At 39.5% G+C, this 69,581-nt stretch overlaps 1 protein-coding gene, 1 long non-coding RNA gene and 1 other non-coding gene across 4 annotated transcripts; 1 reads left to right on the top strand and 2 right to left on the bottom strand.

The window, feature by feature from the left end:
* Positions 1 to 20,803: 20,803 nt before the first annotated feature.
* Positions 20,804 to 41,378, bottom strand: ERI1 (exoribonuclease 1). Of its 2 annotated transcripts, XM_017644087.3 has the most exons (7): positions 41,132 to 41,378; positions 37,024 to 37,202; positions 34,123 to 34,333; positions 30,832 to 30,915; positions 29,366 to 29,475; positions 27,272 to 27,386; positions 20,807 to 23,878 (listed from the first exon to the last, which is right to left on the bottom strand). In XM_017644087.3, the coding sequence occupies exons 1-7, from the start codon at positions 41,237 to 41,239 to the stop codon at positions 23,636 to 23,638; spliced, it is 1,050 nt and encodes a 349-aa protein (XP_017499576.2). In that variant the 5' UTR covers positions 41,240 to 41,378; the 3' UTR covers positions 20,807 to 23,635. The 2 variants fall into 2 exon arrangements, with proteins under 2 accessions (XP_073075175.1, XP_017499576.2); XM_073219074.1 differs by lacking the exon at positions 30,832 to 30,915 and having other exon boundaries at positions 20,804 to 23,878.
* A 34-nt stretch (positions 41,379 to 41,412) lies between these two features.
* On the top strand, positions 41,413 to 47,506 carry LOC140845218 (uncharacterized). The gene is made up of 2 exons (XR_012123992.1): positions 41,413 to 43,358; positions 45,872 to 47,506. It is a non-coding gene; the product is annotated as an uncharacterized lncRNA (long non-coding RNA).
* Positions 47,507 to 48,800: 1,294 nt separating this feature from the next.
* Positions 48,801 to 48,907, bottom strand: LOC118968249 (U6 spliceosomal RNA). The gene has a single exon (XR_005055808.2). It is a non-coding gene; the product is annotated as a U6 spliceosomal RNA (small nuclear RNA).
* Between the last annotated feature and the right edge of the window lie 20,674 nt (positions 48,908 to 69,581).

Raw genomic sequence — 69,581 nt, forward strand, 5'->3', positions numbered from 1 at the left:
AGTCATGGGAGAAACCAGGACTAGGATACCATGGAATGCTGCATGAAGAGTGAGTTCGGCCTGGGTACAGCCACTTCTCTGAGGCTACATGCAAAGAATGCAGAAGGCTGCATTCAGGAAACAGCTAGAATCATATAGAGTCCCTATAGCATTGGCAGGTCCTTGCCCTGGAAAGTCACAGGCCTGTGTCCAATTAGATCCCCTCAGAGATGCCCTCGCTGGGCTATGCCCGAATGTCACATTCTCAGTTTTATCAAGAATTCAGAGAAGAAATGGCCATTTTGTGGCCTTCAGAAAATCTGCAACTGCTACATTGTTCTTACCTCTTATATAATGACCATAATAGTCGACCCACAGTTTTGAGCTTGAGAAATATTTGTCTCTCCAGGCAAACTTTACAAGAAAATATGAACTATGGAGCACAAATGTTTCCCTTTTTGCATTGGCCCCTGTGAACTGCAAGTTAAATTTGGCACTGCAATTCACCCTAGGTTCTTGGATGCCTCCTAATGAGTTCTAATTTCCCTTTTGGTATCAAACTGTCTTGTGTGTGCTTTTCTCTTTTCTTTTCTTTTTTAACTTTTTCATTGTGAAGTACAGCATACATACAAAGGAGTGTACAAAACCAAACATACAGTATGATGATTGTCTCAGGTTAAATGCCTATCGTACCACCACCTGGGTGGTGAGCAGGAAGTGCCAGCACCCCCAAATCCCTTTCATCCTCCTCCCAAACCCCATTGCATCCCCTCTCTCCACTACCCCTCATTCTTATTCTTCTTGTTTGCTTCTCCTCATATTATATTCCTACTACCTGAGAACATATCCATCAACACTACGGTTTAGTACTGCCTTTTTCTTTTAACTTTACCTGAATGTAATCAAGCACTACGTAGTGTCTTGTGACTGGCTCATTTCACTCAGTATTACATTTGAGTATATTTACAATCCACGTTATTGTTTGTAAGTGCAGTTCATTCATTTTATATCTGTATAGTACACCATCATATGACTAGATCACAACTGCTTTAGTTTAGTCTTGATAGACATTGTGTTTTTTTATTTCATATTCCTTGAATTCTAATGTGACTGAGCACCTTCTCCTATATTTCTGGGTCACTTGGAAAGCCTTTTTTTTAACCATCTTTTTCAACTCCGCCTTTTGAACTCAGGACACAGGTTCTCCCAGAGCGCTTCCAGAAGGAACGCAGCCCTGCCAACACCTTGAGTTTAGCCCAGTGAGAGCCATTTTTGAACTGGAGAAAATACACTTATGTTGTTTTAAGCCACTAAGTATGTTGTAATTTGTTACAAGAGCAACAGGAAATTAATACACAAAAAAGGGAGGAGGTCTGCTTAGATAACAAAATAGCTTATGTTTTAAAAATCAAATAATGTCACAGTATTTCTTATTAGGACATTACAGCATTGCCCATTTTCTATATCTAAAATCTTATCACTTAAAGTAGAAAAATTATTTTTACAATTGAGGTATAACTTACATGCAGTTATATGTACAGATCTTAAGTGTGTATTTTGATGAGTTTTGACAAATGCCTACAACTGTGTAACCAACACCCAAATCAAGCTACACACTTCTACTACTCCAGAAATTCCTGGTGTCCCTTCCTAGTCATCCCCAATACCTCCCTACCCCACTACCCAGATGACCACTGGTCTGATTTCCATTCTCAAAGATTAGTTTTGTCTCTTCTAGAATTTCAAATAAGAGAAACGTACACCTACTCTACTGTGTCTGTAAGAATCCTGAGTTCAAAGTTAAAGACTCCAGTACAAATCCTTGCTCTTCTACCCACGAATTCCATAAACTTTACCAAGTGTCAGTCTTTCACAGGCTAAGTACACATTTAGAATATAAACTGCACAGCTCAGAGTCATCAAGATAATAGGAGATCACATTATAAAAACATTTTGTCATCTTTAAAATGGTACATATTTGTAAACCCTTCCAACTCAAAACAGAAATTGGATGCTAACAATTTTTGGGTAATGGGAGAATAAGTCTTTTTCATTTCTTAAAATTTTTCTATATTTCTCAAGTAAAAATAGCATTTTAAAATAAATTAGCACAGGAGTGTTTATCAACTCCTATTTTAGATCAAAAGTTCTTTTGCTTTATTAGCTTTTTACTTTAAAATTCAGATTCAGTTAATTAAAATTTAATTACTTGGTTAAAATAATTAAAGATTTATGATCTTTATGTATTTGTGCAAATCATGGATAGACCTTTAGTCATCCATACAAAAGAAAGAGCAGAAAATAAGATAGAAAGTATCCTAGAAGATTATTTCCTAATTTTGTAAATCTAAGGAACAACAGGCACAGCATGAAATACACCGATGTGATGTTGTATGTAAGAATAAACTACATCATTTATTCTGTACTTAAGAATAAATGACAACAGTTGGTATAGCACATCTAACTGTTCAGATGCAAAATCCACGGGCCTTAGGTCCATGGCCTATTGTTTGTTCCCCAAACAAGTTAGCACATAACAGGTGCTCAATAAATACTTCCTGAACAAGTCTTTTTTCTGCATCAATTATGATGTCACATTTCTAACCTGATCATCTTGTCATCAGCTAGCCCAAAAATCCCTGTTCTGATAAACCAGAATATTCTAGCAACCTCTTTAACTTTAAGTTACTTACTTATGAAACCAGAATATTCTAGCAACCTCTTTAACTTTAAGTTACTTCTACTTACTAAGTACCACTTATGACTGTTGTTAGATATGAGTGCTAATTAATTATCTTGTTTTTATAAAAACAATTTAGCTTCAAAAACACAAATAACTGAATGTTAATGATACAAATCAAATATCAACTATTTTTTTAGAATTGTTCTTCGTCATTATCAAGCACTATTGCAGACCATTCATAACGGGCAGAGGACTGTCCAATGATAGACTTGTCAGTGGCTGCAACCGATGGGTGGAAGCGGGGAAATACTATGAACCAAGAGGGAAAAACTTCCTAGAATTAGTAATCCTTTCCATTGCCACTGTGACCCAGAGGAAGAACGCAAAAAAAATAGACAAAAGCATTGCCAGGAAGTGTAACAGGGAGTAGGAGTTGGAATTAACAGATAACACCCCAGAGAACAAGCTTCAAGTTTCAGAATTAACAGATCAATGTAATAGCTAACGCGAACAGGGTTCAGTGCAACAATGGTTAACATTTACTGAGTGATTATTATTTGCTAGACACTATTTTAAGCACTTCATAAACATGAATTCTTGCATCTCTCACGACAACCCTATGAGGTCAGGGCTGTTGTACCCATTGAACAGAGGGAGGCCACTCTTAACGGGCCTAGCACGGCATCCAAGCCCATGCTCTCCATCATTACATGTACACTCACTCTCTAATGATGGCTGGGAAATGATTTTTTGCATAAACAACTACAGTCCACAGGACTGAACATTCTCAGGAATTAGTGCATGAGCTTTGAGAAGATGATGTGATCACTCAAACACATGCTCCTGGAGAACATTAACTTAAGATCAAAATACCAAAATATACAAACTCAGGACAGCAAAGGAAGTAGTTCTAAGCAGGAAAAGGGGGGAGCGATGTCCCCTAGTCTTCTTAAAAGAACCCCCAATTCCCTATGGGAAAGTAATATACTTAACACCAGAATTGGTGACAATTCCCCTCCCTCCACTCAGAAGGATCTGAGCCAAAAAGGAGTTTACTCCAGGAACAGAACAGCAGCAGATGCACAGACTCCAAGAAGGGACTAGCGGCTACCAAAGGGGAGGGGTGGGGGAGGGTGGGTGCAGAGGGAGGGAGAAGGGGACTGAGGGGTGTCATGATTGGTACACATGGTGGGGGGGGGGATCAGGGGGAAGACAATGTAGCACAGAGAAGGCAAATAGTGACTCTGTGGCATCTCACTACACTGATGGACAGAGACTTCAATGGGGCATGGGGGGGACTTGATAATATGGGTGAATGTAGTAACCGTGATGTGTTTCATGTGAAACCTTCCTAAGAGTGTGTATCAGTGATACCTTAATAAAAAATAAAAATAAAAATCATAAAAATAGAAGAAGTTTATACCCCTTGCATGAATGTTTCCTAGGACTCATGGCGGGGCACAAAAATTAAGAAAAATCAAGCTTTAATGTAAAAATTTTAAGTCATAATTAATGCACCCCAAAATCCATTTTAAAGAAAGATGGGAGAGCACCCTTCACCACTCACCCCACGTCTTACCCCATGCAGTCCCAGCCCTGTGGGATCCTGCCTCTATATAAATCCTTGACATTTTGTTCACCACGGATGTTTCAGCACTGATTTTTACTTTTTAAAATACGGCACTAAAACATTCTTTATCCTGATGACACACATTCATCTTCTTTGTTTTGTTTGAATCCCTTTACATTTTGTGCCCAAAGCCTTACCCACCTCACCCACCTCACCCTATCCCTAGTCCTGCACCAAGTATATAAAAGATGGAATCACAGAGGGTGGGTGCTGATGTCCAGTCTCCGGACTTCCCATGTTCTTCCCTTTCTCCTCTACATGAACTGTGTTTTGTGTCAGTCTTACCAAATATGTGAGCACCAGTTGCCCTCAGGTTCATAAAGAGCCGTGGGGCAGCAGGAGGAGAGAGAGTCTGCCCTACACTATGCCAGAGCAGTAGGATGAGTCTGCTGTATTTCTTTTCTTTCTCAGAGGACACTTTTTACCCCACCAGCTGAGTAATTTGCCACAAGGGAAATTCCTATCTTTGAAACCCTCTAATCAGTGCTGACAGGTAACTTTAATTACTGAATTCCTATCACTGTGTCTCTAAAAGCCAAATCCCTATGCCCAGGCTGCTCCCCAGATCCATTACATCAGTATCTCCAGAGGCAAGAGCCAGGGTGTCCGTAATCTTCAAAGCTTCCTCAGTGATTCCAGTGTGCAGACAAGGTTGAGGAAGATTTGCTTTAGTGAAAGCCTCACTTTTTACTTTTCTCCCTGTGGTCTTCCCCAGAGAACAGTACCAGTCATGGCTCCAGGGTCACAGGCAGCTGGACTCACTTCCTGACTTTCTCACACATTAACTTTGTGACCTTGGACAAGACACTTGACTTGTGCTTCCTCCACCATGTAACAAATTCTGCCTCTTGGGCTTGTTTGAAGGCATCAAGCTGAGGCCTCATACACCTACCAAGTGCCTACATGGACTCATGCACCCACACAGTCTCAGGACTGTTAGTATTATTAGTGATGAATCCACTCTGCAAACAATATAACAAGAAGCCCTGTGAATAAATCAGTAGCCCAGTGAATAAAAGTGTAGCTGCTCTGTTGGAGGCCAAGGGTAGGGAGAGACTCAGACCTGTTCTCCTTTTCCAGGGTGCTGTAGGGTTCTGGGAAATAATCTGAAGGCCACCACTAGTATAGGACAAAATGACATCAGGGACCCAATATTACTCTTTTTGGGGTGGCTTTTTCTGCCTTATAATGTGGCCCATTTCCATACTTTCTTCTAGTGGGAGCATCTGGCTGGCGGGGCTCAGGGGCCACTCTGTGGCTACAGGACCCAGCCGAGCAGGGCTGCTTGGCCCAAGTGGCCTCTGTGGCCTCAGGCTTATTAGTGGAGTGAGCAGTCCCTAAGTGAGCTCACAACCCACCGGAAGGACGGTGCTCTAAACTCCCAGGCCCCTGGCTGGATGAATCTTCTGTTTGGTTTTAGGTGTGTGGTGGTGGCTAGGAGGCTTGAACATGTTTCCTGTTCGAGAGTAGAAAGGTATTTAAGTGCCCTGTGGAGGAAGACCCTTGGGGCATCCTAGCCTGGCAAGGATGGCTTCCTGGGGTGGAGGGGAGGGTAGCTTGCCTGTTTTCCCCTCTGAGAACAGCTGTGCTCTGTTTCTTGGGCGGTGTTAATTGTTTCAACCCCACCAGTCAAAAATCCTCGCCCAGTTCAGAGACCTCTGCCAGCCTCAGTCTGATTCAGAGGGTGAGGCAGAAGGTCCAGATTAGGGTCAGGGTAACGGAGGCTGGCTCTGCCTCGGAAATCATCTGTGCCACAAAATTGGCTGCATTTCCTTTTGCCATCTGGGCCACGCTTGTTTGTGTGGCTTCATTTCTTCCAACCCATACAGAATCGTTTTCTTTCTTTTTTCATAAAGGAGTACTCCTTGTACCAAGCTCATAGCTGAATAAACTACTCAGTAGTAAGACTGCTTTCATTTGTCCTCTCCTGAGACCATGTCCAGACTTGGTGGGGAAGAAAGTTGGTGTTTCATACCATAGTGTGTGTAAAGCGTATGCCTTGATTGTTCTTAGAGGAGCTATTTTAGTTAGACTCGGAGTAGCTGTCCTTTAGTTGCAAGCAACGGAAACCAACTTGTGCCAGCTTTAGCCATAGAGGGGAGTTTAGTATAAGGATGAATGAAGACCTCATGGAAGCAAAGACAGGAGTGTGGCTGGCTTCAGGAAGAAAGTGGGAAGTGGCAAGCTGCCAGGATGCCTCTGCTGCATCTCATCTCTGAAGCTTTCTGTGCACACTGCTTTTGCCTTTCTCTGCTAACTGGCTTTTACTGCCTCTGCCTACAGGAGAAATGAGGCTGTCCATCAAAGGAAAGCACTCATCACTTCCACGCCAAGAGATATGCTTCAAATGCCTGGTATCTTTCAGCATTGATTCTCAGGAAAAAGGACATGATTGGTCAGATTCCATCACTGATGATCAATGAACAGAGAGCCCAGTGGCTGTCTTCTCAACCAAGATGCCCAGATCTGGCTGATTAGATTACAGTCATAAGAGACTTTCTTTTTTTCTTTTGTTTTAATACAAATCCAGGCTCACTTTAGCATCCAAGGAGTAGAGCCTGGGACTCTGCATTAAAAATTCCTCAAGCAATTCTGATGATAAATTAGATCAGAGAGCCCCTGAAACACTAGTCTTTGGTATTCATTAATCTTCTCTGAAGGTCTAACGAGACTGCCTTTTAAGCTGTCTACTATTAGCGGAGGCTATTACCATGGGGCTGGAGTGAACAAGCAATTCATTGCAGTGCAAATATACTCGAGCAGGATAGGGAACGCCCTACACATGGCACTTGCTGTAGAACCAGTCCAGTGGAAATCTGAGAAGCCAGCTCAGAGCTGGATCTAATATCACCGTTCTTAGAGGCTTCATGGTCAGGAGTTTAGACAAGATTTCAACAACAGTTCTCACGCAGTGAAATCTGCCTTATGCTAGCCAAATATTGCAGGGACTGTGGGTCAGCATGAGAATCAAAAACAGGTTTAGAATCTAGGTCTTCATACTGAGGACAAAGGGAAGTCCCCCGGGAAAACGCCATCCTAGAAAATCAAGTTGTTTTTTATGTTCCCATGCTCCTGTTTCTTGCTATATGCTTTCTGCTGCTTGGTGAACTATTGCCTCTTCTCTGCTGTCTATTGGTCTATTCTTTCCCAGGACTTGTGTTTCTACTTAGAGGAAGTCTTCTCTGACTCCCTAGTCCATTAATCTTTGCTTCTGCTCCTTTAATATCCTCTGTGTTCCTGGACCACATCATGGATTGTAATCTTTTGACTTCTCCATCTCTATCTCCGCCACCTGATGATGGGTAGTTGGCCCTTTGGTAACTTCAATCTACTTGCACCGAGTTTCTGGGAACTATCCTTCTACTGAACTGATGTAGAGATGTGTTTGCTGATCTGGCCCCTCGCCTCCCCTCTGACCCTCACACCACCCTTATTTCCATACCCACAGCCATTTTGTTTTAGCAACAATCTCAACACCATTCCAGGTTCTGGCATCACTCATTCTTCAATCATGAATAATTTAAGGAGCCCTAGACTTGTAGCCAGTGTGCCAACTAAGTAGGACACCCTTTAACATCATGATGAATTTTGAAGATGGTTTATTTGTGTTTTAGCTAACCCATGGGCATAGTTCAGATATTACCTCATTTAACTCCTACAATAAGCCTGCACAGAAAGCATTACAGGAAAATCTGAGCATCAGAAAGATTAAGTGTTGAAGCACTGTGCTGTATACTTGAAACCAATGTAATATTGTTTATCAACTATACCTCAATAAAATAAAAGACAAAAAAATAAAAATAAAAAAAGTTTAAGGAATCTGCATAGGCCATACCACCAGCAAGTGTCAGAACAAGATGGAAACCCAGATCTGACTCTAGACCCTTATGGCTTGTAAACAACAGACTGTACTTTAGGCCCCTTTTGAAATTTTACAGTTAGCTACTTAGTTAGCTAGTTACTTCACATAGTTAGCTATCTTTCCCTGTGTATGCTTATCTTCTCAATGACAAGGAAATACTCAATAAGCACATGTTGCTGAATATAAACAATGTAATTATGGGTAGTATGTCACTGATCTGGACACCCTCCCCCCACAAAAAAAGTGCCTAACTTTCTCTTATGGCTTACCAGTACAGAATGATTTTCTAGAAGTATCTATTTAAAAGATTCCAACAGAATGCAAGCCAAGGCCTATCTGCATGTCATCTACTTCTCATGGCTGAGAGGAGTTCTCCACTGTTGCCCTCATTTTCCATAAGCATTCCTGAACTCGAAGGAAGCCCAGCTTCCACTGTGCTGTTTGTTTCAGGGGTGGCCCTACATGTCCACATCCAGGCAGGGTGATGGGGACAGCCACAGCTCTGAGTATTCACAACCAAGTCACAAGAGAGTCCCATAAGCTGGCCTGAGATTGGGCAGTCAGGGGCGGGCACTGCATACAGTCTTACCTAATATACCACCTACAGATCTGACAGCCCATACAAGAAAACATCCATCACTTGTCTCAAAGCAGGAACTTTTAAGAAGACTCAAGAGTTCTAGGGGATATTCGCATCAATGGTTTGCATCAATTACAAGTGAAGAAGTAGACAGGAATTTTAAAAATAAATCAGAATTAAGTACCCCATCCACATTGAAGTATGGTTTAAAGAAACCTGAAGAGATGCACTTGGAGATGAAAATAGAGTCCAATGCCACCCGCTTCAACAGAACACCTGAAATGTGGACTTTAAGAGGCAGTAGCCACATAGCCTTTTCTCTCCAGGGCCCAAAGCAGACGAGTCCAGAGCCTTGCAGAGACAGCAGATGCACCATGCAGATGTATGACCCTACATTTGGGAGCAAAGGAGAGGAGGACTGATTCGAGCAGGCTCAGGTATCACTTCCTAAAAACGTAACATTTTCCTCCAGATTCATAGCAAACCTTTTATTCAAGATGCAAGGGACAATCACATCTAGGATTCCTCCAAGGGCAGAAAGTCACAGCACGCCTGCAGTGTGACAGATGACACATCCCCATAAGCATGAGGAGCAGACAACCAGCAGCTTTGCCACAGATTTCGAATGTGACTAATGAGCAGGTGACAGCAGTATAGGCTGGGTGGGGAGGGAGGAAAGGAGCAGGTAATCACGTATGTGTTTCTTAATGTATTAAATTTAAGATGCTGGTGACACTGATGAGATATCCAGTGAGCTGGCAGAGAAGAACTTCTGGAACTCAAAACACAGGTGTGGGCAATAGATTTTGGAGCTTTTTGCAGGGAGGTGATAAAATCTTGTATGTCACAAGAAGAAAATAAAGCAGGGTGAGGACAGAGGACACAAGCTTAGGGAAACATACACGGATAAGGCATTCTGGGTATACAGTTCCCAAATTCTTCCTCTTCTTTGTACAAAGATTCCTCTTAGCCTCGAGAAATTCCTAATGCTTCTCTTATTCTATGTCTTTCTACTTTGAACAGAAGTAGTAAATTTTCTCCCCAAACCTGACAGTCAAATAGAGCCTTGGAATAAATGACTTTACTCAGCAAGGCCATAAAAAATGTATAGTGGAGTGTGGTCTTTCAATGGATTAATAACCTTTTTCAAGAATAAAGAACTACGCTATCTAAAACAGCTTAAGATTTTTATTGTGCACCATTAATCCATATAATCTGGACAAAAAAAAAATCACTTCTAAGAATGTTTTAAACTAAAGTGGAACTTCCCTATCTCTAATTTTTTAAAACTCCTCTTTCCTCTCTCTTCCCCAAACTGGTAGAACAAAGGAAGCTGCCTGTATAAAGAACTACGCTATCTAAAACAGCTTAAGATTTTTATTGTGCACCATTAATCCATATAATCTGGACAAAAAAAAAATCACTTTTTTTTTTTTTAAAACATGTAGGCAAGTTTTATGACTTATGGTCTTTCCTGAATCGCCATTATTATTGTTTGGAGTTTCCACTTTTTTCTCACTATACACACAGAATCAACCAAAGTCATGGTCATTGTTTCCCGAGGTGCTCTTTCTACATTTCGAGCAAGCTAGAGGCGCAGTGTAATCGCTGCAACACTCAGCAGAGCAAGCGATTGGGTTTCAGCTGTCTGCACTGGAAACTGTGTCATAACATTCTCAGCTAGCATGCCCGCGGTTTCACCAGGGCTCGGGACTGAATAAGCACTAGACAGAGGTGAGAAGAACACTAAGCCAGGTGTTCCTGACGTTATCAGATAAAGAGAACTCAAAAGGCTCGATGTTGGCTGGTTGATGGATAAGCTTCATGACATGAATGAGGCAGAGGCACGTTAGTTTGTTTTATACTTCTCTTAAAAAAGATTAACCCCGTTTTCTCAGTACTCACTAAGGAAGTCCTAAAGAACTTTTAACACATGCGAACTCAGAAACTAAGGCACAATATCACTTGATGAAAACGTTTTACCAACACAAACACTCTAGCCTAGAGGCCTTCATATGGGGTATATCTAGCCCTATGAGGTGTAGTTCAAAACCTTTCGAGGGGTCCCTGAGCAAGGGTAATTATAAAGGAATCTTCCTCCACATTCTCACTTTTCATGCTAGGCTGTACTGCCCTGAGGCATTAAGGGTGACAGGGTACCCACATCTTAGTCCTTGGGACTTCCTGTTCTGTATTTCTGTTATGAGAGATCCAGATATGGGGAATTTGGGGAATTGAAAGGGTGTCCAAAATTTGTGTATCTGTTAAAGTGGGATACATGGAAGTGATTATTTTTATTAAACAAACTGTGCACTTCCATCTCCAGATTCCAAGGAAGAAATACATCACTTGATCAAGGAAGTCCCACCCACAAAGCACCTGTAAGAAATATTGAATGCTACAAATAGCTTTCTCATATATAGTTCTTTCCACTACATAACACACTCATCCTTAGAATAACCACTCTCTGAAAAGTACCTTTGAGCAGTCAAAACAAGAATAGTTTAGCAATGCTAATTATTTTAATTGTAACTTGGATATTTCATGACCAGAATTTTCATGTTAGGCTGAATAAATCCTACAGACTAAACTTTTCATTATCATATCATGAAATATTCCAAATCCAGTTTAATCTCATGAAATGATTAATATTTCCTACCATTTCTTAACAGAAAATAGATTCCAGCAGGCACACCATTTTTTCACAACCTATAATATCCTACAGGAAAAGTCTAATCCTATCCACTTAACATTATTTTTTATTTGATTCCTAATTCTTTTAAAAGCCAAACACCCTAGCTCAATATATGTACACATCTTTATTGAAAGAATTATCTTGCCTTACCAATCTACTTACTTCCTAAGTAACTTACAATTTTACCTTACAGATGACTGTGACTTGTGACAAGTTAAATGAGAAATAGTATATTGATGTTTTTTTAAAAACTGTGTTAAATCTATGACTTTAAACCTCGACTGCTTTCAGTAATCTCTTACATGTTCTGTGATGTTCTTAATGAGTTTTATAATGTTCGTCAAAATTCATTAACGCATTTGAATTTTAAAGTCAAGACTTTCTGACAGAAAGTAAGTCTGATTTGGTTATTGGTTTAATGTTAAGATGGTGGACATTATTATTAACTTAAATGATTAAATCTGTAGCTCCAAGGTCTTGATGAATTCTGTGTTTAATAAATACATGATGATGAAAATACATTTAAAGCACTAGCTGTATCGAAAGCATATATCTCAAAGTAACAGATTGAATTTTCCAAATGGATAAAACATACTGGCTTAAATAAAGCTTTTCTAAGTGAAAGACTAGCAGGTACAATTAACAATCAACTGATAGTCTTGGTAAAGCCCTTTGGATTTATGTCCCCAAATTTGAGAATGAATAATTCTGAGTAACAAACTCTTTTAAAAGTTGGCAGCTACCAACTGTTTTCAACAAAAAATGAGCAATAAACTAATCATGTCATTTGAAGGATGATCAAAAACACAAGGTGATTTTTGGCATGCAATTTTAAAAATTGAGTAGAATTGTTTTAATAAAGCTACTTCCATTCCCATCTATTTTCCAGCATTTACATAGAAATGAAAGATAGAAATACAATTGATGCTGAAGTCTCTTTCATTCTAACACTGCCACATTTATCCAGAGGCATAAACTAATAAGGAAAAATTAATCTCAAAGACTCTCAAAACTTTTACATTTAATAATTATAAAATGTTTAAATATATTTGTATTTTGTCCAGTTATGTAAAATAATTTAAACTCAATATAGAATAAATTTAGCATAGCCCTAAGGCCACAAGAAATTTAAAATTTTAAATGTATATACTTAATTTTGTTGCAAAGATATACAATAGCATGATCAATATGACTTTCGGGCATAAAAATATATAGTAAAAACTATGACAACCAACTCCAGGAATATGAAAATCTAATCTAATAAATTTGGCTCCCATCCTCCAACCCAGGCCCTTATTCCCCAAAATTCTTAAAGCTTCTCTGGAGAAGGCATGTGATGGTGGTGGTGGTGATGGTGGTGGAGGTGGTTAGAAAATGATTACCTTCTGATCCAACTTTCTCAGTTTAGCGAACAATTTGAACAGAAAGTTTCACTACCTTTACTTTTGTCCTTTCTATGACAGAGAAAAAAAACTTATTTTTTAGTTTTTGTTGCAATACTATGGCCCTGCATTTTCACAATTCAACTTTTGGGGTCCCATCTAGGCATTATGGTGGGGTTTTTTGCTGTATTACATTAGGATAAAATCTTGTGGGGGAGTTGCTGGGAAAATATAAGTTCAAGGAGAAAAAGGAAAGATGTAAAAATGTAAATATCTTTATGTATTTTCTATAATGGTTGATGGTATTAAATTTTCTAAGATACTTAGACTGCATTTGTTTTAGAATATCAATATTTATACTATGCTGGAAATTATATCCTTTGTCAATATTTAAACTTAGGAACAGCTTGAGATATACAAAGGAACAGTTCCCTTTTAAAACTAGTTCTAAAAAATGATTAGAGAGTACTTGTGCAAAAAATTTTAAAAATCACTGCTCTAGATGGGAAAAGTAAGCAATGACCTTTCAAGGCCAAAGATAAATTGGAGCAGATTTTCTATCAGCAGTGCAAAGGCTGAGCTAGAAGAGCTTAGAATCTGTTTGCTTTTCCTGGCACCTAGAGGGAAAGCCAAGCATAGGCAGGGATTAAGTGTTTCTGCTATTGAGTCAAAGTTTCTAAAAATGTGTCTAGGGTGCATAGTAGCAGGGAGGGAAAGAGCTCATATCTATCCTTCCGGCCAAACAGCAGCTCTTTCTTTACCAGAGGAGTCAGGAGTCAAGACTTTAGCTCTCTACCTTTTGCAATTTCAGAAGGTACTAATCTATGGAATACATTTCACCACCACTAATTATTTTTAACTGAACACCCTTTGTGTGGCAGATTCTAGGGATACAACATGTAAGAACCTGCATGTGAAGATTCACATGAATCTGTGTAGCACAAACTATGGGTCCAATGAGTATGACAAAAGTATCATGAACAAATAAATGGAGTTATTGCCAAAGGTCAGGGTGGTCTGGGAAGGAGAAGGCTGGAACCAAAGGAGGCCTTGCAAAAACCCAGATCAAGAGAACAAGATTTGACAGATTAATTTGCTGGGACAGAAGTGGGACGGTACAGATGTGAAACAGGTATGATGCGGAGGGTGTTGGGGAGGGGGCAACAGCGATCAGCCCAGAGCCAACAGTGGCTACCAAAGTCAGAAGGTAGCTAGAAACTAGACTGTGGAGCACCATAAACGCTAATGGAGATTGAATTTTATCCTGTGAGAAGTGTGAAGGTTTCTGGAATCAACGTGCAACATTCTAGGAAGCTTTTGTAATGACACCAGCATATAGGAAGAGACAGTAAGAGAATAGAGCTGGTTAAATGTTAGCAACAGTCTGGGCAACTAGGAAGGAGGCAGAGATAGGGATAGGGATAGGGTCCCTAAGCCTGGAAAATGATCAAAAGACACATGCTAAAAGTAGAGGGGGAAGCACAGTTCCAGGGCTTCAAGCCTGTGTGACTGTGGTAAGCAGGGTCCCACTGACGACGACAAAAACAAAGGGAAAGCAGGTCTGTGTTGGAGGGAAGAGGGTAAGCAAGAATGGACATGTCAGGGGAAAGTCCAATCTTGGACTCCTCTACCACCAACTACATAGATAATCATGTGGTTTCTCTATTTTGTTTAATTGCTCAAGAGGGAGAGGAAAGGGCTAGTATTCTAAACTTATTGGTCATACTATATGACTCCACAGTGATTTATTGGTATTCACCCTAAAGAAATTTAATGAAATTTTCCTTGAGAACATGCATTCAGAAATACAAAAGCAGATCTAGCTTAAAGCCTCAGAATCATCAGCCTCTTACTTGAGTTTTGATATAGGATCCATAAAAACAATTACCTCCACCCCTCCTCAGCCAAGCTTCTGGCTTTTGACTTCTGACTCTTACAGACTCACTGCAGTCCTTGCCTCGAGAACACTGGGAAAATGTTAAACATAAATCCTTTTCCTTTCCCACTGACCACCATCCCCAGCAAGTCTTACAGGCTTGTTACCTTTGAAGTTAACAGTATTTTATATGCTTGTTTCATTCAAAGAATCATCATCAAATTATTTCACAATATGTAACATTTCACACAGACATTGAAAATGTCTAGTTTAAAAGGCAGCAGGAAAATGTTTGCACTATGTAAGACAACCTGTCTGTTCTTGGAAAAATCAATGAGCTAATAAGTGTATAAGAGGAGGTGGCACAGCAAAGTGATAAAGTGCAAATGCTCAAGCCAGAATGCCTGAGTGTGAAACTCCCACTACTTAATCTTCCCAAGTTAACCTCTCTGTACCTCAAGTTCTCCATCTGTAAAATGGAGATGATAATGTCTACCTTGCAGGATTCTTGTTAAACAATGGATTAAAGTGCTTTCATGGTGTACGTTAGGTGCAATTCATACTGTACCTTAACATTCAGCTCTACGTTATGGTTACCAGAGCTGATTTTTTGTTCATTGATGGAAATGATATATTGCTCTAAATCAAAGAGGTAGGGCCAGCAAGAATGGACAGGTGCAGGGGAAGGTTTTCTACCAAGGGCCAGACAGTGATATTTTGGCCTTGCTAGCCAGATGGTCTCTGTCGCAACTACCCAACTCTGCTGTTGCAGCACAAAAACGGCCAGAGGTAACATGTGAAACAAATGAGCATGATAGCTGTATTCCAACAAAACTTTATAGAAACTGAAATTTAATTTCATATAATTTTCATGTTACAAAATACTTTTTTTTCTCCAACCACTTAAAAATATAAAAACCATACTTAGTTTGTAGGGCATAGAAATAGGCAGCGGGCTAGATCAGGCCCATGGATGGTAGTTCGCTCTGGCCCCTGCCCTACCTAGATTAACAAATGGGTGGGCTTTGGAAGCTTTGTGGAGGCAGGGAGATGTGAAATACAGGTTCATGGCCCAGAGAAAGAGACAACTTCCAAGTGTGATAGAAAAAAGGATGTTTAGTGCTGCTGTCTATTTACTAATGACAGACTCAACTATGTGCAGAACATTTTTGGAATCACATGCTATTGGAATCTAAGATGTAGAAGTCACAGTTCCTGTTCTCAAGTTTATACTGTCCCACAGTAGCTTAGAAATGAGTCTTCCTTCAAAATACAAAATACCCTAACAAGCACTTACAGCGCGTACAGGCATGCTCATGTGGGAGGCAGGCCAGTTCTTTGGTGGCTGCACCTACAGCCGATGCCAATGTGCAGTTCCTCCACCACCCTGCTTCCTCTCCTCGATAATTTTACTACCATCTCTTTCCCACTCCTCCAAATTACTCTGTTTTGCATGATTATTTTATGGGTAATATTCATGATGTTCTATAGAGAGCAAGCTAACTGGTCTTTTTAAAATATGACCATTTACACTGGTCCTCAAAGATACCACCTCCGTTCCAATAGGTAACAATTTAGTGACACCTCTGGTTTTCATTTCAGTCTGGGTAGAAATTTGTCCTAGGAGACAAGTTAAACAGGTCTTTCAACAAAAAAGACACTTCAGAGAAAGACTTTTACAGAGCAAATGTTTTGAACTATTTTACCTAAAAAAACAGAAAACAAATAAAACATGGACAAAATACAGTGCTCTGCCCTGTACCTCAGTTGGTTCTAAAGATCATAGATTTGAAATAATACAGCAGAACCCAATATTCAACATGTCATATTATGAAAGGTAGAAAGCAAAGAAATTAACACAGCTAATGATTAAGGAAAAAACAAAAGCTCGTTTGTAAATAATAAATATTAAAAAGTATTATTGTTAGATTATATAGTATATATAATTAATGAAAAATAAAAACTGACAAAATATTACTAATATTGTTGATTTTCTAGAATACTAAATGGCATTTGTCTCTGAACCATTTTCCTTGCAAGAATTAACAGTTCTGAATACCTTAAAGACAACAGAACACAACAAAATCAGAAAGTAGAAAGCAGCGCTCTACTGTTTATTATCATCTAGAGATGTTTAATACCATCTCCTCAGAATGTCATGATTAGTCCCAGCAAAATCCAAAAAATGTCCATTGATATGAGGAGTATCACACTGGAGGGGAGAGCAGAGACCCAAAGAAGCAACTAACAATGAGTCAGGCGGCGGCACCAGCAAGCTGGAGGCTAGGAAGTCCCAATGCTCATCTCCCCACTACAAACAATAAACAGCTACACACCAACACAAGTAATGAAAGCTCTGTTTCCCTAAAACAGGGAAAGCTCTGACTACAGTGAAACAGCAGTGAAACCCTGCAGAGCTCAAAACCCAAAGATAGTCACACAGAAAAGCACAGGAAACATTTTAGCTGTGTTTCCCTCATCTCCTGGTCGAGAGCAACTCGGTGCCAGGAGGGATCCTCTCAGAGCAATTTTACCCCATGGGGAAGAAGAGCTGGAGAACCCCAATGAGTCTCCTGCTATGGACACTTGCAGCCTTTGCTGCAGTGGACCCCACAGCCTTCACCAATGCTGATCCCAGCTGACGGAACTGCCCGGGGACCCCACTGCTGCAGGGAGACCTACCCCCTGGGGCCCCGGTTGCTGCTGTGCCCCAATCTCTGAGATGATGCCACAGCATCTTGGCACACACAAGACCAGGGCTACCACTGCTCTGAGCCCCGCCCCCAGTCCCAGGTCACAACTCTGTCCCACCACCACTAGACTCTCCAGCTGCCCCAAGCCCTGCCCTACAAGTCCCAGGTTATACTCTGACTGCCATTACCAGGGCTGTGCTGCCACTGCTCTGGGCCCTCCCCAGCCCTGTCCTGGGTCACAGTTCTGACCCCTAATTGTAGGGGCTGAGCTCCTGCTGTTCTGTAACCTTCCCTGTGGGTCCCAATACATGGTTTTAAAAGGCCTCCATCGAGAACATGCTGCTGCTATTCTGAAACTGCTCCCTAGGGAGAGGGTTGGACCTTCAGCCTATGCCTAGGCTGTGCTGCTATTGTTCTTGCAGAGCTACCATGGCATGGTCACCCTGGGCCTGTGCCACTGCTGTCTCGTTACCCATGACACTGCCCAAGTCACTGAGACAAGTCCAGAGACCCAGACCCGAGTTCTACAGGAGACCTGCACACACCCGCACCTCCAACCCTCCATCACTGATGCCACAAGTATACCCATGCCCGAGGACCCAGGCACCACGGTGATTCCATGCGTATCTGGTCCCAGGACCCAGCTCTACTCCGCTGAGTGCCAGCACACCAGACCAAGTGCCAAGAGGGATCCCCATGGGCAAAGAAAAAAAGAGAGAGTTTCAACAGCAGGCTTGATCAAGCAGAATCTGCAAACTTGAAGACAGATCTCTTGCTATTAACCAGTCAGAGGATATAAAAATTAGAATAAAAAAATAGTGAAGACAACTTAAATGAATTATGGGACAATATCTGTGCTAATGGGAGTGAGACAGAAAAAGACAGAAAACTTATTTGAAGAAATAATGGCTAAAAATATCCCAAATCTGGGGAGAGATATGGCCATCCAGGCATGTGAAGCTCAAAGATCCCCAACAGATTAAATCCAAACAGATCTTCACTATGACCCATTATAATGAAGATTTCAAACATGAAAGAAAAAAGAATTTTGAAAGCAGCAAGAGAAAGAAGACTCAGTACATAAAAGGGAACTCTGACAAGACTAGGAGCAGATTTCTCAGCAGAAACCTTGCAGACCAGGAGGGAGCGGGATGATATATTCCAAGTGCTCAAAGGAAAACTGTGAACCGAGAATACTTACTGCAACAGTTTTCTTCAGAAATGAAGAAGAGATACAGACCTCCCCAAACAAAAACTAAGGGAATTTATCACCCCTAGGCCTGCATAAAGAGAAATGTTAGAGTTCTTCAACCTTAAGTGAAAGGATGCTAATTAGCAACATGAAGACATATTAAAAATATAAGATTTACTGGTAAATATATGCTCAAATTCAAAATACTCTGACACTGCAATGGTAGTGTGTAAATCACTATAAACTCTAGTGTGTAGGCTAAAAGACAAAAGTGCTGAAAAAAACTACAGCTACAATACTTTTTTAATGGATGCACAATACTAAAAAATGTAAAATGGAACACCAACAACATAAATGTTGGTGGGGGGCAAGTAAATGTATGGAGCTCTTCTCATGCAAGTGAGGTTATGTTAGATTGCTCAAAGTAGACTGTGGTAACTGTAAGATGTATTATGAAAGTCTCATGGTAATCACAAAGCAAGAACCTCTAATAAATACACAATTGACATAGAGAAAAGAATCAAAACATACCATTACAAAAAATCATCCACTCATAAAGAAAGAGGAATGAAGATACTACAGTCAACCCTTAAACAACATGGGTGTGAATGGCACAGGTCCACTTAGATGCAGATTTTTTTTATAACAAGTATACAGTGTCTGTAATTGGATATAAGGCAGCAGATTGCATGGGTGATGTAGTTGATATAAATGGAAAAGGAAAAATGTACATAGTGGCTCATATGTGGATTGAACCCACAACCCTGGCATTATCTGCACCACACTCTAACCTACTAGCTAACCAGTGGCTCTCTGAAGAAGCCTGTTACTTGCACATCTTAAAGCCATATCCAACTACAGGTATCTGGTATTTTTCTTTACAAAAGGTTAAGAAGTGTTGTCTTTTTCTGTAAAGAAAGAGAGAAGAGAAATCCCAGCTGCACGCATGGATGAACCATTCTCCTCCCTGGGAAAATACAGTCTTGTTTAAATTGACTGAAGAAGACTCAGATAAGTGTCCCCAGCAGGGCTTGTCCCCAGTACTCGGAGAAGACCCCAGGGCAAATGCAAAGCTGCTCCAAGCCTGAGATGGTGGCAGACACCACAGAACTGACCAGAGAACCACACCGGGGACCTGGCTTCCATGCACAGAGTGTGTATTTTCTGCTCCTATAAACCATTCTGGGAGGGTCAGCTCTTCCTAGAGGCTTTGGGACCTGGAAACTTGCACCTTCTCACCAACTGGCCTTAGGGTAGTTTCTGAGTCACTATGACCCTGAATCTGTAGCTGTACCTCCTAAGCCTCTGATTCCACACATGGAAAAGACACAGGGCAAGAGCAACTTATGGAACACTTGGTGTCTGCAGGGTTGAAAGGACTGTTGGGACTGCCCCTCCTGACAGCTCTGATCCCTCACCACTAATTCCGTGACAAGCGAGTCAAGACAAAGGTGAATTTCAAGTCACAGCTGTTAAGACAAGAGAGAAATGCTGGCACAGAGAGGAGCAGAAAAGCCAAGGCCTGGGCCAGGCAACTCAGAGGAAGGAGGCAGGAAACTTGTGCTCATATGAAGTTTGCTCCTTCCAGCCTGCATCTGCAGGCAGGTGTCAACCCTGGCAGAACAAATAAAGCAGCTAAGTCACCCTCTGCTTGCTCTCTTCTCTTTTTTGGACCCTAAGTCCCTCCCATTTCTTTTCTGCTCTTTGTTGCATCTGAAGTAGGTTATTTGTTATCATCTTGGGGGAGTCAAAAGTCATACACAGATTTTCGACTGCATGGGGAATCGACACCTCTAACCCCTGCTTTGTTCAAAGGTCAACTGTATAAAACAATCAAAAAGGAATTAACAAAATGGAGGTAACAATTCTTACCTAGCAATAATTACCCTAAATGTAAATGGTTTAAATTCCCCAATTAAAAGACAGTGAGTGGCTGCATGGATATAAAAACAAGACCTAACTATATGCTGCCGGTAAGAGAATCATTTAAGCTTAAAGTACAAGCATAGGCTGAAAGTGAAAGGATAAAGGTACTCCCTGCAAGTGGAAAACAGAAAAGAGCAGGGGTACCTCTACCTCTTTCAGACAAAATAGACTTTAACTCAAAAGCTGTAGCAAGAGACCAAGATAATGATTATATAATATAATAAAAAGGTCAATTCATCAAGGCGATATAATAAATATAAATACATACATCCCCAATATGGAAGCACTGAAACACATTAAACTCAACAGATCTGAAGGCAAAAATAGGCAGCAATGCAATAAAAAGTGGAGGACTTCAATACCCCACTTTCAACAGTGGATAAGTCATCTAGGCAGAAAATCAATAAGGAAATAATGGACTTGAATGATACTTTACACCAAATGGACCTAATAGACAAAAACGGAATATTCAGTTCAATAGCAGAACACACATTCTTCTCTAGCACACATGGAACATTCTCCAGGAAGGTCATATGTTAGGCCACAAAATAAATCTCAACAGATTTAAGATTGAAATCATATCAAGTATCTTTTCTGACTACAACGGCATGATACTAGAAATCAGTAACAGGAGGAAAGCTATGAAGTTCACAAATATGTAGAAATTAAACAAAACACTTCAGAGAAAACAATGGATCAAAGAAAAAATTAAGAGAACTCAAAAAATATCTTGAAACAAATAAAAATTGTGTACATATATATAATAGAATATTAATCAGCCATAAAAAAGAAGGAAGTCCTACCATTTGCAACAAATGTGAATTAACCTGGAGAGCTAAGTGAAATAAGCCACACGGAGAAAGAGAAATACTGTACGGTTTGACTTAAATGTGGGATCAAAAAAAAAAAAGCCAGTTTTCATAGAAACAGAATAGAAGGGTGGTTGCCAAGGGGTGGGGATGGGGTGGAAAAGAGGGATGTAGGTCAATGGGCACAGATTTTCAGTTATGAGTAAGATCTAATGTACATGGTGACTATGGTTAATCATGACATTATACAGGTGAAAGTTGCTGAGAATAGGCCCTAAGCATTCTCACCAACACCAAAAACGAATCAGCTATATGAGGTGATGTATTTGTTAATTATCTTTATCTTGTTAATCATTCCACAATGTATAAATCATCACACACCTACATATATAGAATTATAGTCATCAATTATTCCTCAATAAAGTTAAAAAACAAAAAAGGGTAAAGCATCACCAGCTATAAAACATTAACAGATAAAGGATTTGGTTGATCTACAGATACTGAGAGCTTATAATGCTGAAAGTCTTAAAAAAGAAACACAAAATGAGTTTGTTGGTACTTGGATACCTGGCAAAAAGAAACATAGGCAAAGAAATTAGCAGCTTAACTTAAAAACAAACCAAACAAGATGGCAATGTAGTAGTTCTTTGGCAACCTCAGATTTCCCAATTGCAACTTTAGCTGTTTATGAGCAATTCTAGAAGCTGGGGAGAAATCACTACTCTTTGGCTAGAGCAGGACTTTGAATTCTACAGTAAGGTGACTCTGTGGGAAATCACCTAAGGAGTGTGCCTAGTGGACCTCCAGGCATCCACACCTCAATAAGTAATGTGCTATTCTCTGTTCCTCTGCCCTGGTATAGTAACTCAATAAGGACTTGAAGGAAATTCTTGAAAACTTTCAGCAATATTTTATGGTATGTTATATGGTACAATTTGGGATTCACAAAAATCTCAGAGATGTCTGCCTCACCCCAAGATTTTACCGTACAAACCTAAAATAGCTCAATTTCCTGCTTCACTATATTCCGTATCAATTTGTCTACCCTTGTGCCTTCTGTTGGCCACTTGTTAAGTCTTTATTATACCAATTCTAAGGCAGAAATTCTTTCAAGTAAGAAACCTACAGCACTGTGTAGAGACTTCTCATACCAAGAAAAATGCCTACTTTTCTCCTATGCCTCAGCATTGGAAAAATCCTATAAAATTCATTAAAGCAGCATCACAGTTATTATTAGAAAGTAAAAGAAAATCAGCAGATTGTTCCATGAAAGCTCTCTGGGAAAATTCAATTGTGAAAATTTGGATTTTCAGCTTCTAGATATGAAGAGTTTTACTTTCTCAACTTTGTAAATATATTTTTTGTTTTTAGAATTAGTTAAGAACAACTTAACATTCAGTGGTCACTCACTACATAAATTCATTTTTAATAATAAAAATGTCAGATATAGTAGAAAGCATTATTTGACTTTATTAACCTCACTTATATTGAATACAAATGCAAAATTAAGTGCTGACCCTTAATTTTACATCTATTTCAAAGCATGGTCTCTAAAATTTAAAAATTAAGGCAGACACACACACACACACACACACAAGGGGGAGGAAGACCAAAAAACCTCACTAGTTTTTCTATGTATTATAAAACTCAAGCTACAGTCCTTATATTCCTTTAAATGATATTTTCTTCTGACTGTCCATTAATCTCACTAGTAACTGAATTTTTAACAAGACCCCATAATCTATCACAAGTCTTCCAATTATGAAAAAAGAAATGTAGGCAGATTATTATACCAAGCAATTGATGAAATTCACTACACACAGCCGAATTTCATACGTAAACTTCAAAAATCAAAATGGTATTCTTAGAACCCAAATGCTAAATAAGGCGCACCTTCCAATCTTTTCTGCATTTCAAGAAATGATTTGATCTAATGATGTTAATGTAGAAATACATTATATATTTTAAAACCAATAAAATATGACATTCAAGGGGAGAGCCAATAAACCTTTGCATTTTAAAATCAAAGGGAACACATTTGGCCACTTAAACTATAAAATGTAGTAATATAGTTCTAAGCAGGGACAGTTACTGTGTAACAAATATTGCTCTTATCAAAAGTGCTGGTGACAAAGAATTCAACAGCCCTCCCCACGGACTCTGTCCATATACATATATGTATATATGCGTAAGTGTAGTAAGATTTTAAGTGTTTAAGGTGCATAAATTTTGCACTGCAGGACTAATTCAGTAAGTATTCATCGGCTACCTCTTTGTAGCAACTCCACTTAGAGTAAATGATCCACCGGCAAAGGGAAAAAAATGTTGCTATTTTTTAGAATGTGGCATTTGTGGAGCTGGAGTGCCCTCTATCGGTAATGACGAGGACACACTCATTAGCTGTCCCGCATGCATTTTCTCATTAATTCGGAGTTCACATCCATCTTGAAGCATTCGAACTGCTATTCGGGCAATGTTCTTAGAGTCATCAAGACCACTGTGAGGCCGCCCATCATAATCCATTCCAAGTTTTTCAAGCATTATTGTCAGTTTGGTTTGGCTTCTAGGAACCTGAAATATAAACAGCTTAGTAAATAATTCTTTAGTATTCAAAAAGTCATTGTGAAATAGAAAAATGAGAAACAAAATTCACAGTAATAACTAAGTAACATTAAAGGGTAAATACTCATCAAATGTAGCAATAACTCAAACCTTCAGCGTTTTAAATAAATGACCTTAAGAGTTTTAGATGAGAATATATTTAAACAGATGGAATCCTCAAGACATCTAAAAAGTCTTCAGTTTTATACTTTAATACATACTTTTCAAAAGGAAATGTATTGTTCTAGACATCTAAGTTGAAGCTCTATCATTTTGATCAAAACGTTTCTTGAATGGTATTTTCCTGTAATGCATTATTTTATTTGACTGACTACTTAGACAGATACACCAAAAAATATTTAGCCTTTCTAGATGATTAGAGATAAAGAAGATAAAGAATGAAATACAATGCCACAAGGTATTTTTCAACCTATTTAAATACCTGCTCCACTTTAACAAACATAAACAGAAAACAACAAATGTTGGTGAGGATGTGAGGAACTGGAATCCTCATGAATTGCTGGTGGGAATGTAAAACGGTGCAGCTACTATAGGAAACAGTATGGAAATTCCTCAAAAAATTAACACTGAATTACCATATGATCCAGCAATTCCACTTCTAGGTATAAACCCAAAGAACTGAAAACAGGGACTAAACAGATATTTACACACCTATGTTCATTTGAGCACTGTTCAAAATAGCCAAGAGGTGGGAAGCAACCCAAGTGTCCATCAACAGGTGAATGGATAAACGAAATATGATCTATAAATACAATGGAATATCACTTGGCCTTCAAAAGGAAGGAAATTCTTAAACAATGGAGTATTATTTAGCCTTATAAAGGGAGGAAATTCTGATACATGCTACATGTATAAACCTTGAAGATATTATGTTAAATGAAGTAAGTCAGTCACAAAACGACAAATACTCTAGGATTCCACTTAAATGAGGTACCTAAAGTAGTACAATTTATAGGGAACAGAATGACTACCTGGGGCTGGAAGAAGGGGGATTAGGGAATTTGTTCAAAGGGTACAGAGTTTCAGTTTTGGAAGATGAAAAAGTTCTGGAACTGGATGGTGGTGATGGCTGTAAAACATGAATGTTCCCAATGACACTAAATTGTACACTTAAATATGGTGAAAATGGTAAATTTTATGTTACATATATTTTACAATAAAAAAAACTCAGAGATAACATAAAAAGTCTTAGATAGTGCTAGAAAAATGGTCAACTCTAATAAGCAAAGGCCAGTTCACTCAATCATGTTTAAGATTTTAAAACTGAAAACCTGGATGAAGAACATATAAACCTCATGCTTCCTCTGGTCTAGCAAGAAAACATTCTCAGCAAGTGTCTAACTTGAAAAGCAAATGGTACGAAAACTGGGAATGGTAGAAAACTGTATGTCAGATTTTCCTGAGTGATCTGAAGAAGACCTGCAAATCTAGCCTCTTAGCACACATTTTCATCACAGAAACCAAATGAACAAGTCACGTAAGAACTTCGAGAAAGCATTTGGCTTCTAGCAACAAGATTCTTAGATTTCAAAGGAAACTGAGTCTTTGCAACACATTGCAACACGAAGTCTTAAGTGTTCATGCTTTTGCTTGGGAGTGACAGAGAGGCCAGCAAGTCTCAAGGCTTGCTGAAAGTCATCTGGAAAAACTGGGGAGAATCAGACAGCATTTCTCCTCCCTTTCAATACCAGAGTGTGACTAGGTAAAAAGGACCCTTTCTCTGAATCTTCTGTTCGGCTAGAGAATTTGACTTTGAGAAAAGAACTTTTGTAAGGAATAGTCTGGTCATACATAGGAGATGAGACTCATTGACCTGCCTCTAGAAAAGTTGTGGATTTCTGCAAAAGAAGAGGGTCCTGTCATTTGCACAAAAGCAATGAACATTTCACTGCAGTCTCCAACTTTTTACCTGGGTAAGCAAACTTTTTCTTATTTAATAATACGAAGAGCAAGGGTAGAATTTATTTAATTTCAGTGGAAAATGAAATTCATGTGAACTTATCTCATCTAAGCAAGAATTGAGTATTTGTATAGGAAAAACCAAATACAAAGGAGCAAAACACAGGTTTCATCTGAAAGAGGTTGATTTCATCCTTTACTTTTACTTCAAAAGCAACTTTAATGCACATATAGAACTATAAGAGAAATGAAGAAACTAACACAATTGTATAATTTTGTAAATAATAAACCTATATTTGAGTCTGATCATGCCAATAAAATAAAAATTTTTTGTTTTTAAAAATCTTATATAAAATTGTGTCTTTGGCTCTTTTTATTCACATTTTATCAGCCTACTTAGAGAAAAAGCAAGCCCTATTTTAAATCTAGGCTAGTTATTTAACAAAAAAGTATTATGTTTGCCTTAAAGGGTTTTCAAATTTATGAAAAGGAAAGATTAATTTCATATTTAATGATCTATCTCCAATCTCCACTCTCAAAAAAGATAGTGTAAAAAGTCATTTTTAGCTTTCAAAAGGAGAAAGGAATACTTTATCCATACCATACAGAAAAGACCATACATTGTTAGCAATGTATATAGAACTATGTGACAAGACTTTAGGCCTACTTGGTTAAGGCAAACCAAAAAAAAAAAAAGGAGGAGAAGGAAAAATTTTCAAGTTTACAAGTTTCCGTGACCTGCAGTAATTGACATTACAGTTGGTTATCTGTTACAAAGAAGAGAAAAACACACAGAAAAGAGCATCCTTATAAACTGGCCAACATAAACATACTCACAGAAAAATATTCTCTATCCTGAAGAACACTGGTGATTTTTTTTTACCTTAATATATCTACAACTTTCTGACTACTCTAATGTACTATGAGCTGTACATGTTTTTATGCAGACTTGAAAATTATTTTACGGTTTTACTAATCATTACTCATTATCCTTAGAATAAATAAAAGCTGCAAGTGTCTGCTGAGGAGAAGATGGCCCAGTACTGCTGAGGGCCATGGTGGAAGACCGCCATTTGTTAGAAGACTTGCAATACTATTTTAAAAATTTATACTACACACATGTATTAACTTTGATAAAGTGAAAATTCAGTGGGGGACATTTATTCTACAAATAATCCATACATTGTATGCCCCTATAATTTCAAATGTCTATTACTGAAGATCAGGTATGTATAGTTAACCTATGTAAATAATGGTAACAAGGTAAAATAAAAACACCTTATCTTTCTAAACTTGTATGAATAATTCATTAGGAATCTGAAAACTAACAAATTATTTGACCTTTTCCTGTAAAAATCACTTAGTAAATCACAAGTTAATGTACAAGCAAAATATAATAAATTTATGAAGAGCAGTATAATGAATAAAATATAGAAATTTTACCTTGTAAAAGTTCCCATACGACTTTCGAATGTTGATCCACTTTTTAGCAAAAGGAGGATATCTGAGCCTGCTTAACCGGCACTGAATATTCAGAAACTTACTCATATCCCATGAACTTATAAATCAAAAAAGAGGGGTGAAAAAAGGACAAAATAAATGCTAAACTCTTTTTACAAGTAAGTATTTTCCACCATTCTATTTGTTTTTTATTTACATATGTACAATCACACCTAACATCAAGCTTGGAAAATGAACCTTTTTTCTTTCAAAATACTAATCCAAAAATAAACTTTAAAATTAAACAAAAGAAGTCAGATACATTCAATTTTTTTCACAAACTGATTAATTCTTATTAGGCTTATCATGATCATTTTTATGGTTCTAATTACCTGGGCAGAACTGTATTGTCTTATTTTTTTTGGTAGTTCTAAAAGAACTCTGCTAAGCTTACTTTTAATGCCAGGTTGATCACATTAGTAAGTTCGTTGAGACTGTGCTTTGAAAAAAAAAAAAAAAGAAAAGAGTAAAATACTTGAAAGAGACAAAAGTCGTTGGTATCAAGAATACAATTTGTTCTGTTACAGTTTATGTTTCTACATCACTAATCAACTTAGGTAGTTAGGTAAAAGGTCACTGACTGTGTAATATGGAAATTGTATTGACTCACACACAGTTGTATGCCCCTACATACAGGCAAAGGGAGTCAGATTAATAGCGGTAGAAACTATAACCTTCAGTAGGAAAGGAAAAAGCTCTCAATCAGCTGCTGTAATGATGATGGGAATATGTTTAGGGGTGTTTTGAGGAAATTAAAAACAAGTGCCTGTCTCCAGGACCCGATCGCTTCTATGCACTTGTAATATCCTCTGAGGTAACTTCCACCTACCCTGAGCTGTTTGCCTGGGCCGTCCAAATTACTTCTGGAAGCATCAATTATCATTTTATTTAGTACTCTGGTTATGAAATTACATTAAGTTTTGAATGATGTACCCTAGAGTGTGAGGTCTTTATAGAATTGCACACGGTGTTATGACAGAAATGCGCACATACCTTAGCAAGAACACTTACTCATCCATGTGTAAAGTCAATGGATTTCTAAGAGGTCTATCAACATTTTTCTAAACTTCTAGTTTTAAACACAATTACAATGTGATTAAATCCAATGCTCTTTTCCTATTGTATGTGAGGGTCTCTAAACCTCTGTGTAGGTGACATCTCAGCTTTAGTGTACAATCTGTGCACAATTTGAAACAGAAATTGATTAGGACTTCCTTCTTCAACTTTAGTAGCATACGGCACAGGAGCTGCCCTGGCACAATGCCTATAACCTCTCTGATCTTCCCACTTACCTATTCATTGCACAGATGTTTTTAAGCATACACTACAATAAGCATTAAGGAACATTATCATGAACCAAAAGCTTACTCTGGAAGGATTTCTAACCTCCTTGCAAACACAAGTCTTACATACATAAAGTTTAGATACCAGAATATTTAGTCAGATACCAACATGAATGGTATGTATCACAGAGGCTATTAAGATGCCAAGGGGAAAAAAGACAATGTGAGTTGTAGTATCTGGAATAAAACACAAGGTGGGGAAGAGCAATGAAGCAGCAGTCAAGGAAGAGAGCCTCCAGCAGAGAGGAAAGCGTTGAGTACACAGAGAAAGGATAAACTTGTGACTAGTGGGCAAGCCTGACCAGAGTGAAAAAGAACCTTGGCAGGTGGATTAGGCTACACAGGAAGCAGGGATTAGACAAGAGACCTGGAAAGCCAGACTGAGGGGTTCAGACTTTTTTAAGCGAGGAAGTAGCATGACAGAATTTTATTGAAGTCATTTTAGTTTTGCATTTCAATATTTATCTTTCTCGAGTCCTGCATGAGACCATTATCATCACTTTCCTTCCTCTCTTTGAACCCTAGGATTCAAAATTTAACTGGGAATAAGAATGTTAAAGGAAAAATACTGTCTCCTGTGGGGAACTCTAGGACTGTTAGTAAAGAATATATTTTGTGCTCATTCCAACAGTTAAATAAGGACATCTTTAATCTTAAAAAGTAGATTAAAAAGATAATTCTCCTAAATACTCACCCATCTGTTAATATAGAGTATTTATATTTTGTTCCTAATTCCTTCAATTTCATCCAGTCAATTACTTTCTTTAGTACCAGAGGGAAGGTATCAGCTCTGTCTACCTGATCCTGAGGATATAAAAGCAAAATACAGAAAAATCAGAGGAGCTACATGCAATCCTACAAAGCATTCAGACATAAACAATAGAAGGAAAAGAACAGTATGAGAAAGTCTTCTCTGTGATATTTTAAACATTTCATGATTTCCTCAGCTGAGATCCACCTACCATTTCATTTTTAAGACAATTAAAAATTGTTTATAGCCAAATATTAGGGACTGTTTTCAGATGAAGTATATAGTCATCCCCAAATTAAATTTTAAGCCAGTGATTCTCTTTTTTTTAGGCATCAACCTAGTGGCTTCCTGATTGTCCCAAAGGGAGCAAAAGACAATTCCTTCTCAGCTGAAAGCTACAGCTCTCAGAAGTGGCCTAGCTATCTGGAAGCTCACGTCTTTCCACAACATACTACTACACACTGCTACCAGAATCTTCTTAAAATGTAAATCTGGTCCATCACATCACTTTCCTGCTGAAAATCCTCCAACACTTCCCGAAGCTTTCAGGATAAAAAGACACACAAGACTTCTCATGATCTGGCTTGCCTCTGCTCCCACATTAGCTTTATTTTCGACCATTTTCTTACCAGCCCATACATACTTGAACCACTCTGAACTGCTTTCAGTTTAGCCATTCACACCTAAAATGGCCAGTCCCTCTTTTCTGCCTATTTGCCTATCATGATTCAGCCCAAGTTCTCCAACTGGAGGAACTTCTTCCCAGGACAGCCCTCCATTTCCTCTGTCACAATAAGCCTTTTTTATAGATGCCCATAATACCCGCAAAAAACACTGACTTATTTGTCAGTCTTCGTAAACCCATTGCCACCACTAGTTTATTCTGTCTGTCCTCCTGAATTCAGACTGTTAAGTGAGCAGAGATGAGATACTGACTTAACCTTTGCATTCCTAGTAGCTTAGCAAATATTGTAGTAGGCACTCAAATATTTGATGAGTGAATGAATGAATAAAGGACCTAAATACATGAACAAAGGGCCTCCCACATTAGAATACAACCAAAAACCAGAGGCCTAAAACAAAATAATTAAGCTATGGACAGAGTCAGGTTGTAAACAGGAACATTTTAAAAATCATCTCCAAGTTCAGCATGATAACACTTACTTTACTATCAATCCAAACAATTGAAACCTAAGATCATTAAAGCTCCTTAAAAGGAAAGACTGAGGAAGATTTTACTAAGTGAAAAAAAATTCGCTTTTCCATATTTTAAGGACTACAATTATCGAGCAAGGAGACTATCACATTAACTGTTACAATAATAATAGTAAAATATGTCTTACCACTATGAAAAAAAATGCCTAATTTTAAAACCTCTAACTGCAAGAAAAGGAACATAGAATTAGAACCTGAGTAATTCCAGTTAGATTGATGCAGAAATCAGAAAGTTGTGTGTTAATCTCTGGTCTCACATACTGCTGAAACGTATCTTCCTACAAGGGAAAGACAGCGTGTTGAAGTATTTTCTGTGACTTAAGATATATGACACATGATATATGACAAATTCAGCCCCACCAGGTTGTAATTTTATCAGTGCTTATGACATAGACCTTTCTACAATTTTAACAATTTAAGGATAATTCTCCACTCCCACAGCAACTCTAATTTTTGAATTAAAAAATCATAGTTCATAGTTCAAAATTTTTTAGGATAAAGTAAGGGTCTGAACATAAGACTTCAAAGTTTAAATAACCATTTTCCTGAGGAGCGATTTGTTGATAATTCTGGTTATAATATTCTGAAACAGTAAAGCCTTTAATATACCCTCTACTTCAAGACACTAAAAGCTTTTAAAATAATAAACTCTCTTGAAGAAATGCCAGTCTTCATATTAGCTCGATACTGCTCATTACTCCTGAATAATCTTTCTTGCTATATTAAGATTCCATTAAACTGAATTCTGAATAGTCAAAATTTAACTATATGATATGCAGTAGTTTAAAGGGTGATAATACTCTGTTTTTGTAGCAATTTTTAACTTCTTCAAGAAGCTTTCTTGCTTGCCTTCTTATTTTATGCTCCCAACAAATCTGAGAACTCAGTAAGGCCAGACGTTACTGAGCTCAGAGCTCTAGGTGTTTTTTCCCTCTAGCCCAATTCTGCCTCCCCGCTAAGCTAGAACATACTAAGTCACTTGTTAAAAATTAAGGACAATCTCAAAGTTAAAGGCAGCAATTGTTAATACTTGGTAGATATGGAGAAAAAGAAAATACCTCTTATGGCAGAAAATTTAAAAATTAAGAAAAGCAAGTGTTTATATTTCTGAAGAATTTCTGCACACTAGTGCATGGTTACTAACAACTGTGAAAGAACAAAAGTAAAGAACAGCAAAGGATACTTGAACTTCAATGACCAAATATTCATTGACCAAATATTTAATAATCACTTATATTACTTAGTAAGTTAAAAGGTGGTAAGGGTTATTTAAAAATAAAGTAGAGCAGATAAGGGGTTCAGAAACTCTGGGTGTGGGGGTTTAAACTATAAACAGGTAGTCAGTCAGGTTTTACGTAGGAGGTGAGAGGGAAGGCCTGGAAGGGAGGAAGGGAGGGAGGGAGGAGGGGAGGAAATTAGCAGTAAGACCTTTGGAGGAAAGGAATCAGAGCTAAAGCTCTGGGAGGTGGGTGGGTGGAGCATGCTTGGCATTTCTGAGAAACAGCTAGCAGGTCAGTATGGGACAATGAGAGGTAACAAGAGGCCAGATCACATTAAGGAATATGGCTTTTACTCTGAGTTACATGGGGAGCCACTGAAGGGTTTTCAGCGAGGAGTGAAATGATTTGACTCCTATTTACAGAATGCCTTTGGCCACTATGTTGAGAATTGGCTATAGAGGACAGGATAGAGACTGGTTAGATGGTGAATACAGTAATCCACTCCAGAAATTACTGGGGCTCAGACTATAGAGTCATAGCAGTGCGGTTAAGTGGCTGCGTTCTGGATATATTTTGAAGGCAGAGCAAACAGGAGTTGCTGTTGGAACTGAGTGTGTACAACGTGAGAGAAACAAAGGAGTCAAGGATGACTCTAAGGTTTGTCAATTGAGCAATCAGAAAGACAGAGCTGCCCTCCCTCAAGCTAGGAAAGGCTAAAGACAAAACACGTTGAGGGTAAATTCAAAATGGGACATGTTAAGATGTCTGTTTAAATGCCCAAGTAGAGATGTTAAATAAGCAGCCTAGATTTGGGAAAGAGGTCATCACTGGAAGTCATCGCATATAGACAGGTCCAAAAGGGAAAGGATCTAGGATTGGGCCCTGGGGCATCTGATATTAGGAAATTGTGAAGAAAAAGGGAGAACCAGCCAGGAAACTGTAAAGGAAACTGGAGAAAATTCAAAAGAATGAGGTATACTGGCAGTGACTTGAAGAAAGTGTTTCAGGAGAGTGGTCAGTTCTACCTAGATTTAGGTAAAGGTCAAAGATGACACTGGTTAGGGATTTTAGTGCAATTATGAGACTGAATACATACCTGAAAATCACAGTGGTGTGGGTTTAAGAAAGAATGAGAGGTAACAGAGACCAAAGTATACATAACTTTTTGAAAAAGGTACACCATAGAGGAACAAAGAAACAGGGTAGTTGGCAGGGAAGCATGATCAAGTGAAGGCTTTTTATGGTGTGAAAAATAGCAACAGGTTTGTATGTGATGGGAGCAATAGCGGAGAAAGCAAAGAATCATTAACCTCTACATGACAGAGACTTGCTAGAACAATGTCCCTGGGTAAGAGAGAGGAAGTGGAATCCAGTGAGCCACACAAGATTATTTGCCTTTACAGCAGCCATTTTTCCTTTTATTGACCTTTAGTCTGCTTTGGACAAGGAAATTATACACAGGCTGAATAGAACTAAAAAGATGCTTTCAGCACCACAAAGGAAAAAAATCTATGCATCTGAATATACAAAGCCTTTTCGTACTTCCACCCAACATGTTGGTGGCAACTGGAAATATTACAGAACTTAACTTTTGGATAGATGAGTTGTTATGATATACTTAACTCAAATTTTACAAGGCAAACAGTACTATTTTAGAGAATTCCTGTTGACTTCCCGAACTAGTAACACACTGACAAGTATCCAAAGCACATATATTATATGGCTTAGTAGCCACGGTTATGAGCATCATTTTCCCCATAAACTTTCCACCAGAAAGATGGCCAGTTCTAAGTTGAAAGGTGACTTCTGTAAATTATCATTTTTAGAGATCAGAGCATACATTAGTCTACAGCAGTGGTTCTCAATCCTGATGGCATATCAACTGAGAAGCTTTTTTAAAAAATGCTGGTGCAGGGGCCCCACCACAAAACAACTAAATCAGAATCTCTGGGCAGATAACCAGGCATCAGTGGTTTCTTTTTGTTCTCCAAGCAATTCTGATGTCTAGCTGGATATGTGTTCTAAGCAAACAGAAAAGAACACTATGATTTTAGCTATTGGAAAAGAAGAGAAGCAGGCTCTGAGATTATTTTATTACAGCTTTTCTATCAATCAAGCTGATGCAAAGTACACAGTAGCAAGAGCAAAAAGCTCACTTTGGAATTCTGACGCCTACTGAAACGGCAAAAGAGATCCCCCACCTTACTAGTGAACACCAGAATAGTTGCTGCTAAAAATAAAATTAAAATATAAGAATTCACTTACTATTTCTAAGGTATGGGTATTCAGTAAAACAACAGGAAATTCAATTATTTCATGTATAAACTCAGGTGGGTTACCCTCTTCACAAGTGGCTTCAAAGTCGATAATACAAATGTAGTCATAGTAACTGTCAGCACAATTGCCCTCTTTCAACATCAGCTTCTGTTTCTTGTAATAGTTTTTCAGCCTCTTCTTTAGTACATCCTTTACTCCTCTGAGGAAATAAGAAGGAAATTAACTCTTTAGTCAATTATTCTTTAGTACATCCTTTACGCCTCTGAGGAAATAAGAAAATTAACTCTTTAGTCAATTTTACAATCCAGAATCTGAACTCTTACCTGCTGGCACTGAGTTGAGCAATGACAGTTACAGCATAATTTAGCAAAGGTTAGCTAAAATAAATGTAAAGAAACCAAGATTCAAGCCTAAGTTAGCAAAGAACTAATTAAAATGTAAACAACATCAATATTTTCCTTCACAAGTAACTTCATTTTTGTAGTACATAAGAGCACTTTTCCAATATGTACCCGTATTTCAAACCACAATCCTTGTCAGTTACACTACCAATATAGCCATACCGCCTCATTTACTAAGATGATGTCCATGTATAAAAACTGAAATTGACTGAATTGTTCCACAAATATGAATTTCAGAGTATAAAATTCAATAAATTGAATACATTGTATGATTCCTTCTTTTTTGTTCTTTATAGATTAGACAACTTTAAAACTCCATATGGATAGGAAAGCATCATGAGGCTACCACTTGTCTGTTGAATGTCTGTTAGCTACTTAATCAGGAAAACTAATTTGGAAGATGCCCTAGAGTAAACCATGTCCAGAAGAACATTATCATACTCGGTTAGTTCTTAACTGGAAGTAGGTTTCATAATTTACCAGAGGGAGAATATGATTTAGGATATTTTGAGTATTTTCAAAATATCTGATCCACATATGGGAGGTAGGAAAAGAGTTGTTTTAAATAGAGAACAATGGTTGGCAATGGTAGTCAGGTCCTCCAAACACTATGCATTTCTTCAAAAAATTTAAAGTCATAACTAGTGTCCTATTAATGGTTTCCAAATACAAAATGCTAGTCAAATAATTGCCAATATCTCATAAGGAAACCCTTAGCCCCTTAATATTAAGGCACTGTGAGGACCTCTGTGTCATGTGACAGCTCTGGATTACATTGTCTCTCAACTTCCCTCCCCCCACCTCCCTCCCTTCCTTTCTTTTCCAGGAGGGTATACTTGCTAAAGAGTTGCCTACACACATAAGAGCAACATGAACATAACCAGTTGCACCAGAGAAAAACTTGTCATCTTTAACATGTCCCTTGCCCTCCACATCCAAATAATCACCATTTTTGACAATTCCAACTTAGAAAAACACTCAGAACCTGATTCTCCTTATTCTCTCTGCTACAACTCCCATCAGCAGCTTCCTTAGGACTGTGGCAAATGCCTCCACTATTACAACCCTCCTTTTCCAGCTTTACCTCATCTGAGAATGCCAATTTCCTGCTGAAAACCTTCACTGGCTCTCTTCTGTTTACAAGGTAAAAGGCAGACATTAGCACAGACTTCTTTCACAATGTGGCTGCAAACTATTATTTCATTATTGTCTGCAGATGCTCCCACTCCCCATGGTATATGGAACACTGTACACGAAACATCACTACAAGTAGTTGCATGAATCTGTGGCATGTTTTCGTGTTCTACGACTTTGGTTGTTACAGTAACTGAAGAAAAAGCAAAATCATGTAGTAGAAGCAGAAAACAAAAATTCGGAGTTTTTGAGCTTTTTGCCTGAAATACCCTTCTTCCCTTTTCTGTTTGGCACATCAATTCAAATGTCAGCCCTGAATTCCTGAGACAGATGCTCTTCTGTATTCTCGTGTTGTGCTCGCCCAGACATCTAATATAGCACTGCTTGCTCTGTATTGTGATTATTTGTTTGAATGTTTTCCCCAAAGGCTGTGAGCTTTCCCAAGTGGGGACTACATCTGTTTTACCTTTCTAACTAGAAGGGGAAGAAAAGTATGGGTGCTCTTTGGAAAAGCAGTGAAGCTCTATTTTAAAGCAAAGAGGAAGACTACATTGCTTGTAAGAGAATAAGGATTCAGGGGTACCAAAAACAATAACAGTTTCCATCTATTTCAGACAGTCAGTTTTTCTTGATGCTTAGCAGTTCTACTGTCTACCAAAAATCTGCATGCTTTTCTGGATTCCAAAAAGTCATTCCTGGCACATGCCCCAGGACAACATAAAATCACTTGCTTTGCAAAAACTTATTAAAAACTTGAATGTTTTTAAACATACATTAAAAACATGCATTTAGAAAATGTATGTATGCATACATCTCATTGAAAACACACACAGCTGTGTTTTTTTCTCATTCAATATACAGTTAAATATAATACATACTACCATTCTACATATTTCTAGAAACTAAAACAGAAAAACAAAAATTCCTGGGAGGTAAAGATTTTTTTTTTAATTACTTGGTTTCACAGAAACTGTTTTTAGAAATACAAATAAACGAAAGAAAAAAGAAAAATATTCAATCTCATTAATAAAATATATAATTATCCATCAAACAACAGCTAAAATACTTTAAAACATATCTGGCACGATTCAATATTCCTAGTCATTGCTGGTACACTGTTAAAATATTCATAGGTTTTGACTCAGCAATCCTAGTCTATCATCTAAAGTACTGATAGAAATAATGAGAGTTGACATAAAGATGAACATATTAGAATGTAAGTTATAGCTGTTAAGTTGTTAATAATGATACCTCTTTACAGTAGGATCACAGATTTTAATTTTTCAGCATTTTCAAGATTTTCTAGAATAAGCATGTACTACTTTTATAATTCTTTAAAGTTATTTTTAATTACCTAGTTTCAAGCTTGAATTCTGAAAGTTTAGCTCTGAGTTCTTCCTTACTCATTCTATTAATACAACCATTCGTGATAGCAATTTCTTTGTAAACTGGGTCACTGAAATCACTTGCATTGGAGGTAATGAACTTAGATCCTTTTGTTTCTTGGCCATCAAATCTACATCGTTGCTTTTTCTGGAAACAAAAAAAAGTTTATAAATTAGTACAAACATCTTTTAAGATTCAAACTCCTGAGGCTCTTCATGCTACTCTTCAATGAAAGGTGCATAGGAAAATGAAAGATATACTTCTAATACAATTTACTCTGCTCTTTTCTGAATCATGAGGTTCCATACAGGAAATGAAGCTAAGTAAAAAGAACACTGATATCAGAGTCAGAGCCACCTCAGTACAGAGCCCCATTTACTAGCAGTGACCTGGTTAGTTACGTAATAGCCTCTGATCACCAGTTTCCTTTATCTATATAATAAGGAATAATAATAAGTTTCAAATGGCATTAGTAAGTTGGTAATGGTAATGCTAAGTAGTATTTGGGCAAGATTATTATAAGAATTAAATGAGATCATATATATCAGGCTCCTATTATCATCCCTCTATGCTATGAATAAATGGGAACTTACTACCATCACAGATTGTAGAACCGACCTTTCACAAATAATATTCTAAAAATTTACAAATGAACCAATTTTTAAATGGATTTTTACATTATTATGTCAGTGACTTCCTGAGAATTTAATCTGACTTCATTTCACAAAGTTAACTGAAATTGCCTAATATAAAAACAAAATGGACTAGGAATCTAGTTTAAAAATTCCTAGCACCCAAGGCAAAGGAAATATATTCAGTTTTAAAACACAATTTCAAAGTCACACATATATCAGTTATTCAGGAGAACTACAGTCATATAGTTACTACATTATAAACCTTTTTTCTTTTCTTAAATCAAAATCTGAGTTAAGAAAAAAAAAACACGACTCAATTCTAATCATTTGACAGGTAGTTCCAAATTACTATGCTAAGTCTCAAAGATTCACTTATAAGTTAATTATGCAATTTTACACATGCAATTTTATAAATGAATATTAGGTATGTCCCAGATTTTCAAAAATACTTTGGTACTTACTATTAACCCACACTAAAGCTTGTTAACTTAGTCGTAATTTACCTAATTGTGCCATGAAAACTTTAAAAACAGATTAAGGAAGGATAACCATGGGCAGGCCATAGTCTCTGACTTAGAACTGATCCTGAATGGTCCAGAAACTATTTCCCTAAACTCTCAACTTAATCCAACACACATTTACTGAAATGTAATGCTAGGTATTGTGCTAAAGTGCCCAAGAATTACTCACTACTATCTCCTCTGAGGAAGAAATCGGCAACTCCAAGGACTGAACTGTCCATAAATTGATGAATACCTATATTGAAGTTTCTTGTTAACAAATATTTTTAAAAGCTTATTATGCTGATCTTTGACAAAATGTAAGAATATAATTAGCTTTCAATAATGCATTAAATTTATAATACCTGGTTACTTTATCATTAGAATTTAATCAAGATAATTTATCCTTGGCCTTAAACTTACACAGTATTTTAAACTTCACCTTCCATCAGGTTGAATTTTAGGTCAACATTAATAACAGTTTGTATATAAAAAACAGATGTCTCAATTTAGGCAAATTTTCTCTTTGTCTGAATCCTCTGATTCACTTGCTTAATTCTTACCTAAAACTGTAGCTACAAAAATTATCCCCAAGTAACACTCAAGTCTCTTCTAGATATGCTATAAGTCATGATTTGTACAAAGAAACATCTTGCTTCATCTCCTAGGTCCAACTTTAGCACTCCTCCTTCAGCCAAGTTCAGGACAGAGTCAAGGTCCACTCTTAATGATCAGTGTCTCTTCTCAAATTTCACATCTAGCACACTAACTTTTCCAAAGAAGGATGCTTAAGTCAATCCATTAAGGGACAGAAGGAAAACATCAGAAACCCTACATTTATTATTGATCTACAAAAACATAAATTAGTTCACTAAATAATATGTAAATGACAGCGACATCCTCCCCAATGTCTATGTCCATGTGTCATACATAACATAAAGTACTAGCCATAAAATGAGAAAAATGGAGACAGACTCCACAGTAGAGAGAGGAATTTTCACTTTCATCGTATTGACACATTTTGCAATTTTCATGTATGCAAGTAAGAGGCTGTATAACTTACATTATCCCAAATAAGAGAATCTTTACATCATGGGAAGTGACATGAAAATCTTTAATACTGAAAAAGATGTTTACTGACTACCTTGTGGCAAAGTACTTTAAGTGCTATTGAACTTAAAGATGAGTTACATGTTTTTTACAAAAAGACAGGTATTCCAAAATTGCTATCATTTTCTGTGATGAGAAAGGATTAATAGCTAGATCCTTGGAAGTTTTGTTTTCTCTCAATGAATAAAATATGTTGTCTCAAGAAGAAAGAAAGTATGTTTTCACAATAAGTTAAAAGTAACTGCTTATCAAAAGAAACTTCCTGTGGCAAGAACATTTTGAAAATGGATGTTCTGGAGATGTTTCCACTCTTTTATTGCCCAAAACTGTACATTCCCCAAACAACAATAACAAAAAACCCTCTACATCTACACACTAAAATGGACTTAAAAGTATAACTTAATTTGATTAAAATTCTTCCAAAGCACGAGTACTGATGAAATTTGAACTTGATCGGTTAAAAATATAAAAATGCAATACCTACTGGTTTACAAAAGACAACTGACATTAGGGATAATGAAAACGTACTTAGCCAAATTCCAACAAAATATTTTGCTTAACTGAAACTTTTTTAAAAAAATTAAAACTGTATCATCATTTATTAAGAGTGCCATTTATTTAAACAATAGGTTATTAACAAATATTGACTAAAACCAACTGGAACACAGACCCAAGCCTTAAATTGTTATACTTCCAAGTTTTAAGAGTTCAAATACAATTAAGTAGATTCAACCACACACTTCTCTTATGAAAAAAAACTTTGAAAAATTATTTTTAAACTTACATGATCATGTTATTGGCAGTGTCTCAGACTGAAGAGGAGGTGGGGTGGAAGAGTGGTTCTTTAGAGAGAGGGGACATGGAAGGCCTCTTACCAAGTAATATTTTAAGGAGAAAGAGGTAACTATGCAAGACCCAGAGGAGAGCATGCAGAGGAAAGGGAGCATACAAAGACCCTGACAATGAAGTCCATGCACCATAAAAGAACTAAGGAACCCAGGGGAAGTGACAGCAAAAAAGAACTGTGTGAGATGCACTTAGCAAGAGCCAGGAACCAGGCCCAGATGCAGGAGTGGAGGGGGGGGATCAGCAAATTGCAGACTAAAGAGGGGAAAAACCAAGTTAATGTTATCAAAAGATCATTCTAGCTGTTATGTATAGAATTGACTGTAGATAGAAAGAACAAGAGCTAGGAAGCCTCCAGCAAGTACCTACTCTATGAGGTACTCAGCATGCATTTGTTTCTGAGAAAACGATCCCATTTTGCTATTAGATTATTTAGTCTGCAGCGCTAGTTAACAGTAACTATGAGATGAGGAAGTTAAGTTTTAAGACCGTTTTTACAAAATTGCCACTGCAACCAGAATTTACTAGTGAGTTTTCAGTTATTAAGAAAATCAGTCATATATACTGTATTTACATGATAGTAATAAATGGGGAAAAAAACGGTGAGGGGGGAACGAAGCTACAGTAGAACAATCACCTGTTAAAGCTGGGAGGAGGTGGGCTCAAGGTCTTACGAAGCGACATACTTCTGGGCATATGGTGTAATTTTTTAAAAATATAAGCTAAGAGCTAGACAGAATGCCAATAGCAACAGGGTGCACAGAATGTGTACAGAATTCCCACCACGACTTACAATACCACAGTTCACACACTTCAGTCTTGGCCGTTTCTCACAGCCAGGGGGGTAATTTGGACCCGAGTGGGCTCAATGACAACCAGCCCGTGTACACGCCCCCGGAGCTGCGGACAGGGCAACCGGCAGGGCTGGGGTCGCAGGGTTCTGCGGAGCACCCTACCAGCCAAGGGTGCGCGGGCGGACTCTCACCTCGGGATTCGGACGCCGCGGCTCCTCCCCACACTCCGACCCGGGCGGCTCTTGCCGCGCTGGAGTCACGGCCTCGCCGCCAGGCTGCGTGCCCTGCTCACTCTCCATGCCGGTATCACTGCTGGAGCCCGACACTCGCTCACTCTCACTCAGCCAAGCCCGAGAGCCTCGCCTTTCTCCGTTGAAAATTTACCGGGCTCGCGTTCCCGCGGTGGCGGCCACACAAACTCAAGCGGACACCGCCCACTTCCGGAAGCGTGTGGCGTCCACACGCCGCGCAGGCGCAGTGAGCCGGCTCCCGCGGAACGCGAGCGCATCTGCCGACGCGGGAGGGAGGAAGAAAGTGAGGGAGACGCGCGCGGGAGGAAAGGGGCTTCGAGGTTCCCGCGCAGAGGTGACGCGCCTGACGTGTTGGATTTACGCGCTAGGCTAGACTCTGGTCACAAGAGGACGTAAGGGAAACCACTACTTCCTGAGAAGGGAAACAAGGGCTACCATAGAGAGGTGAATTTTAACCATAGCAAGTACAATTATAAAACAAGTTTTATTTTCCATAAGGAGTTTAGGACGTCCCCCCTGCACGAGATGAGTAAATGGGTCTGGGCTTATTTAAAAAACTGAACAAAATACATGAAACATCTGTTCAGACACTGGACAACAGGCAACTCTGGACTATTGTACTTTAGAGAAAAGAAGCAAGGAGAACCCGGTATCACCCTGGCTTTCTGCCTAGAGGCCGTTTCCAGTTTGAGGTGCAGGGAAGGGGAACTCAGAGACGGAAGGTCTCACTGAGAGGACAGAGGTTTTGAGTTGAAAAGACGGACTGGATTTTAGCCCACTCGGGGAGGCCAAGTTCATGGAGAAAGAGCTTCAGAATATGCATGAGTATCCTTGAATCTTTAGCTGAATAAAAACCAGTTAATATGTAATGTGAAACTCCGCAAAGCCAGGAAAGGACGATTACTGGGGAGCAGCAAGCCAAATCACTTTTTCAGAGCTCACAGAGGACTGGAAGCATCTGAGTTCCCTTCAGCCCAAGTGTAGAGACTGTTGAACACATGGAATACGCTGTACAGACCCCAGAAGAGGCATGCCTTAGTAATGAGGTAAACTAGCCCTGGACTCTAGGGTCTAGAGTGAAAGCTTTTGTAAATCCTTCAAAAGCTGCTGGACAAGCCCTGTGAAAGGATCAGACTGCTCTGTAAGAAACGTGTCTGCCAGAACAAAGGCTAATTCTCTCTAAAAGATTACGAAATCCAGGACTCAACATTAAGTTCAAAGTATCACACATCCAGTAAAAAAATTAATGGACATGCCAGGTAAAAATACAGAGCCAATAGAAACATCCAGAAATGCAAAAGTGATGCCTTTGACAGACAAGAACTTTAAAACGCCTAGTATAATTGTACTCAGTATGCTCAAATATTTAAAGGTAACAGGAGAGGGACTAAGATTTTTTTTTAAGAAAAAGCAAATCGAGTTTCTGAGATGAAAAATGAAATATCTGAAATTTTTTTAAAAATCTCTGGATGGGATGGATAGCACATTTAGCACTATAGAAAATATGATTTCTTAATAGAGAAAGAGACACAATTGGTAATCGACCATTTTACTTTTGATTGCACCTGCTTTTATGAAGTGGACTGTAGCTTTTCTCATGTAACTACAGGCTTACCTTTGTATTTCAGGTTTATAGATTCAGAAATTATAAAGACTTCTAAAGCCCAACTGAACTGATTATCTTTTTCCAGGATTTATTCATTTTCTCTGCATAATGACTTTGAGTCTTGACACACAATGGCCAAAAAATTTACAAGAGCTGCTAATCCCATCTCTCTTCTTTCACCTAAAAGATCTCTTTTTCTCTCAGAGAAAAAAAAATAACCCAGTGAGCACTGCGAGGATCCACATTGATAAGCAGTAGTTATAAACTGTTCCACTTGAAGTTTTTTATTTGATACGTGTGTCTCAACTGTTAAATAGACTAAGATTCTACCTGCACTGCAAATGATGGGCTTATTCCTTAGTACTGTTGCCTGTATCTATGGAAATGCTAAAATGCAATAAACATTCATTCAATCAATATTTATTGAGCACCTTCTACATAGTAAGAAGGAATATCGAACAAAATGACAAACTCTTGGTCCTGGTGGAGTTTACATTCAAATGGAATACAGACAGTAAACAAAAGACATAAAATGTTTACAGTATGGTGATAATTAAGCAGGTAAGGGGGAATGGGGGGGATACCCATGTTGGTACGGGGTTTGCAGTTTTACGTAGAGTGGTTATGGGACATCTCTGGTGATGTGCTATTTGGGCAAAGCCCTGAAGGAGGTGAGGGAGTAAACTGTGAGGATATCTGGGGAGAGAGAATTTCAGGCAAAGCAGGCAACAGGTGAAAAGCTCCTGAGCTGAGAATGTGCCTGGAATGTTCAAGATATCCACAGTATCCCATTCTCTCCTTTGTATGATATCAGCATGCAGGCCCAAGTGTTTTTAAATGTTAATTTTGCTGTTACTTTTCACATACCACCCTCGGAGAAATCCCAGTGATGCTAGTGCCTTTTGCCTGAAGAAATATGTACCCTAATTGGACAGCTAAGGGGAAAGTTTCCCTCAATAAACATTATCACACAAGACCAAAAGAGAGGTTTTGGAATTGGTTATTCTCTTATTAACCCCAGTGAAAAATGGACCTGCCCTTTGTTTAGTTACAATATCCCTGGATTATTTAATCCACTGTCAGTAATAGATCTGTGTTCAGGTATTGTTAGATACCAGGGTTTATGAATTGTTCTAAGCTGAAATAAATATGTGACCTTCACAAAGTAGAATGCTATTTGTTTGTAAATTGTTTATGCATTGCTGCCTGGTGCCCATGTTGTATATTCTTTATGTTTAGGTTTGTATCTGAGCACCCTGCTCTGTTCTACTGGTCTGTGGTATCTCTTTTTATACTTTTCCCATGCTGTTTCTATTGCTGCAGTATGCCTTTAATACCTTATAAAGCAAGTTCCATCTCTTTACCCTTCTTTTCCAAGACTGACTTAACTATTTATGGATTTTTTGTCTTTTACATACATTTTAGCCCACTTTTATTGGGCCTCAAAAAACTCCAACAAAAATTTTGCTCAAAATTGAATTAATTAGGTTAATTTCTGGAGAAATGATACATTAATATTAGTTCATCCTATTGAAAAATATAACAGTTTATTCAGGTCATCTTTTATGCCTTTTTAATTTTATAATTTTGTCTGTAAAGATCTAGCACATTCTTGGTTAACTCCTAGACACATTATGGCTTTTGTTGCCATTATGAATGGTGTATTACTTTATATTATTGTGAATGGCATGCTTTTAAAAATTTAGGTTGTTATTTGTGATGAGAAAAATACTATTGATTGTTGTAATTCCTAAACCTCCTTATGAATTTTAATAGTTTTTTAATTCTGTTGCTCTTTTCTGAAATGGATGATTATATTTCTGCAAATAATGTTTTAGCTTTACTTTTCCTACCTTTACGCCCCTTTTACCTTTTTCTTATTGTATTGGCCAGGAGCCTTAGTAATTTATTAATAGTAATGGTACCAGTGCTGATCTCATGGGAATTGCTTATAAAACTTCTCTATTTAGTATAATGTTCTCTGCAAGTGTTTTCCTTCAATACTTTAAAAATATTACTTTATTTTCTTCTCGTATCTCATGTTGCTTTCCAAGTCTCATGTCAACATGATTCTTGATCTTTTTTAGATGGTCTAGTCTTCCTCTCTGGAAATTTCTCATATGTAATTTTTGCATTTCACTGTCATGGATCTAGGTAGTGATTTTCCTTTTCTGTTTGGTTTTCTGTGACTTCTTTCAGTCTGAGGTCTTTCTTTTCCACTAACTTAGGGAAACTTACCTTCATTATTTCTGTGGAGTGTGTCTTTTGTATAGTTTTTTTTCCCCTATCTGGGACTCACAATTTCTGGATATTGCTTCTGTCCTCCGCGCCTCTTATCTTTCCTTTTTATGTTTTCCATATCTTTATTTCTTCCTGCTGCCTCCTGGGAAAATGCCTCAATATGATGTTACAAATCTCGAACTTATCCTGCAGCTCTATCCACCCTGCTGTTTTCCCTATTATTGTTTTTTCCCTCCACCTATTTTATTTAGCCCAAGAATAACTCAGAGACGTTCAATTAACTTGCTTCAGAAATTTAGTCACATGAGGAAGGCAGTCATTAGACTATTGTTAAGGAACAAAGGCAAAAACTGAACTTATAAGACAGAGAAGGGAGGAAAAAGTACCCAGTCCTGGGTACTGTGATTGATGTATACATATTTAGGATATACTGATTAGACAGCAGCTTGAAAAAGCCAATAGGGGTATCAAAGAATACAATTTTAGTGGTTTGTGGTTCTTCTGCAATCTTGAGAACATACCGAGAGAGTCAGGGTACCAAGCTGTCCCTCCTGGCTGTCAGTGTCTACAGCAACTCCTCTCCTCACCTTGTTCAGGCCCCATCCGCACCATTTCCCTTAACACACTCTCATTTTTCAGAGCTCACATTTCCACTTTTTAATAATTTCTTATTCTTTGTTCATATTGCTAATATCTCCTTCTTTCTTCTTAAGTACATTCATCATGCATATTTTAATTTTTTGGTTCATCTGTTGTAATAATTCTCATTCAGTTGGTAAGTGTGATTCACTGTGCTGTTTGCATTTATTTCATGTTCTCTCTGTCCTCCACAGATGCCGGGTTATTTTGGCCTGTGAGCTCATGTGCCCATGGAAGAGTCTGGTGAACTGAGGGGGAGGCCTGTGTGACCCTCCAGATGAATTTAGCAAGGAAGCCAATGAACCCCAGTCCCCTTTATTAGTGCTGATCACTCCCATTTGTTGCCTTCATCAGGCAGCTACTCTGTTGCGAGTGTCACCTTTAATCTCTTAGGAAGGAGTAGCTTTGAGAGACCGGCTCCTCAGTTCATGATCCAGCAGCCCTGGGATTTGGATGGAGAGAGGCAAAGAAGTCAAGCCTGAAGGGAGCTGGTCAGTTCCTGTTCTCATGGGCCTCTCTCCCCTGCCAGGTGCCCTCGTACTTCTACCCCGATGTAAGGCATGGGGCAGCTTCAGGAGCCTGCTGCTGATTTCTGCTTTCCTCCAGGCCTTCTCACGGCTGCTTCTGGTTGCCCACTACCCCAGGCTGCGTCAGCCTCCTGCCTCAAACACATGTACCTCCCATACCACTTCAAAACTGCCTTCAGACTCCCAAGGAATTTCTCATTTTGTTGTGGTGATAGTTCATTTCTCAAATCCATGCTTTTTTCTTCATGGTGATAGTTGTTCATTTCTCAAATCCATGCTTTTTTCTTAATTCTAGAATTTCTCTAGGGTTCATGGGAGAAGGAGGTAGCTAATGAGTTATGAAGGTCCATCACTGTTTCTATAATATGAAGATCTATGGTGTAATAGTTTGCTAGGGATGCTATAACAAAGTATCCCAGACTGGGTGTCTTAAACAATAGAAATCTATTTTCTCATAACTGTGAAGGCTAGAAGTCCAAGATCAAGGTGTCTGCAAGGCTGGTTTCTTTCGAGGCCTCCCGCCTTGGTGTGCAGACAGCCATCTTCTTCCCTCTGTGATTATCTGCACCCAAATTTCCTTTTCTTGTAAGGACACCAGTCATATTGGATTAGGACCACCCTAATTCCCTTCTGTTAATTTAATTACCTCTTGGAAGATCCCTGTCTCCTTCATAGTCACATTTTGAAGTGGCTGAGGGTTAGGACTTCAGCATGTGAAGCATACGAGTACACGATCCAGTGCACAACATGTGACGTTTGCATTCTATTTGGGGGCTATAATTTCACATTTGGTTGAGTTTATTCCTCAAAATTTAAGGGGATAATTTTGTTTTGACTTCCTCCCTCACCAGCTAAGGTTCTGTGGTCTATTATCATAACTAAACCTCTTGCCAACATCCTAAATTTCTTTCCCTGATAAAACCGCCATGATGATGACTCTGTCTGCCTTCTCCGTGCTTTCTAGGACTTCTGAGAGATGCCTTAGAGATCACACAACAGGGAGATGAGTGCCTGGATAAATTAGTAATTATATCTTCATCTGGTCTCTAATCATCCCTGGCAACTCTATCAGGTCTCTTCATCTTGCCCTCCACCTCCACAACTTCCACTGCAGATCTCTGCTCTCACCTCCAGCATCTAGTCGGCTTCTCCACTTACCCTCACCAGAAGACCTCCCCTCCTGTGTCACAGAGGAAATGGAGACCTTCGGAAGAAAACGATTACAGCTCTCCACCACCAAGACTTCACCTACCCATATCTGATCTTGCCTTTGCTTAAAATGTTGATATTTTGTTCATCATAGATGTTTGCAGTGAATTTTGTTCATCATAGATGTTTGCAGTGATTTTTTTAGCAAGAAATTGAACTAAAATTGTCTCTATCTCAATAACTGTGATTTTGGTGCCCCCTCAAATTTTGTGCCCAAGGTGAGTGCCTCATTTGTTTCACCCTAGTCCCATCCCTCATCCACCCATTCATTCCTCCTTCCCTCCTTCATTTCCTGAGCGAATACTACCACATGTTCTCTGAATTCCCCTCTTCTCCTACCTTCTCAGGGGCCTTGAATTTTGCATTGTCCACTCTTCCCTATATTTTCCATTTTGTCCCTGCAAATGGCCTTTCCCTTTTGTATTTAAACAGGCCCCGCTCAGTTTTTCAGCTCAGAAAGATGAAAACACCTCCCTCAACCTCAGAACTCCTACAGCTGCTGCTCACTCTCTTTCCCTGTCTCTCCTTTCCCTTTTGGAACTAAATCTCTTAAAAGAATTGTCTCTTCTTCCACACCATCCACTCACTATATAATCCACCTTAATTCAATTCCATCCTCACAGTCCAGGGCTTTTACTGCTCCATTGAGGTCACCAGTTACCTCCATGAAGTTAAACCCAGTAGGCTCTTGTCAGAGCCCATCCTGTGTGACCGTTCAGCATCCACCAACGTTGTTGGCCCTTCTTTATTTACTGAAACACCTGCTTGCTTTGGTCTCCATGACAACACACTTGCCTGGCTTCCTTTCTCTCTGGCCATTCCTTCTCAATCTCCCTGGTTCCCACTCTTCCACTCAGTTGTTTAATGTAGGAATTCTGGATCTTAGACCCTCTCCTGCTCTCTTATACTCTCTTCTCAGTATAGACTTTCACCCTAGGTGTTCTTATCCATTCCTCTAGCTTTATTTACCATCCACTTGTTAGTGACTCCAACACTTCTATTTCTACCCAAGATCTTAATTCAGATCCACACAACTATTTGCCTAATCGCAAACCCTTCAAATGCAGCAGATCCCAAAGTGAGCTCATCGTTATCCCACCGAAACCTACTACTTCCCTGTTGTTTCTTTTCTCAGTAAATGGTTCTACAATCCATATGGATTCGTCAGGCTAGGAATACACATTCACTTTTGGCTTTTCATCTTCTTCACCTTCCTTAATCAAAATGGCTACAAGGTTCAGAATAATCTGGATTCTTACCTTTCCAGGTCTGGCATGAAATACCTTCTATCTTCTTCCATACTTAAATTCCTTCCGTACCTCACATCCTGTTCTCATTCTCTTCTCAGGGCTTTTCCTTGCTAATCTCTCTCATTCTTTTTTTTTTTTTAAATATGGAACACTTCACGAATTTGTGTGTCATCCTTGTGCAGGGCCCATGCTAATCTTCTCTGTATTGTTCCAATTTTAGTATATGTGCTGCCGAAGCGAGCACTCTCTCTCATTCTTTGGGTTAGAGATTGAACTTCAAATCTCCAGAATGTTTTTCCCCCCAAATCTCCAAGATTTGTTACATTCTGCCCTTTATGAGATCTGCTTCTTTCATTGGCATGTTTCTTAGAATAAAGATTTGACTGTGTAAGAAAAAGACCTTAAGTAGCAGTGGTTCAAATGACACGGAAGTTTATCTCTCTCAGACATTAAGGCTTGGCTCTGTAATGCAATGATGTCAAGGACCTAGAATCCTTCTATCTTGTGGCTCCACCATTCCTAGCATGTTGTTCTCACCCACATGTTCCAGACAGCTCGGCATTCTGTGTGCATTCCAGTCAGTGGAAAGAAGGAGAAATTGGAAGGGAGAATGTGCATTTCCTTTTAAGGTCACACCCAGAAGTCATGCACATTATTTAGGCTTATATCCCATCTGTTGGAACATAGTCACATAACCACACAGTAGTTGCAGGAGTGGTTGGGGGAAATGTCTTGGTTCTGTAAACAGTTAACTATGAGCTGTTGAAAGTCTATTGTTATTGAACAGGGGGAGGTCAAATATTCAAACAAGTAACAGTCTTTGCCACCATGCTGGTGAACACACATACCCGTGCTCACCCTTTTTCTGTGCACAAAGCACACTCATCCTCCCACAGTGGAGACACCCCAGGTCCTGTGCAGCTAGTGCATCCAGCTCACAGTCAGCAATCTCTAGGTGACACACAGTCCTGTATATCAAGCTCAGATGGTGCTCTTGGTCCAGCTACTTACAAACCAAAAGACAAGTCATCTGCTCTGACCACACCCAGTGCAAAATAGTAGGAGTGGGAGGGAGCAGGACAACTGGAATAAGGGTGCTTGTTTGGAAACCAGAAGAAGAGTGCAATACAGTCACAGGCCGTATAAATGACCAATGCCTGCTGAACAGGAACTAAAAAGAGGCTGGACCCAGATTGGTTCAACTCATTGTGCTCTCTGGGGGATGGGGAAGGGTGTCTTCCATCTTTATATTCTGTGACTCCCATCTGACAATACCCATTTCTCTTATATTTGCTTGGCACGAACTTTTTGTCTATGTAAAACATTTGAAAGTTTAAATAATTTTACTCAGTTTATATATAAAAATTGCATAGGGGTGAGTGTGTATGCATATATATATATGTATATAGTGTGAGTTAAGTAACTCCTTGCTCAAACAGTTTCCCTTCTTGTATGGTATAATGCAGCTGCTTAGAAACATTTGTGTGGCCTGGTGCAAATCATGTCCTGTCTCATCTTGAACACAAAACAAACAGGGTCCCCTGCTCTGCCCATAGCTTGGGGATAGGTAGCCTTGCTGACAAGCACTGGCCCACATGACAACCTAGTGACAGGAAAGGAATGTACAAATTTTGACCCTTTGGTTAAATAGATCATCCAAGAAAGTTTATTTCACGTGTTTTTACATGTCTGTTTAGATAAACATGCTTAAACCTGCATATTAATGATTTCAGATTTATTTTGAAATTGAGATGAAGAAACTCAGTCTGGGTTTTTGGTTTGTAAAATAAAATGGATTTTCTATTATAAAGAACCTCAGATATTTACCACTTGAATTGTAAGTGATTCATTTGAGAGTTATCATAATTCAACTGAGTCATATTGGGGAAAAGGAAAAATAAACATTAGAAATGGATGTTATTTTTAAATATATATTTGTGCTTTTGTTCAGCTTCCTAATGTTCTTATACTGCCTCATCAAATTAATTTGAAAATTGAAGCTTTTCTGTGATTATAAAATCCATGGGTGTTCAATTGGGCACATTAAGAGAACAGAGAGATATATTCCATTCAGATTTTAATAGCAATAGCACCAGATTGCTTCTTTTTTAATGACAACTCACAGGCTGTACAAGAAGTTAATTTCTTGAGGTGCCACCAGAGGGCGATCAATCCAACAATAGCTCTATCTGATCGGTAAACAGGCTTCTATGTTATGGAGGCTCTAACAGGTTTTCAGGTTTAGTTTGAGAAAATAGCAAAAAAGAGGAACTGAAATATTTTAGTCAGTAGAAATGTATCTGAATAAGTGTTCAGTTTTTTAAAGGTTCATCACTACCATTTTTGGAACCTAGTTACACATCCTGAATGTAGCAAACATTTATTGAGTGCTTCCTGTTAGTCGTGATAGGTGCTGTTTTAGGATTAATATTTTCTCTGGGGAAATAGAGATGCATAAACATAGGGAACCTCCACACTGCTCTGTATTTGTTTCCTTACAAGAATGATCCTTTGTATGACCCTACGACTTTGAAATTTGATAGTTCTCTGTTAACAAAACAACCGGGTAACCATTAAATAATGGATACTCACAACAGTTCTGTCTGCTAAGGAGGACAGGTATTATTATTGTTGTTATTCCCATTATACACAGGGAAATTTGTATTGGTCATTGTTCTTTCAGGAAAACTGTCAGGGAATGTTGACAAAGGTGCTGGAAGAGCTAGAAGAGCAAAAGAAAGTAGGGGGTGTTACCCAGATGTCAGAGGCTGTTGCTCTCTTGGGGCTGGAGCCACCGAATGGCTAGGGATGCTCTCCCACCCCTGCTGAGAGGGAGCAGAAGCTGGCTGCCTGCTGTTCTGGAGCTTCAGATGCTGTTCAGGCCCCTGTTATAAGGGGTCACTGGACCACCACGGATGGGGCCAGAAGTAGAATAGCGCTTCCCTTCCTTCCCACTGTTCATCTTCAGCTGGAATGAGGAAGCATGGGAAATGCCACAGAGGGAAGCGGAGGAGGGAGTGGAGAACCAAGAGACACTGTCCGGCATGGACACAGATGGAGAGTCGCTGATTACTGGAGTTAATGGCAGTCGGGACCAGAAGCCTGTTGTGAAGTTCAGGAGTTCTCAAGATTTCCCTCCTTTCTGATACCAGCTGCAGGTTCAGGGATCTTCCAGACCACCTGCAGGTTTCATCATTTGTTAAGAGGACTCACAGAACTCATTGAAGGTGGTTGCTCTCATGATTACGGTTTAGTACAGCTAAAGGATACAGTTGTCAGTCAGCTGCGGGAAGCAGCATGCAGGGCAGAGTGCAGGAGAGTCCCCGGCGGGAGCCTCCTGTTGTCCTCTCCCAGGGGAGTTATGAACAGTGCTATCTCCTCCCAGCCTCGCTGTGGCACAGTATTCATGGAGCATAGATTGGGGTGACAACCAGCAGTCCGAGCCAGTGGATGGTAGTCAGCAACACTGCAGAGCCTCCCTGTGCCTGGCGATGCTAATTCCATGCTGTGACTGTGCTATTAACAGTTCCAACTGCTCCACTAAGAGCTCCACATGCTTAGTTGGTATGCTCTCTGAGTCTCTCAAATTAGGCAGAGGTATTTGTCATGGATCATTTATAAAATTATAGAATGAAACAATTGCTGGAATAACTTCTTCAAACACTGGTGACCACAGACTTCTGGCTGAGAAACACTGCCGTTAACCAAACAGGAAGGCATGAAACACTGGTGAGAAATAGGTGCCATCCATCACCGACCTCCAGGGTCACACCATGTTCTCTGCTGGTGTTCTCCAACCCCACCCTCCCCTCCAGCTTCCCCTCACTGCATCTCCCAGGGATGGGAATGTTGATTTGCCCATGTCAGAGGAAAGGGTATTTAATCCACTGTCATAGGGGTGGGGTCTCTGTTCTGAGATTCAGTCCTTTGGGGAATAGCTTTCTCTTCCACCAGGCTGGCCTAGCATGGCAGCCCAAAGCTGCTCCAGTTTAGGGGCTGCTGCACTTCAAGAAGCAGAGGTGGGGAAACCACTTACAGGTGGACAGTGGCAGCTGGGGGACGAATGTGAAGTTCCCAAAAGTGCATGGCCATGACACCTGTAGCAGGCTCACTAACTCGGGCCAACCTCAGTGGGGTCTGGTGGCTGGCGACAGCAGCCGTGGTGTCCTCACTGAACCGGCTTGTGGTTTCCCCCTGCCTAACCCTCCTTTCACTCCATCTCCAAGCCTGCTCCTCACGTGAGTGGGAGCTCCCGAAGAACTCCCTCCAGTAATGTTCTTCCTTCCTATGTTATTGGAGTTGGAGTCTATCACTTGCAAATAAGATCCTTGCCAGGTACAAGTTGGGACAATTAGAGGCCCTGTGATCTAGCACTAAGGAGGGAGCGCATCCCCCCTTTCTTCCTTGGATTTGCCTCATCCCATCCAGCTGATCAGGACTCTGTGACTTGGACCAGGCTCTGAGGAAAGGGGGCCCCAGGGGTGCTCATTCCTCTGTTCAGGCACAGCCCCTTGGACTGAGGTGACAATTAGGAGCCTGACTCTCCCACCCTGTTCTTTCAATCTCAGTACCACAGACCATCTTATCACCTTCCACAGCCCAGCAGACTATGCATTATACATGAAGGTCCAAGTCCATTTTGTAGAGCCCTTGGGGCTAGAAAAGCGCTAGCTATGCAAGTCTGGGATTATTATTTATAGAGCATGAATGAACAAAATTATAGCTATGGGATATTTGGAGAGAAAAACAAAGCCTAGTATGCGCTTCTGTGGTGGAGAAGTAACATGATAGAGGTCCAAGGCTGGGAATGCCAAAAAAGACTCAGAACAGATTCTAAATTCTGAACATTGAAACTCTACTAAGTCCCCCCATCTATGTTCAAAGGAAAAACTACCTAAGAATATTAAATGATTTAAAGATTTTTGTTGATGTTTACATTATGGATTGTGCATTTCTTCATGAAGGCAAATATGTTGGGTATGAATCTTCAATATCTTTATGCCATTAAATAATAATAGGATGATGATGATCAAACAGCACTTATTTATTGATCACTTCCTATCAAGAATAGTGCTAAGTGCTTTACACATATTATCTCATTTAATCCTTACATTAATATAAGACAGTTGCTCTAACCTCCTTTGACAGATGACATTGAGTCTTAGATAAATTAGACAGTCCAAGGTCATACTGCTGGCTAATATTTCACGTAAATACAACATTATGGCCCATCTTCCTTTGTGGAAGCATCCATATGTATTTAATTACTATGTAAGAGATCCAGACTGACAAAAGGAATAAATGTTCACTCTTTTGTTCCCAGTTGCCAGATTAGTGTTCTCTACCCTGTCTGCACATGAGAATCACATGAAGAGCTTGTAAAATTGATGCCCAGGTCCTGCCTCCGGCCAGCGAAGTCAAAATGCTGCCATAGATCAAGGTAAGTTAACTGCACGGGTTAAGATGGAAAAAGAAAAGAGGACCATCATCGCATTGACCATGTGATGGTAAGCTCATGGTTAAAAGAACACAGTAGAGAAGGGGATTGGACTACACAGTCAGCTTTAGCTTCAATGAATAGAATGTTAAGTGGAGGGGATAACAGACAATGAAACAAATGTAGGGTCACTGGTTTTCTATTTCACAACAAAATGTGTAATAAGGATTCTGAGCCCTGAATTCAGAAGGAGAAAATATTGAAATGTATAGGTAATGCTCAAAAATAATCTGACTGGGGACAGATAATATACAAAATAAGGATATAAAACTAATAAAATTAGCTAACACTTACTGGGAAAAAAAAAGTGAATACCAAAGGGATGCTCCTCAATATGTTTGAAAGGCTTCCCAGGAGATCCCAGTGCAACCACGGTTTGAGAATTATTACCTTGCCTTCTTCCCCTCAATCCAGTCTTCCCACCCTCCTCATCTCCACTTCAGTATTTGGTACATAGCATATAGGATCTGCCTGTAATGTTTATTATTTCCAGGCAAGCAAATGGCACTTAGCCCCGAAGGAGGGTGCTCAAGCCCCCTTGACGTGGTTTCTGCGGGAGGCAGCTATGTGGAGACGGAGGAACAGAATGCACCATGTCATTTCCACCCCCACCCCCGGCCCTGGCCCTGCCCCCTATTTCATTCAGCTCATCTCTGTCCATGTATTTGCTACAGCATTATTTCCCATGACTGAGCTCCTAAGGCATCACCTGGTCTTGGGGCCAGGTACACTGAGAAAAGGCTTAGAAAGCTTTGGAGACCCAGCTCTTTCAGTCTGTAAATTAACTGTCATTTCCGTCCTCTCCTGAAGGGGCAGGCTCTAGGAAGAGACTCCTCACTGTGATCCACTGACCACAGCTTGGTTTTAAGACAGTTTGGTTTTCAGCAACTTTGCCTTCCATTCTTTGATTCAAATCTCAGGTCCATGAATAAAATACAGTATATTGCTGTTGGAGTCAGAGTTCTGTCTTTTAGAACAGTGTTTTAAAAGGTAGAGGTGTTTTGGAATCACCCCTAGGAATGTGTTGGACTTCAGGTGGGAGGGATGATTGCTGTCACAGATGTTGGTAGTGCTAGTGGCGTGGGATAAGACCTGTCAGCTTTTGAATATCCCATCATATATTTGGGTAAGAAGATAAAGGAAACCAAACACCCTGTTAATGATTATCCGAGCCTAGAATCCAACTCCATTTTACACATACACACAAAATATCTTTTGAGTGGTTTTACCGTACAATTGGATCCATGAATACAACTACAAGGTGGAAAGAAGGAAGAGCATACTTTATTTTGCTTGCGTTCCTTGGAGTTGTTTGTTATTCAGAAAACCTAATCACTGATTTGGGATATTTTACTTGCCAATGAGGTGCCTGTATTAGCCTTCATTTGTAGCTGCCACTTTCGTATGTAGCTCTACATATAAGGGCAAGCCTATGTCTACTTCATTAACCTTCCCTTGTGTCTCTGTATTATATTATTATTTATTACTTTCTTTTTATTTCTCCTCTATATTTTAGTTAGAACATTATTAATTTTTAAAAAATTGTGTCATAGGTAAATCATATTAACTATGAAATGCATTTTAGGACAATTGAGGTGTTACAAAATATTTGTCATAAAAAGTAAGTATAAGGTCTCATAGGGTTGAGAACTCTTCCTTTAGAAGGAAATGGAGCCTTGCTTTTTAGGCTGAATCTAGAAACTTGAACCTCAAGTCTATTTAATGTAAGAATTTAAGATAAACTTGAAAGTTTCAAGTGTGCAAGTGTTTTCCAAACAGTATCTGCTCAGAAGTACAAAGTTTCAAAATAAATGGAATGTTACACAATGACATCACATACAGCACATTATGTATAATTATATATGCATTATATAGTGTATGTGTTGTGTGTATATATATTATGTGCATTATATATTACAGATATATTTATCACATTGTTACATTACATATATTGTAATGCATTATATGTTGTATGCATTGTGTGTATATATGCATAATTATAATATCAAGGATATTATACATATGCATATGTATATGTAATATCAAGGATAATGCATGCAATTGTATGAATATGAGCTAAGTGTAACACTTTCCCCTCATGTAACTGTTTGAAATAAGCAATAACTCTGAATTCCAATGTTTCCTTCTAACCCAAAGGGAAAGTCATAATTTTTTAAAAATATCAGGTTGAATTATTATAATGCAGGATTTGATGAAAACATCGTTGTCATACTGGCTTTTCTTCAGTGGGAGATCACCAAGACACCTCTTCCCACCCAGGCCCTGAAGGGGAGCCCCACATCCCTGACTGCAACGCCTGGCTTTCTTGCCAGGTTTCCTTTCCCGACCCTAGTGGAAGCCTGATCTTGTTTTGTTGAAGTTACTATAGGAGCAGCCCGTGTTACACGGGTGACTCCATCTCTAAAACAAATATATGCAAAGAGCTGAGAGGCAGATTTCAGCCTTCAATACTTCAAACACTGAAGAATGAAAACAATCTGTGCAATTGAAATAGAATAAATTCCAATGCCCCAAGGGAAGTGGGTGTTTAGGCTGTAATCACCACCACCCAGGCTTTCCCAACTTCAGAAGAATGCCCAGATCGGTGTGTAAGTGCTTCTGTCGCACTGCGGGTTTGTCGCCCTGAGCTGGGCCAGGAGAGGGGAAAACAAACCAGGCCCGCTTGGGGCTCTCTTCCCAGCCACCCGGCCCGCCGCGCTCCCGGTGCGCGCGCGCCGCCTGCTCCTGCGTCCTTTCAACCACCGCCGCGGATCGCTCCAGCCCGGGTGGGCGATGCGCAGGGATGGGCGGGCAGGTGGAGCCGATGCTGTGGGCGCGGGCGGGGGGGACGGCGTGTTCGCAGGGATCACCAACTACGTAGAGGCACACGCCAGCCGTCGAGAGCTGCCCTTTGGTACCCCGCACCCTTGTGAAACCAGGTGCGGGGGAGGGCGGGAGGCGAGCGCTTTCCAAGATTGTGCAAGTGCGCGCCTGCACGGAGGACGGTGGTCCTGGACCGCTCCAAAGGCGGCTGAGCAAACTGGACGGGGAAGAAAAGCCTTCCCGCGCCTTACCTTGTAAACCGTGGTTTAGAGTATCATAGCCCGCACCGGTTTTGAAAGGCTAGTTTTTAAAATATTATGTTATTAATGGCCTTTTATGACTACATATAAATATTTTAAAGCATTTAATTATTTAAAAATTAATAGACTTTTTAAAGGGCAGCTTTAGTTTTACAGAAAAATTGAGCAGAAAATACAGAGAATCCCAATGTGCTCTGTCTTCCGTCCCCACAGTTTCCCTAGTATTAACATCTTGCTTTAGTATAGTACATTTGTTACGAATGACCAATCAATAGGCATACGTTATTATTAACTGAGCCCACAGTTTACATTAGGGTTCACTCTCTGTATTGTGCAGTTCTGTGGGCTTGCAAATGCATGTCATGTATTGATCATTACAGTATCATACAGAATAACTTCCTCATATACTAGCAGCATCAAAGTTGGTTTTCTTTAAGCCTAGGCACTTCCCTCAGACATCTGTCCTGCGAAGCACACCTGCAGTTCTTCGGAAAATGGGAAGAGGAAATAACAAGTTCCTAAACTCTATTAGGGGAAATAATAACCGTAGTAGAAGTTCAGAAGGTAACCAAATATTCCTCTCTTCCATGAAAAAGACCCAGTCCCAAAAACCACTCCCTCTTAACTAACCTTGCCTTTGCAGTGACCATTTAAAATTTGAAAAATCTTTTCATAGAATACAATATTAATGTTTTTACACTGGATCTTTGAACCTCTAGGGGGATTTTTCTTTTCTTGAAAGCCGTCTTGATTACTCACGTTTGAACATGGTTGTATTATTAGACTGTGTTGGGAAAAGAGGCTCCTCTCAATGTCTAAGTAAATGAACGAGCACAATCATTGACATGGGTTGCCTCCACTGACATACCCCTTACAGAGTGAGCTTTGCTCTCTTTAAGTTTTGTAGATGACCAACACCACAGTTGAATGAGAGACTGTTGTATATGAGAAATTCCTGCCTGAGAAATTCTGTTCAGTTCTTGTTAGTCTATTTCAGTAGGCTCTTGAGCATCAACTAAATAGAAAAGTGAAAACGAGAGTGGAAAGAAGCTAAAGAACAGGCATAAAGAAATATAAACTATCTAGGGATTTAACAGTAAGGGAAGAATAGTGGGTTTTATTGTTGTATATGGAATATTAATATTTTATCTAAACTGCATAGATATGTGTGTATAGGTAAGAGAATTTAGGGGTAATCTATTTTTTTTCAATCATCTATGAAGCATTGTTACTAGCAAATGGTCACATTTTTTCTGTTTCTGACCAGTAAGTGTGTGATGTAAGAGAACTGAAATGGGAGAAAATAATGGCTCATCTTCTATGTATAAAGTCTCTAAATCTATGTGCACCAAAAAGATGAGCGTGTATGGAAGTGGTGGGGTGATAGAAGAGTAAAGCCCACCCAATCCATCATCCCATGGTCTTCTTAGGCTTCTAGTTTCCTAAACTCAAGTAGGTTGGAGGGGAACCTTTCCCAAAGCCAAGTCTCCCATAGAAAAATTACTAAACACCATGAGTTACTTGGCCAAATGCTGTATCACTATTTAGATTATGCCTCACTATAATAATAAACAACTAGGTCACTGAACGCTTATTTGTGCGTACATGCAGGCTGTGCATTGGTATAGAAAGTATTCTCCAACCCTGAGGTTCTGTGATACTCTTGAGTTTTCCCATGGTGTCTCTCCTGGCCGTGCAGGCTGTCCAAAGGAAACAGCTGTCCCGTGACTCTGACTACGAGCTCAGAGTGCCACAGCAATTCAGTCCAACAGGCGTGAGTGATCTGAAAATTTGTACCTACTTCCTATTTTGAAATATCTTCCATTGAAAAACTCCAGCCCAGCTGTAGTCACACAAAATCGTATAAACAAAATCAATCCCTCCCCTTTGTTAAGTGGGTCAACAGGCTGCTGCAACCAAATACATGTTAAGTTTTTGTGTCTATCAGAAGGACACAGACTAGAGGTAGAGAAAATACCTAATTTTGTTTTATTTTACTTCTTAGGCTTTTTTGTAAGAGAGCAAACTGAAAAAGAGTTTTGCTTTGGAGTTTTTCTTTTGCTATTTATATCTGTTGAGTAGATTGTATGTCTTGTTATGGTGATAAATTGTTCTTCATAAAAAGTTTTGTTGTATCTTCTATGTGGCTATTTATTTATTTTGTTATTAACATCCTATTGAACATCAGAGATGTGACACATATTATCCTAATTGAATTCAGATATCACTTCTGATGATCATATTTCAACTACTTGTTTTCTTAAGCAATTTCAAAGGCCCATTTATTTGCTATTAAATTCTATACAGCAATCTGATAATTTTCCCTTCAATTTGGCTGATAAAAATGCAGGAAAAGGTTAGGTATTTTCATAAAATATCTAGGAACAATTGGTGTCTTGATATTCACATGCTTTCTTTTCCATTTGCAGGGAGGGTAGTAAAGACCTAAGTAATTATAGTCAAGTAACCCTCCAGCTGTGCCATTCTGTGCACATAAATCACATCCTGTCAATATTCCATCAGTCAGATGAACCAAGTAGCAGGAATACATTTACGAAGTCTGTATAGCTATTAATAGAATATGAACAAATAGATCTGAAGGGGTTCAATCTAGAATAAGATCTACTTTCTTAAAAGGAAATAAGAATGTGAACAAAGAAAGTTCAATTCTTGTCATCCACCCTCTAGTCAGCAGAAAGAGATTCATTTGCATTTTATTCTGACTGGAGGGATGACGCCCAGATGCTGCTGGGAGCCATTTTCCTTAGGCAGCTTAATGAAGAGCTGCGACACATTCATTTCTGTCAGAGTCAGAGCCCATGTGCAGTCAGCAGGGACAGGCAAGGCATGAGAACAGAGTACTCAGTACTCGGTGGCTTTAGGCAAGCTGGGTTTCATTTCCTCGGCCATAAATTAAGATCTATGCCAGAGGAAAAAAGTGTGCAGTTCGGGAACCTGAATGTCCCCAGGTCTCCGGGTGCAAGTAAGTTCCTGTTGGCATTGGTGTCTGCACTCTGCTAACTTGTTAGTTCCCACCTACATCACTGCATTTAAACTTCTCCTGGTTGTCAACAGATAAATGGATCAACAAAATGTGGTGAATACACACAATGGAATATTATTCAGCCTTAAAAAGGAAGGAAATTCTGATGCACCTTGGTGAACCTTGAAGACATTATGTTCAATGAAATGAGCCCAACCCAGAATGACAGATATTGCAGGCTCCATTCATATGAGGTACCTAGAGTAGTCAAATCCCTGGAGACAGAAAGTAAGGTAAGGTTCCCAGGGGCTGCAGAAGGGGAGAATGGAGAGGTAGTTTTTAATGGTTCAGTAGGTACAAAGTTCCAGTTTCGGATGATGAAAACGATTCTGGAGAAGGATGGTAGTGATGTTGCTCCACAGTGTGAATGTATGTAACACCACTGAACTGTGTACTTAAAAATGATACAAATGTTAAATTTGACATTATGTACATCTCACTACAATAAAATAAAATGGTTGGCATTGGGGGGGAAAGTTATTCTACCTGTTCCTAGGACACCCCAGAATTGTCTCACATTTGCTCAGAAGCATATTTGGTATTGTTCACCAACTGGCTGTCTTATATAAATCCTCTGCCCAGAAGCTTTTGAGGAAGAAACCACTTGTTCACTACTGCTACCCATCTCTCACAAAAAAAGGGGGTCTACTCCCTCCCTGTTGAATTCCCTATGCTACAGAATCCTTTCCACCATGAATGGCACAAGTTCCCTTTGGGAACAGTGTTCTATGAAGAAATGGAGAAAGCACCCCTCTCCCCAGTGCTCTAAGCCACAACCTGAGCCCCAAGCAATGTGCCTTGAGGTACTTCAGTTCATTCCTAGAACAGGTTCTGTCTGACCCACTTACCCACAGGGACCCAAAACTGGTCCCAGAACTGGAAAGAGAACCATACCGGGACAGACTCTCCATTGTCCTAGCTTCTTGCCCGGGCTTCTGCATAAAAATTCTGCCCAAGCTACTTTAGCTAAAATCAAGAAGCAAACATAGCAGTTTACTCAAGTAGTAATCCTAAGGGGGATGGAGATAGCTAGGTCCTCAACCTAAAACCTTACTTAGACTCAGCCAGGACGACCTGGCCACAATTCTGAAACCTGGTGTTTTCCCAGGGAACCGTGGCTCTCAGTAAGCATTCACAGTATTATTTCTATTTCTTGTACAAAGCAGTGGTTGGTCCAGTGACTTTTACTTATTCATATCCCTCCATGTAGTCCAGAACAATCTGAATGTGATAGACATCCTGGAAGTCAGCAAGCCAGCATCCGGGTGGCGGGATGCAGAGGAGTGGCATGTGGGAGGCACTGGGTGCTCTAGGAGCAGAGCAGCTGGAGATGCTGCCTCTACATCTCTCAAGTTTTTGTTTTCATAAGATCTGCAGTGGATGACTTGTGTGCCCCAAAAGATATGTTCCAGACCTAACCCCTGTACATGTGAATGTCACCTTATTTGGAAATACAGTCTTGGCAGATGTAATCTGCAAGTTAAGATGGACTCATCCTGGAGGAGGGTACACCCAAAATCCAATGACTGGTGTCTTTATAAGAGGAAGAAGAGTAAAATTTGGATACATAGACACAGACATACAGATAAGAAGGCCATGCACTGACAGGCAGAATTTGAAGTGATGCAGCTGCAAGCCCAGAACACGGAGGGTTGCTGGCAGCTGCCGGAAGCTAGGACAGAGGCCTGGAACTGATTCTCATTCTGAGCCTCCAGAAGGAGCCATTCTTGCCGGGACCTTGATTTCATACTTCCGTTCTCCTGAACTTGGGAGAACACATTTCTGTTGTTCTAAGCCCCTGAGTTTGTGGTAATTTGTTATGGAAGTCCTAGGAAACTAATATAAGACCCATGGGAGACGGTTTTTCTCAGAGTGAGTTTCTAGGAATGCTTTGCTTCAGTTTGCTGTGGTCTTGTGTGCGATGTGAGTTTAGGAACTAATCAAGTTTTCTTTTGTGCTTGAGGCATCAGAAAGTTCTGCATAGACTTCGTGACCCAACACTAGGACATTATGAAATAAATTTGTGTGCGTTCATCTCTTTTCTCTTCCTCCTCTTCTAAAATCTCAGCGTATTTTTCTATAGTATTTTATTGGTTTAGTTGCTACAAACTCTTTTTGTTAATTTTCTGGACTGAGGAAAGAAAAAAATGGTAACTGGATAAACCTGTATTTCTCTCCCTTCCACCAGGGAAAAGAGCTGAAATATTATTAGGCCAAATTATTAGCTCGGAAAGAAGCCGATTACTTTTCGAACTGAAATGACGTTCTTATTCCAGAGTTCAGAATTTTCAGCCTCATTGTAGACCTGAGAAAATAGAAGCCTAAGGGTCTATGATTAAATACAAGTAGATGTCCCCATCTATGCCCTTGATTATTCAAAACACTTGCCAGTTGGGTATCCAGTGTCTAGAAAAGGAGATGACAACAGCTGGAAGTGCATACAGTATTACAGACTAATGATGCCATTGGAAATTATTTCTGTTGTTGACTGTTAATAATAAGCATTTTATCCTTTGGTAAAATCAAGTGGCCATTCACCTACATTTTTATTGTCAGATCTCCAGAGCAAAAAATTTCTGAGTTTCTCTACTTTTTGCTAATTACAAAGTTAAAAAATTCCTAGCAGAAGACTTTTCTAGAAATGGAGGGCTAGGTTATTTGGTTTACCTTACAAAAATTGCAAAGTTGAAAAGAATTGACAGGTGGGGACTCTAGTTTTTGTATAAAAGACTGATTTTAGAATAATATATGGAACGGGGGAGTGGGTGGGGAGGAAAGGGCCATTGAACCTGCATATGCCCTGAAGGAACTGAAGGCAGTACCCAGTTGACCAAGGTTGTAGCCCTGTGAGGTGAGGGGATGGGAGTCCAGGTCCAACCAGGGTAGTTCTAGAAGACTATTCTTACAGCTAGCTCTTAGCCACAAAGTGCAAAACTCAGTGTGAGTTAAGTAGAACTAAGCATGCTCTTTTGTCTCCCAGCCACAAGAGATTAGAAAATGCTACCTTGCAGCTGAGCAGAGCAGGAGAAGAAAATGGAAAAGGAAAAATAAATCCCATGGAAAACTGGCTGCAGACTAGTTGTCACGTACATATGCATTCTGGGTACATATTGTCTGAGGGAGCCAGAGAACCTCGTGCCTTAAATTTGGTTTGAGGTGGTTCCAAAATAGTAGTGTTCCTAGGACTCTGACAGCAGCAAATGCAAAGCCTCCGGGAAAAGGCATATTCATTGTAGGCCTAAGGAAAACCTCACAGGCAGTTGTCAACGCGGAGTTACAGGTAACAAGGTTCACGGGAAAGCAAGATAGCATGCGAGAAAACGGCAGAAACAGCAGATCATAGCATCGAGCTGTGCAGACTTGGGGTATCAGAATTCTCAGGCTTATTATAAAAGCACTTTACTTACCACATTTAAATAAATAGATGGCAAGGTTGAGAATATTTGCAGAAAACTATAAAAATAACGCAGATAGGTTAAGGAACCAACAGAGTGTATATATATTATAAAACCTATATATATTTACTCTAAATTATACATAAAATTATACATGCATTTTAAATTATACATCAGTATATATCTGGAAGACATCTTTGGCAGTAGATTGGATATAGCAGAAGAGAGGATTAGTGAACTGAGCTCAGAATATATTATCAAGAATTTAGAACAGGGAGTGAAGAATGTGGAAAATACAAAACAGAGAGAAGAGACAGAGAAGGTCTAACACACATTTAAAAAATAATGTCCTTTAACAATAAGGACTTTTAAAAGAAAAAATATAACCACAATATCATTATCACACCTAAAGTCTATAATAATATTTTATTTATTATAAATTTACAATAATCCCTTAATAATATCAAATATCTAGTCTAGCTAGCATACATTTATTTGCTCAAAATCCCAGAAGGCAAGGAAAGAGAAAACAAGAACGAGGCAGTATTTAAAGAAATAAAATGACAACTTTTCCACAGCTTATAAAAGATACATTTCTGGACTTGCTAGGCCAGTGAATACAAAGAAAGATAATTTAGAAATCCATACCTAGATGCAGCATATGGGACTTGAACTATCTGCCGAGGTGGTGTCTGAGAGGGTCAAGGGTGGATAATGGAGATGGCAATGGGAAAAAGATCCTGTGAAAAGCAAATTCCTGGCCATGAAGGTTTCTTCGGTTTTATCTCCTCTACCCAGTCTATTCCTGCTCTGTATTCTTTAATACTAAGAGTCATTCCAGCCTGTCCTTCATCTCCTACATCGGGTTAGCAAGTCCTGCTGAGTTTACCTTGTATCCCCTTCTCAGATCTGTCCCCTCTTCCTTATCCCTCTCATTGCCATAGGGAGGCCTCATCCCCTATCTGGAATGTTGCATTCGCCTCATGACTGGTCTCCCCACCAGCTTCCTCACAGCTGCTGAAGTGATTTATATGAGATACGTTATCTGATAACATTATTTCCAAGCATTCATTCAGTTCTACTAATATTTATTTGGCACCATTTAAGTACCAGGTACTGAATTTAGGTACTGAAGATACATCAGTGAACAAGACAGGTCAGGTTTCTATTCTCAAGGAACTTTAACTCTAACAGGAATAAATAATTCAGAGACATGCTTGGATGCACCTTCTAAGCCCTGACCTGCCATGCCTTCCACCATCCTACCTGTATAGAGCCTTCCACCCATCAGTTCCTGGCATTTCTATCCTCACGTTTTATGTTCAAATAGTATTCAGCTTTCTGTGGTTCAGCTTAGCCACAATTTCCCCCCTGAGAACCTTTATAAGCTTCGTATTGCGCACTAAGTGGCCCTTCTCTATGCCTCAAAGTACCGTATGTATTACTCTCTCATAGCGCTTTCCACATTTTATTAAAATTAAATAAAAATGTGTCTCCCTCATGAACCTATTTTAAGGATGAAGAATTTGCCTCAATTATTTTTGTACTTTCAGTGTCCATGCAGACATAGGAAAGATAGGAAGCAGGATCCGTAAGTGAACAAGAGTTGGCTGATCATTGGTTTTAGGTTTCTAGACTGACAGAGCAAGTGGCATGGGAGGGCTCCTTAGGTGGGGCAGTAGAAATGTTATGAGAAAGAAAGGTTGGTGCAAAAGGAAAAGACCTGGCTTGTGGTTAATTTGACACATCCTCAACATTGTGTTGTTTATGGATATGGGTGTGATAAGGGTGTGACTTTCACTATTAACAGAGGAGGCTGCTTGTTCTAGGCAGCACTCTGCAGAGGACAAAATCGAACCACTTCTTTGTTCCATTGACCCTTGTCATTTGCCTCCTAGGCTTCTTGGTCCCAGTAAAAGTTACGGGAATAAGGAATGTGGATGTTTTGATCTGCTCAGAGAGAAATATAACCCAACCCCCAGGAAAGTAAGGATGAGATACTCCCCTCCAAATTTAGATTTTTTTTTTTACCTTGTGCTATTAGTTTGGCTATTTGGCTCCTAGACTCTTTAGTAAGTAATTAGGAAGCATTACATGCTTAATCAGGAGCAGCATAGAGCCAGGGGTGATTATCCTCAGTCCCTAAATGGAGAGAAAATTGCAGTGAAGAGAAAGAAGAGTTTTTTGAATGACTAGGCAGAGCACCCAACCACAATCATTAGTTAAGCCATTAACCAAGCAAGGTCGACTTTCCCTAGGCAGGGTGACAGGGAATGCCAGAAATGAGCTGAATCAAAGAAGCTTCAGCAGCACAAGCAAAAAGCCACAGTGCGGTCATAAGATGGGGGCAGAGCAGGTTCAGCACCAGTTATGTTCTAAGTAACAGAAAACTCGACTCAGATATGTTTAATCAATTGGAAAATGCTGAATCCTAAAAAGGAAGATTCAGAAGTCAGGAAGTGAACTAGTCAGGGAAGGGTAACACTGTACCCGATAACTTCAGCTTTCTGGGCACTTACCACAATATAAATCTATTTCTCCATTCAGCCATCCAGTGCAGTGTTCCTGGTCCAGCCACAGTCCTGGGAAGCTGTGCCCCAGGTGCTTCCTCAGGCTCCTTCCATCACAGTTGTCCATCCAGAGGGCAGAGAGGGAAAGGAAACGGACCATCCCTCCTGAGCGGGCAGGCTTGAAAGGTCAGGCATCCATGCGGTCCACATTCCACGGCTAAAACTCAGTTCCACAGTGACACCTAATTGCAAGGGAGGCTAGGAAATGCAGGTAAGCTGTGTACCCAGGAGAAAAAGGGAAACGCTGGTGAATATCTAACTAGCTTTTGCCAGCTGCAGTGGGAGTCATAGCTTACTTCCAATAAGAAAAAGAGCTCCTCATTCCCTGCATTCTAAGCAGAAGACTGAGTTCATCTAGATCAGATTGCTTGAGTCATAGGCCCATCCCTGAATAGACAACTGACCAAGGGATTGCAATGGGCTAATGGTGTTCCGCTTGGGGACAGAGTCAGCTTTCGCTGACATGTCTGGACTGCATGGGAACAAGAGAAATATCAGAAAGACGATAGAAGCACTACTAGGAAATGGGAACAGATGGCAGCTAGTAAACTAACACATCCACTGAGGGTCCTAGCTGAAGAAAAACTGGGATATCAAGAAGAGGCACCAAGATAGCCCAAGGATCTGGAGAAAACTATGGGAGAGAATGAGCCCTAGTTACTGAGCCTTGTGCTTGACAACCAGTTGGACATAGTGAATGAAGCCAGAGCCCTGCTCCTGCCAACCTTTGTGAAGCTGAGACCATAGAAAGGAGCAATAGTAGCTCTGTCCTTTATACTGAGTACCTGTCCTTGGGTCCCTTGGATTCCTGTGAGCCTGGGGGCATCACTAAACCCATGGAGAGGAGGGCTCCCGGTGCCCAGTTCCAGATTGCAAGGGGACAGAGGCTGGAGATGAAAGGAGCTGGTAGACTCGTGAATGACCATGATCTTTCATGCATGTTGTAGAGATTTATTTGAGGAAATGAGCATACACACCTTCTCATTAAAAATGCCAAAACTACTTATTCTGAGCTGATAGGGTTTGAACCTACTGTTTCTTCTGCCAGTATTTTCAGTCTGCTTATTAATTCTTGAGAATGTCTCTAATCACAAGTGAACTAACTGACTGTACCCTTTGGCCCAGCTAAAGTAGATCTACCCATGGGCCCTTTTGTCACATAAGAATATGAAGAGAATTTTATTTCTAGAATCCCACACTCCTTGATCTTGTGAAATTTTTGTTCATTTCTAATATATATCTATATATATTTTTTTTCATATTCACAACAGCTAAATGTACTTAAGAGCTTCAGATTGCGACTGTCTTTCAAGTTTTATGTTTAGGACTTTGCTGTCATTGATCCAGGGAAAGAATGGTCAGAAAACTTTCCTTAGAAAGTTAGAAGTGCTTTAATCTAGAGCATGATCCTGAGACACCATCTTGTGTTCTGGCCAGACCTGTTCAGTGAGGTTTCTCATCCTTCACTGTGAGCCAAGCTGGGTGTTGACAGCCCATGGGATGTGGGAGGGAAGAGGGATAGGCATGGAGGAACAGAAAAGTGGGGCTTTGTTCTCTCTCTCACCACGCCAGCCAGGGGCAGCTTCAAAGTGGAGATCGCTGTCTTTTAACTCTGTCAAACCTGGAGACTACACAGCTCAGAACAATGCGGCAGTTCAACAACTGTTTATTTAAGGCTTCTCCTATTCCAGCCTCTGTTGCAGAGTAAACCATCCCACAGTGAAAGGATCAAAGTGTGGACAAAACGTAAGTATCACTCAATAAGCGTATAATGAATATTGGAACAACCACAGAATTATTTTAAAATATGAGCTAGAATCATATGTATCGACAAGGAAGGGTACAGATATACATATATATGTATACACACATACACACACACACACACTCAAGGCGATAATGTTTACTGACTGTGTACTCTGCTCCCTTGAGTAAAATTTTGATTGTTTTTAAAGTATAAATGATGAACAGAGCTGGATTTACAGTGGAGCTAATGAAGTTTAAGGCTCAGGAGCTCTCTCATGCACAGAGCTTTTTCAAAACCCTGAACTTAATTTTGTATTTTTTGTAAAGAGGGCCTCCAAAACAGCAAAAGCATGAGGTACAAAACCCGAATCACTCCCTGATATTTATACACAACAAACCTTGGGACCCACCTTGGTTATCGTGGGCGGCTGGAATGTGGAGACTTTATACTTCTCTCTCAGCCTAAAGAACTGCCTCCCGCTATTCCTTCCCAGCCATCCCTTCCTTCACCCGTAACCCCTAGCAACCCTCCACATGTTTCTGCGTCTTACCTCTGAGTGAGACAATTCATGGGCTTTTTAAACAGAAATCTATTGTTTGACAGTTCCCTGCCCTATGTCCCAGCCAGCCAATAAGACAACGTCCACCATTTTCCTCCACGTTCTTCTTTTCCCAGTTTTCCTGTTGACCAGTATCATTGATCTTCCACTTCATTCCCTTTAAGCTCTATTCCCTTAGTGTCCACTCCATCTGTTTCTTTCCCACTCTGCTTATTTTCCAACAAAACACAAAACAAAAAAGACAGGTGTTTCCAGGACAGAGACTTTACTTCTCACTAGTGATGAAAATTCTCTAGCACAATAAACGTATGCTATCTATTTAAAACTTAAGACAAGTAGAAATAGCTACTAAAATCCACAAAACAGCAATGCTTTTACTTTCACTAGATTAAAGAGCTTTTTTGCATGTTTTCCTTAAAGGGTAATCTTTGGTGCCCAGAGAAGATTAGGGCTATTTATTACTGTCCACAGTTGGCTTTTTGGATCAGCTATACTATCTTAGGTATCTTAACATTTTTTATTTTGCATTATAAATCAAAATGCTACATCAGTCAGCAGTTCAGTATAAGTAGTAGACTATAAACTATTTGATCATCATGGAATCAGTGATTAAACCTCATTCCTATGAATTGAATATGAAAGAGGCATAATTTAACTATAGTTTGTATCAGTTCAGATTAGGTTCAGCTACATATTACAGTTAGCAGCTTTCTCCTGCAAAGGGGCTTTACATGTAGGCAGTCTGGGGTCGGTGTGGTAAGGTGCCCCAAATTTTTAAAGACGCGATCTTCTTCTGGCTGTCAGCTGTACTGTCTCTCAGGTGTGGCATCTGGACTCATGGTCTAAGAAGTTAACTGGTGCTCCAGCCATCTCTTCCATGTTCCAGGCTCACAACAACGCATAAAACTTTCTTTATAAAGAGACTTCCCTCAGAAATACTGTACATACTCTTGCTGTGTCTCTGTGGCAACTGCCTAATCATCTAACCCATCAACTGCAAATAAGACCAGGAAATGTCATCTTT

The sequence above is a fragment of the Manis javanica genome, chromosome 12, assembly GCF_040802235.1.
Source record: "Manis javanica isolate MJ-LG chromosome 12, MJ_LKY, whole genome shotgun sequence".
Lineage (NCBI taxonomy): Eukaryota > Metazoa > Chordata > Mammalia > Pholidota > Manidae > Manis > Manis javanica.

Excerpts from the sequence above, each read along its gene's own strand:
- ERI1 (XM_017644087.3), bottom strand. The coding sequence starts at position 41,239 with ATGGAGAGTGAGCAGGGCACGCAGCCTGGCGGCGAGGCCGTGACTCCA. Across the intron at positions 34,334-37,023 it reads GAATTCAAGCTTGAAACTAG|AGGAGTAAAGGATGTACTAA; the intron begins GTAATTAAAAAT and ends TTATTTCCTCAG. Across the intron at positions 30,916-34,122 it reads ATACCCATACCTTAGAAATA|GAAGATACGTTTCAGCAGTA; the intron begins GTAAGTGAATTC and ends TTTCCCTTGTAG.